At 37.2% G+C, this 72,089-nt stretch overlaps 1 pseudogene; it reads right to left on the bottom strand.

Annotated features, from left to right (window-relative positions):
• Positions 1 to 31,024: 31,024 nt before the first annotated feature.
• LOC111154958 lies at positions 31,025 to 62,804 on the bottom strand (annotated as a pseudogene).
• Between the last annotated feature and the right edge of the window lie 9,285 nt (positions 62,805 to 72,089).

Here is a 72,089-nt window from a genome sequence, read left to right as displayed (position 1 = left end):
GTAAATATGACCCTTTATCTTTCCCTTATTGGGCCAAGCCAGCAAGATAGGATGAAGAACAATAAATTTAGGACATTCTCCCTCGTGAAGGTAGAGTTGTTGGAGGTGGAAATTGGTGGTGGTAGTTCTGGATCAGTTTGTGTATTATATTAGATAATATGCACCGGAGATAGACCCAGCAAATTCTGTTTTTTTAAAAATCACATTGCCATTAATAGGACTGTCAAGAAATGGACTCTGAGATGGAGGTGTGTGTGTATGAGGTTTATCAGGGCTACACTCAAAAACAATACCTGTGAAAAGAATAACAGATGCGGAGGGAGAAATTGAACTATGTAACACCTTAGCAACAGGGGTCACGGCCAATCCCATGGAGTGCTCTGGACCTGGAATGGACTTTCAGAAAGGTCCCAAACTGAAGCAAGAATGAAAGCCTTAGTCCCCATCTCTGCCAGCTGGCTGCCCTGGTCCACAGGGAGGAGTGTGGCTTGGCGAAGCAACTCTCTCCTACAGAGAGGGACATATATCTAAGTGGCCACAGTCAAAACTCCTGACAAGTAGTAAGAGGCTTGATCCTAAAGAGAGCGATCTTGGAGACACACCCCAGCATCCACTGCACGTGTGATTAATTCTTAGCACCATGGTCTACGAAGGGACAAGCTGCAATTATTTTTTTAATCACTTAGAATATGTTTATGACTAGGTGTAAGTGTATACTAATGTCATTGTTTTGATTCTGTGTGTTTATCTTTCATATATGAGAGGAGAGGGCTGTTTATAAGGGTCTGTTCTTAACATAAATCCTCATCCTAAACATCTGAATATATAGTCAATTGAAGAGTGAATGAATCAGGTCTGTTGTCTTCAGAATTACTCAGAAAAAGGAACTTAAAATAAAGACACAGTCTATTTGTACATATAGGGACAAAGATTGAAATTTTTTCACCCCTTCAATGATTTTTACCCTGCCCTTAATAATATATGCCTGTTTATCCCTCATGAATTTGACAGATCTCCCTTCCAATAGGTTCTAGATATGATGGACATAACTGGGTCATTATGGAATTAGTTATACACATATATACATTGTCAGCCCTTAAGTTACGCAGTTATTGTATTCATGAAAGTTCCACCCTACTCAAAATACATGTATGTCAGTAATGTGTATGTGAACCTGATTTAAAATTATGTCTATAAAATCTATACTCTGTAATATATATAAAACATCTATCTAGAATGTTATCAGTAAGCATCACCATTTTCACTTAGTAACATTCCATTTCTGCCTCTGGAACTCCACTAAAATGACAACATGTTCTGAAAGTCAATGAGTAATGTACATGGGGAAGGTACTACATTGCTGGCAGATCAAATAAAAATAACAATAAAATCAATGAGAAGATGCTTGGAAGGTAACTGGGTTTTGAGCACATTGCATTTTCTCCTCACCAAGAGAGAGTATTTGAAGATGCTTTGAATTGAGGCATAGGTTTTTTTCTTTTTCTTTTCCTTTTCCTTTTCCCTTTCCTTTTTCCTTTTCTTTTCTGGTTAGACCCTGACTGGTATTTTTTCCTAAACCAAATTTTTCTTAGGCTTGTCGAAATTTTGTTCTGGCAAGAATTGCCTCCTCCTCCAATAATAGGAGCCAACATTTCTACAGTGCCTTCCACTGACCCTGCATCAGTAAAAATCTTCATAAGAGTATTGTTATAGGGGCGCCTGGGTGGCTCAGTGGGTTAAGCCTCTGCCTTTGGCTGGGTCATGATCTCAGAGTCCTGGGATCAAGCCCCGCATGGGGCTCTCTGCTCAGCAGGGAGCCTGCTTCCCGCCCCCCCCTGCCTGCCTCTCTGCCTACTTGTGATCTCCCTCTCTGTCAAATAAATAAATGAAATCTTTAAAAAAAGAAGTGTTGTTATAAAAGTATATAAAATACACAGAGGTAGGAAATAAACCTTTGACGACATGAGAAGAGTAAGAGAGAGCCACAGACTTTGCATGCTGTGTGAAGTAAAGTGGGTTCGGCCTGCATGCAAACAGGTAAATAATGAGATATTTATTCCTTACATACTCCCATTACTTACCAGTGGGTTACTTACAGAAGTAAGGCCACAAATAGCTAATATACTACATTACTCAGAAAACACTGAAATACCTATGCAGGTGTGAGTGAATATATTAATCTATACAACTCTATGTCCTAAGGCTAAGGAATAACATAGGGCTTCATCCACACTAGAAAAGAAAAATTAGGAAACACATGAATTATAGCTCTATTTCTATGCCTTAGCCATACCAACAAATTTTTATAGACCATTTATGTGCCAGGCAGTGTGCTGAGTGTTGGCGATTTCCATACTGAGCAGAAGAACTGTTGTCAGGACGCTTATAGCAATGGTTAATATCTCACTTTAATATATTATAACCTTATTAGAGCTCCAACAGGCCAAGAAAAAATGGAAGTATTTCATAATTTCAATATCATTTGTAAGGGAGGAAAAGTAATGTGTCCTCCAACCTTCTGAGTTGTTGGCTAAGAACCCCTGTCTTAAGACAGATTATCAAAGAGAAAACAAAACAGTTTAATTACATATGTACTTTACGTATATATTAACAGATACCCAGGAAAAATGAGTCAACTCCTTGAGATGGTCCAACCCACCACCTTAAATACCACCTTCTGCTAAAGAGGAAAGATGTTGGTGTAGGAGGAGGGCTGGGTGTGGGAGGTTGCCAGGAAAAGCACTGTAACAAGGATAAACTTTGTTATGCAAATTTAAGTCAGTGCCTTCTCCATTGATAACTTTCTCTTGAGGGTCATCCTTCTCCTAGGGGTACAGAAAGGGAGACACACAAAGGGAGATTTCCTTTATAAATGTAAATTTTCTTTATGAAAGGATAACTTCAGCTTGGTTTCTAGATTTTCTTTGGTGTCTGTTGTTTCTCAAATAATCAGCTCAAACTACCTTTATGCCAAAGAGACATATTTTGGGGTGATACATTCTGCTGTTCACACTTCTGTCATCTTAAGACTTCACCTGTGACATGGGCTACTGCTCTCATTACTCAGCTGAGCAAACTTTGCACCCCTCTAAGCCTCTGTTTAGAATGGTGAACAATGTCTGTGGGGAGTGTTATTCCGAGGAAAATATATGATAATGTGTTTAAAAACTTAGGGTTATTCCTTGCACAAACATATAGGTGTTCTGTGTATTTTCCTCCCTTTCTGCTATGCCAGTGGTATCTTGTGAGCCATTTTTCTTTTTAAGCTCATCCAAAGGTAGAACAGATATTCAAAGAAACATTTTCCCCAAGGGCTAAAAAGAAAGATTTGAAATGCACGTAAGGTTGCAAAATAAGTTTTTCTTTCACAAATCTAGGTAATAGACTGTGAAAAGGGTGGGGAGGCAGATGGGTTCTAAGAATGGAACTGAGGAAGCAGAGTCCTTGATGAGAGAAAGGTGAGAATGATCTCTATAAAGGAAACTGGAAGGAAATCAGAGCCCCAGAGCCATCTTTAGTGTGGGATCCCCGCCCCTACCATTTCCTGTAGACAATTCTGTCATCTAGCAGTCCCGGACACCTGAAAGCCCCGCTAAACCTTCTCGAGGGTGGCAGACTAGAAATTTTCTTGAAAAATTGGGACATGAAAGGAAAAAACTTACCTCCTACTCAAGGTGCAATTTAGAATGTCTCTTTGAACTGAGGTGGTGAGGGACCCTTCATAAATGTTACAACTAGGAGCTCCTGGGTGGTTCAGTCAGTTAAGCATCTGACTCTTGATTTCTGCTCCAGTCATGATCCCAGGGTCCTGAGATTGAGCCCTGAGTCAGGCTCTACACTCCGGAGGGAGTCTGCTTGAGATCCTCTCCCTCTTCCCTCCTCCCGCTCACATGTGTGCGCTCGCTCTCGATCTCTCTCTCTCTCTCTCATGGGCTTGCTCTCATGCTCAAATCTTTAAAAAAAAAAAAAAAAAAGTCATAACTAAGTATATGTTGAAATTTAACGAATACAGTAATATTGTTTGGAAATAGCATGCTTCTCTGCCCCCTCTCAGCTCAGTCAACACTGTATACTTGTTTACCCCAACCCCTCATGAGGCATATATGACCAGAAGCATAGTTTGCGAATATGTTGCTTGTTCTTCCCTGTTGAGGACATCTGCCAGGTTTGCCTGGCACATGGACGTCTGCCACGGCATCAGTGTTTTCACATGGATGGGCCACAGCACGGGTGAGCCATTTGATGCTTCCCCTCTCAATGATCATGGAGGCTGTGTAGAACATTCAGTTTAGCAGTAGCCATTCCTGCCTCTCATGGAGACTGCCAGTGTGAACAGATGGGCCATTCTACAACCCAGGTGGCCTGTCTACACAGATATAACTTAAAAGGTTTCCTCCTGGAAATGCTTATGCACTGCTTTCCATAAAAGTCAGTTTCAGATGGGGAACTGCTACAATCTAGAAGACAGAACTTCTGAAAGCAATGGTAACTGGTCACACTGATTTCTCTTTCTTTTCTCAGAGGAGTGACCCATCATCTGTTTCATGTAACAAATTTAAGACAAGAAGATAGTACACAAAAAGAAAAAAATATATATGTGTATATATACACATACATGCATTGCTTTAGGTACCCCGAGGTTTTGATCTCCTTGAAGTGCTGTTGTTCTCCAGTCTCTTGGATTTAACCTGTTTTTTAGTGTGCCTTTTGAAATTGGTACTCATTTAAAGTATTTTGTTCTCATGAGGTCTAAGTTTAAATATCTTGTGTTTTTTTTCTTAAAAAAAAAGGGAAGGAGGGAAGGAAGGAAAGTGCATGAGCATAAAGCTATAGAGCTCGGTGGGAAAATATTTTTTAGATGAAAATATTTCAGCACCGAGAATCAGACTTTGGTCTTCTCAGCATGGGCTGGTCTGGATAAAGCACAAAGCTTTTGTTGACATCTATTTGCCAACTCACATAAGGACTTTGTAATGACATTCTTTCAAACCCATCTGGTGATTTAGCCAAGGCTGCTGAAAAGCTTCAGTCAAAATTCTGAAGAGTTATAAACCTGAACCATGTCAGAGGCCTCTGGCAGCTAGTTCATATTTTGTTGGACTCTTTTGGATAGAATTTATTTGATAGGACTTGCTAGAAATTGGATTGCTTTACGAAGTGGCTTGATAATTCCTTAACTAGATAACCATACTTTTGTGGTGGTTGTTGTTTCCAGCTCTTATCATAGCCCTAAAACTGACTTTTAGATTTTTGGTTAGTCCTTTCAGGAGTGAAATTGAAAGGGGAGATGGCTGGATTTAAAGATATGTTAGTGTTTTGGAATTCATATAAGCAATATATGAAGTTTATGGTATGAAGAGAGAATCCAATGCGTAGAATAATTAGAAGAAAAAGTTTAGCCTGAAATATGAAGATTTAGAGCCTAGTCCTTGAACCTTGAACAGCGTGGGTTTGAACTGTATGGGTCTACTTATACATAATTTTGTTTTTATAGTACTATAGATCTCTTTTCTCTTCCTTACATTGTTCTTAATAACCTTTTCCCTAGCTTACTTTGTTGTATGAATACAGTATGTAACATGTATGCTATACCAAATATGTGTTAATCAGCTCTATGTTATCGGTAAGGTTTCTGATCAATAAGTAGGCTATTAATAGTTTGTTGGAATCAAAAGTACTCTGTGGGTTTTTGACTGCATGTGGTGGGGGGGCTGGCACCCCTAATCCCTGTGTTGTTCAAGGGTGAACTGTATTTGATACCAATATGGAGAAGGATGTCTCAGGTTAACGAATTATAACGGGCACTAAATTTTCTCTTTTCACTTTAAATATTCACCTTTTTTCCACAATCAGAACTTTAGTCCTTCTTCAACACTTCTCCTTGTTTACAGATGATTTTTGCTTCTATTTCAGGAGTAAATATTGGATATCTATAATATATTTCTCTTTAACTAGGCTGATAACTCTTTGAGGTCAGAAACCAAGGCACATTTATCTTTACATCCTCAGCAACTAGCACACTGTCTGGTACATAGTAAGAACATCAATATTTATTGAATTCAATCCACAAATGCTTCTGCAATGCAATTTGCTCACAAGTTAAAGTTACTGTGGGGATAAAAGGCAGTGCAAGACCGGACAACTCCCTAAAGTAACTTACAGAATAAGACATCACCGAAATTTTATTAAAAGACTAGGGAACACGTGTTTGAACCCCTTTTGGTTTTAGTATTTTTGTTATGCTCCTGGCTTGTATTATTTAGATCATCTCTTAATATTTGGTAATGGTGTAAGTGCTATCCCGAAGTAGCATTTTGCTTTTTTTGTTTTCCTGTCATTTACTTTAATTTCTACTCTTTTCTTGAGGAATTTACTACTTTATTTTTTTCCACCTTGAATTCTTCCTGTCTCGTCCTTACCTTATTAATTCCCTTTAACTAATTATTTATTATTACTTATAATAATTTATTTAATTCTTTTAATTTTAATTCTTATTTATTTATTTAGAGAGTGTAAGTAGGGAGAGGGCCAAAGGGAGAGGGAAAGAGAGAATCTCAAGCAAACTCTAGGCTGAGTGTGGAGCCTGACATGGACCTCAGTTTCATGACCCAGAGATCAAGAGTCCCATGCATAACCTACTAAGCCACCCTCTTGCCCCAATTCTTTTTTATCTGCTCTTCTCTTTGTATCTCTTTCTTTCCACGCTCCTCCTCACACTAAATACTGTAATTTACAATTCATTTAAAAATATTCCTAAAATTCTCTTCATGAAAATCTGCAGTTGAATCCCAACTACTAGATGTTAAGGAAAATGCGTTAGTCACAGTAACTCCTCTGTTAGAGTGAAGACTTTAGGAGTAACTGTTCTGAGTGATTTAGTAAGGTAATTAAAAGTCTCCGAGTTTAAAATTTTCATATTGCCACTGCATTTTCCATTTCCTGTTACACTTTGCTTATCTCTGCTGGTCTGCTTTTTGCAACCCACTCCAGTGTCATAAATTCTTCATTTTTTTCTATTCACTTCAGGATCATATGCATCTGACTTCTAAAATATGGTTCTTTTTCTTATTTTAGTAATGAAAACATTTTTAAAGCTATGTCCTTGCGATGGACTGCATTTTGTCCCCTTCAAAATTTATTGAAGTGGGTCTTTGGACATAGAGCTTTTGGGAGGGGCAGTTAAATGAGGTCATAATGGTGGGACCCTAATTTCATAGGACTGGGACCCTTAAAAGTGAAGGAAGAGACAACAGAGTTATAGCCAGGAATAGAGAACTCACCAGGAGTCAGCTCTCACCTTGATAATTGGACTTGCCAGCTTCTGGAGCTAACTGTACAGTGTTTTGTCTGAATTCTCTGAATAATGCTCCTTTTAACCTTATAATTTTTATCCTATAGCAATAATGTTGTGGGATAGGAGACTAAGCCTTACATGGAGATTAATTGACCTTGAGTAAGTTCAATGCTCCTTTCTCATGCAGAAGTTGGAGTCTGTATTAATATGCAGAATCCTTAGCCCATTTACAGTGTGTGTCATCACTTGTGCTACTCCATTTAATTTCGTCTGAAATGAAATTGGTGAATATCCTTCCATACTCTTGGGAACTAATTTCATTGGGGATGAATTACGTTGAGAAACACACACATACTAGACTTATTCAGGTAGGGCATAAGAAGGACAAGAGTCTGGTCTTCCCACAGAGACACTAATCATTTTCCAAAGTAGTTTAATATATCTCTTTTCCTAAGCTCTTCTGAGTCTTTTAATGGATAACTGAATGAAAACTAATAATAATAAATTATTGTTCATTGGTGAGTATCATTTGCCAAGCCTGAATTAAATGCTTCATAATTCGTATACAAGGATTAAATAATACCATATGTAAATCGTATTGATACTGTTATTCCTGGTCCCATTTCAAAGATGAGGAAGCTGAGGCATAAAAAGTTAAAGTAATTTGTGCTAATTCACAATTAATATACTAGAGAACTAGAATTTGACTCTCCTGGGTCTAAATGCAAAGCCTGACATTTTAATCACTATATAAAGCAGCAACAGAAGGAATTTGCCTAATCCCAGCTCCAGCAAAATATTTAGACTATGTACAATGTTGTAGACCTTTATCCCTGGAAATCAAATGTCATTCACGGGGGAAAAAAAAGCCATTCAGTGGTGAAATATAACATACCCAGGGGCTGTTTTAGGACTGAAACAAAGAAATACGTTTTTCAATAACATCATTAGGGCTAGAAATAAATGGAAGAAACCCAAGCTCTAAAGTTACGACTAGCTAAGCTGCCACAGGTTTCATTCAAAGGAACAAGCCAATTTGTCCATAGTGCTAGTTCTGTTGGCATGAAGATTGACTGCTAAGATAGTAGCATTTAAAAGAGACAGGAGAGAATGTCTTAGGTTTTTTATTAATGTTGTCATTCTCCAATCAGTGGAGGGCAACCTCTTTTGAAAGATGATGGAAAATGCTATTCACTTTCATGTCTTATACTTCTGTAAGGGAAGAAAAATAATTTTCCTTCTACCCTTCCAGAGTCTTGGCTAAGGCAAACCTCCCGTAATAAAAGTTAGCAGGAAAAAAACAAACAGAAGTTTAATAATATATATATATACCTCCTGTATACATAGGAGAGACCCAAAAAAAACCGAGTAACTCTCCAGAATGGCCCACACCATCACCTTAATAACATCACCAGCCTAAGACAAAAGAATGTGCTGGGGACACGCATTTATAGCAGGTTACCAGGAAAGGCACAGTAAACAAAGGTATAATTGTTATGCAGATTTAAGCCATTGCTTTCTCCTTGATAACTGTTTCTGGAGACTTAGAGTCTCGCTTCTCTTCCAGATACAAAAAGGAAGAAGGTACCCTTACAGTCAAGACTTCCTTTATATATGTAAATGTCTTATATTTATAATGTAAATACACTTGTAGGAGAGTAGCTTCTACTAACCTTTAACAGAGCTTCTCCTATGTTTGCTGTTTTTTTTTTTCTTTTTCTTTTTTAAGATTTTAATTATTTATTTGACAGAAACACACAGCAAGAGAGGGAACACAAGCAGGGGGAGTGGGAGAGGGAGAAACAGGCTTCCCGCTGAGCAGGGAGCCCAGGGTGGGACATCATCCCAGCACTCTGGGATCTTGACCTGAGCCAAAGGTAGACACTTACCAACTGAGTCACCCAGACACCCCATGTTTGCTGTTTCTTAAAATAGTTAGTTTAAAATAATCTTAATGCCAAAATACATATTTTGGGGTGGCAATTCTGCTCCCCTTCACAGCCAACTTTCATGTCTCTGTTGGTTGAGGAAATAAACATGTAGTTTTTGAGGTTTAATCAACTTAATATTTTTTTTCATTGCCAAATGTGTTCTAATAAAAGCAGAAAGAATATAACTTCTGTGCATTTCAAGAGATAAACCTTTTTTTCTGACTTTTCTACAAATATACATGGTTCTTTCCAGTCAGACAAGAATGATACATTTTCAAAACAAATGAGTTTTTCTATGAAATGTAATTGGTGACTATTCATTCTCTGCAATTATGATAAAAAGTAACCATTCACATTAAATACACAAAATATAAAAATATACGTGTTAGCACACGAATAGCATAATTGACCTTAAAAAAGCTAAGCGAGAGCAATTTTTTTGCTCCATATAGGGATATCTTTCAGTTAGAGGGTTAAATAAAGCTGTAAGGACCTATTTAGCAAGAGGCTTTCATTAAAGTTAAACTGTCCCAGCTCCCCTTCCCCCAGGGGATTCACTTAAAAACAAGTCCCAGAAACCAGCCAGGTAACAAAGTCCAGATACAAAAGTGGGTCAGGCCAGGTGGAGACCTCTGATCAGTGTGGGGGGGGGGGGGTTTCATACTGTCTCCCTGGTTACCAAGGAGTATGGGTCCCGCCCTTTGGGAGCCTTTTTGGCGCCAATCCTAATCAAGGTGTAATAGGCTGGTTCAAATGTCTACTAGGGTAAATTGTAATTCATTTGGTCACCTAGCATCACTGTGGCGTTTCCTGTGTGTGTTACAATCTCATTGGTCACCTGTGCGTGGCCAGGCCCAACTGCATGGCCTTTGCCCTTAAAAGCTAGTCTGTGAAACAGGGAAGGGTCGCCCTCTCTTGTAAGAGGCGCGTCCCCGAACGTTCGGTTAGATTCTTGATGCTTGGCACGAAATAAAGCTTGCTTGACCTTTGCTTTATATCATTCTCACTCCTTTAATCACGGACCCATTATTGGGGCATAACAAAGCAAACACCAACTTTTTTGGTTGTGTTTCCACAGCAATTTATTTTCTTTTTCTCCTTTGCCTTTAAAAAATTTTTTCCAGTTTGTCCCACTGCGGTGGCCTCACTGCAGTGTTTTTATAGCCCATTTAGCTTTTACAGGATTTCATCATATTCCAGTTGACATCAACTGTTCCGTGGAGTCCCAGGCGTTCCCTCTATATCTCAATACATAACCTGAGTTTGACAAGCCAGTTTAACATCATCCAGATCAATCCAAGAATTAAAAGGAGGCTGGGAATGTTAAATCAACAATAATTTTCACCCAGTCAGGGAGATGGAGTTGGAATGAAAGCTGAAGGGCTGTGCGCTTTTCAAGGAGATACATTCAGCCCCACAACAGAGCATTTGTGTCACATAGAATCTTAATTGACCAAGTTATTTACCCTTGGGGGAGAGACAAGTTTCCATTAGGAGGATACATTTGCTGTTTGTTAAATTGCCGGAATTCTAACCTTTTCAGTGTAATTCTGAACTCAAGTTTCAGTTGGTTAAATACATGGCACGGTGGAAAATGCTCGAAAAAAGTAAGACTCAGAATTTCTAGAAAAGTTCCTTTTTACTCAACCATCTCAGTCATTCATAACCTGATTTTGACTCACTTTCCTTATCTATAAATTGACCAAACTAAAACTAGCCCTTCCTCCCGTAGCTCTGTGAGAATCAGAAATAGTAATGAATGAGAAATTAGAGTGTATTTCAAGGTTTTTAAGGTATTCATCAATATGGGCCACAGTTCTTTTCTTAAGTAAGTTTTACATTCAGATAAATGTGGAGAATAGAAAAAAAAAAAAAATTCCCATGCCTGAGAAACAAATGTATAGCCAAAACAATATCATAGGCTTATTCAAAGTAGGGTGAGTAGAAGGGTATGCATCAGTATACACATGGACATGATGAAGTTAACCAGTAATGTCAGGATTGGACTAGAAGGTAATAAAGCTAGCTAAAGAGACTGGGTTCCATGCTGTAGATGATGGGTATCATGTGATACTTCCAAGCGCTGGGGAGGAAAAAAATTTCTTTTTTGGTTTTGATTCTTTAGCTGCTTTAATGACAAAATTAACATAAGATAGACCAACAGGAGGAAAACAAATTTAATTATATACATATACCGTATGTACACTGTGCCCTGTAAGAATATGAGACACAGGGAAAAGTTGATCAGTTGAAGCTTATATGCCATCTTGAGCTAAGGAATGGAATGAATAGGGGCCTGGAGACTTGAAGGGGGAGAATGGCAATTCACAGGACAATAAGATGCGCAGATGTCGGGTAATTAAATGGTTGCCCTCTACAGATAGGTCTTGTAGATAAAGAATTATCTCAGGTAATATTTCTGTTTTTCAGCCCGGCTCTCTGTCTAAATTCTTGTAGGTTAAGGGAGAAGTAAAGGTTTTTTTGAGTCTGCTGGATTTTGATTGTCTTGAGCTCAAAATAATCCACATGCAGAAGTGGAATGTTTAGGGTCATTATTTTGCTTCCCCTCACAAGCAAAGAATAAGAAAATAAAAATTTAGTGGAGACTATGGAAGTTTAGAAGGTAAGTGAGAGTCCAGATGGTAAATAATAGTAGTTTCCCACACATAAATAAATGATGGTTGGAATTATGATTATGATAGTAACAATGGACAGAGGTGGTTGGAAAAGATTCCAGAAGAAAATCATCCCATATTTTTGGTCAACTTTAACCTAGGTGTCTTTTTCATCATGGCATCCCCTGTGTCTAGATCAATACCAACACATCTATATTCAATGATTATGTGTTTAATAATAAATAGAAATGAGTTCATGAGGTGAGCAAAAAGAGGTCCTGGGATATTACCTTGAGAGATGCAGAAAATGCTCATACAAATGATAATCTGTGCAAAGTCAGGAATTCTGAGAGACAAGCTTTTAGGGAAGGAAAGTTTAATTTTAAGCATGTTGCATTTTACATATCAATCAGATGTCATGATAGAGCTATCAAGGAAATAGCTGAAAGTTCAAAAGAGAAGCTTGGGAGAGAAATCTGTGGCTTGAGATATGAAGGACATTTGGTAAGATGATGGATGTCGGCTAGTGGTTTTCAAATGCTTGGTAGGCATACACATGCACACATCTAAAAGGTTTACAGAACCCTCAAACAAATAACACTAGACCTTCTTGTTCCTGCCTTAGGCCTACCTCAACCCTATAAACATACCTTCAAAAGAAAAACAATGTCGATTTGAAGTTTTCTGGAGGGGATGGTCCAGTAGGATTACATTTGTCTCCAGATAATAGAACTTCCTCAGAAGCTTCTTTTCATCCATCTTTTCCCAAAGTGGCACACAGTCCAACTGCAGTTCCAGTTTATTTTCTCTCTTTTTTAAAATGCCCTTCATAGGCCAACTCTTCTAGTTCCAGGATCTTTCTTTTTTCTCTCTCTCCACTGCCTCCTCCCCAATTCTATGGTCCCTCTAAACATTTCTTCAATTCTTCAGAATTACAAAGAGTAGCACAAAAATCTTGGTGCCCCAAACAAAGGATCCTTTCTCTTTGTGGAAATGGAAAAGTGAAAGGGTTGTAAATATTCACAGTTTAAAGTGTATTTTCCTGCCACGTTTAAAAATCCTACCAGTGAATTTTTACCCTGTTCTATGCAGTGGCAAGACATGAGAAAGAAGCGAGATCATTCAGAGTTCAAAGTTTTGCCAAGTAAATGTCTTTGTTTTGAGGCCAGAGAGTCATGCCTAATCGGCTTTAGCAAAAGATAAGTGATATGACTGCTTTATCTCCTAGAACTTCTTGACAATTGTAGGGGCCAAGGGCAGGACGCACTAAGATGGGCGACTTTGACATGAACATTATTTTGAGGTAGAAGCAATTAAAACCTAGCAGATTCAGGAAAAGTTTCCCAATTCCCACCACCATCCCCAAATTGCCTGCTTATACCAGAAAGAGAGCTTTTAACAGAGATTCCCCTTTACCTAAGAAACTTACGTGCTTAATAGGGCAACCTTTGTTTTCCAAACATCTCCTTTCACCTTCCTGCTAAAGGCTCTTTTCCCCAATGTAGCTTTAGGCCTGTCCCTCTCTTTAGCCTGTGTAAGTGTCCTGTTGCTTCACTCTCTCTGGAATTTCCATGTCTGTTTGGATTTCTCATGGGTATGCTATTAAATTTGTTTTTCTCCCATTAATTTCTCTCATGTCAATATAATACTTAGTCCAGTTTAGAAAGACCTTGAAAGGCATAAGAAGTTCTTCCACCACAACACAATCTTACCTCTTGTTTCTGAAATTATGTGTTAATGGCTGAAGGGAATACTAGATTAATGTGTTAATGGCTGAAGGGAATACTAGATTTTATTTGCTGCCTCAAATCAAGTCCATAGCTGGCAGCTTTAACCCCTCATGAGTGTTAATAATTATGAGAACAATTCTGGGTGCTTGGTAAATAAATAACAAGTCAGTAGAATACAGTCAGTCAATAGAATACACCAATAATTTATGCTGACTTTTTTGAAAGACTAACATTTCATTGTTTAGTGTTGGCGGTGAGGATTGTTGTTACTTCACAGTGGTTGGTGCTCTGGCCTTTGATTAGGGGATTCTTGTTTTTGTTTTTTGTTGTTGTTTTTTTTTCAGTGCTGTCATTGTCTTTGGGAGTCTGAAGTATCTTTTTAAGAATAATACTTTTTATTGCATACAATAAAATGCATGACACTATAAAAGAGACCAATCATTCAAATATAATTGTAGAAATATTTTAAAGTTTGTCATATTGTAATATTTATGCTTCTTTATTAGCACATTAAGTAATAAGATTTAGTAGTTGATCTAATAAGTAATGTACGTTTGAAATAGTCAAACGTAATATTTGAGGTATCTACAATGATTGTAAAGTGATATGGAATATTTGTGACTTTAATTGATGATAAAGACACAGATGCTGCTTGACACTAATGTTATTTTGTCAACATAATTATAATTAAAAGGTATGCTCTATATCAAATACAGGTTAGTAAAAATTGTTTTTCCCTCAAGTCAATGAATTCTATGCAAGGTTTCAGTGGATAAGATAAGAGCCTTACTAAGTTTTATTTTTTTGGCTATTTTCTAGAAGCTGCAGGCTAGAGCATTGATGACTATAGCATTGGCAAGAATGGTCGGGTTCTTGTTGAGACTTTGACAGGAGATACCACAAATTGGGACATGTGTTTGCTTACCATATACATTATTTCTAAGGCAAAAAAAAATGACAGGTAGTAAGATCAATGCTTTAACTTTGATCAAATTTATAAAAAGGAAGAGTTGACCTGTGTAGTATGGAAGAAAGGTATCAGGGTATTTTAGTCAGAACTGGACCACCTTTTTTTCTTTTTTTAATAGTTCGCTTTGGATTGGTATATGTTTATTCCATCTTACCAGAATTCTTCAGTTTTGAAATAAATCCTGAGACACAAAAACTATTGCATGAGTTTGGAATTACTCATTTATAGGTTTGAACTATGGTTTTCTGTGTCTTTTTAGTATCTGCTCCATAGACTTGAGGAACACCTAAGATGAGATACTTTGTGTAGAGAACCTAGCATAGTGATTGATACTTACAAGACACCAATGTGTTGTCCAAGTTTACACAACTGATTAGTCGACTAACACTTACTGAGTCCTGTGTGCCAGTTGCTATGCCAGGCATCAGATGTCTTCATTGTCTTAATAATCTTACGAAGTAAAATCTATAATTATCACTAAATTGCACATGAGGAATATGAGATTTTTAGAGGTAAATAATTTGCTTAATTTTAAGTTGTACAACTGGAAGTAATAGAGTTAGGATTTGAACCGATATCCTTTGATTACAAACTCCCAATGCTCAAACCATATCCTACCACAAAATTTGTGGCAGGTCTGGTGACAGAACTGAAGAGTCTTCTGACATTTATACCACTGTTGTTTTCTGATGTCTCACGGATAGTTTAACTTTTAAAAAAGTTGTAAAGGACTCCTTTAATAGTACTTATTTCAACCTAAGAATACTTTAGAGATGTGAACTTATTTCATGCTTATGTTAATGATGACTTTTTTTTTTTTTAATTTAGTTTTGAAGCTCATCCTACAAATGAATTCCACTTCCTAAAATGTAAGAACAGGCTGTTCTCTTGGCTATTGACATTCCATTTTGGATTCCACAAAGGGCTTTAAACACAATCACTTTCACAAGGCTTTGATGCAAAGCAAGTGACTGCCTAATGTTATTAAGCAGCTGAAGGGCAGGTAAATTGGCTGTGTTTTCTAAAAATGACTTTCATTTCCATCTACAACATGATTGCACATTGTAATATAGCACAACAGAGAGTTGAACACTGAAAAGATAAGCTTTAAAACAGAATATAAATTATCCTAAACCACAAAAGCCATAGTTAAAAAAAAAAAATGAAAATAAAAAATACATGTCAGAAAGACCTTTCTACCACAGCACTGAAAAGAACTTTGCATATCTTTCAGGGTGCTTTCAACTTTTTAAAGCTAGTTTAATCGCAACATTATTTTTATTTAACAATTTCCATTGAGTTGATTTTTGAGCTTAAAAAATGTGACCGCTCTGGGAAATGAAAAACTATGACAAAGAAAGCTTGGCTAGAGCTAGAGGTCATAAATGTTGTTCAGCAGTATGTTTCATATTTTGCACAACCTATAATTGATGAGTAATAAAAATCAAAAACTGTTCTTACAAGGGTAGAAAGTGCGTATTTTAAAAAGTAGCTGAAACCTATTGCTGTAAAAAAAAACAAAAAACAAAAAACAAAAAACAATACAACCCTAGTTCTTTATATTCTATGAGAAAACTACTATAATTCCACAGCTTCAAATAGAAAGCCTATCCATTAATCACAAAGCCAAATGTTTTAAAGGAATGTAGGGAAAATTCAGTTTTTAACAAAGACTTTTTTTATTATAATTATTTCTTCTTTCTGTTATTCATTGAACCAAATTGGCAATGAAGTTTTATTGGTTTTCAAATTTACTTTGAGGCTAAAATGAAATTATCAATGAATTAAATAATTACATTACTTGTGGCTGACCAAAAAAGATTATTTTACTGATCATTTTATCAGTAAAATGCATATAATCAGTATATTTATTAATGATTTTCTGAACAGAGGTCCGGAAAAAGCTATTATTCTTATCTGTTTGTTTTTCAATAGAAGTATGTGTTTTGCTTCTTGATAGAGTTACCAAAGAAGCCTAGATCACCTCCAGCCTCCTCAGAGTTGGGGAAACTCTGTGAGGTACCCGTTGCTCATCCTACCTTAGTCTGCCATTGCTTTGAATGGTTGTCAAAGATAGGTTGAGACAGCTATGTCTCAGGCTTGGCAGAGCTAGGATGTTTTCTTTCCCCTAGCAGATAAATTCATTCATTTGTGTACTCATTTATTCCAAAAAAGTAATTATGGAATAAATTCTCTGTGAAAGTACCAAGCATTTGCCTTCTTGGAATTTACAATCTAGTGGGGTAGGGGAGACAGACATTAACGAAGGAGCAAAGCAAAAATGTAAATATTTCAATAAGAGCTATGAAGGAAAGATGGTGCTATTGAGGCTGTGAAGGGTTGATTTGAAGGAAGATCTTGATTCTCTACCTCTATGCTATAGCCATATACTTTGCAATGTGTCTCGAAAGTTCTTCCCATTAAGAGGTGAAAACTGTTTCCCTACTCTTTGATCCTGTGCTGGGTTTGTGACTTCCTCTGGCCAATAGACAATGACAGATTTGACATTGTGATAGTTACTCATCCAGGTTTTAAGAGGCTTTGTGAGATTTCCCTTCTTGTTCCTCTACCTTCATCGCGAGAACAATGCTTGACCTCATCTGCTGGATGAACTACATGGAATGAAGTGGAGTCAGCCCAGTTGTCCCAGCCAAGGCCCTGGACACATGAGAGAGCCCAGAGAGGATCAGCAAAGCTGCCTTGTTAACTCATAGCTGACCACAGACACATGAATGTGCCTAGCCAAGCTTCTCTGTGATCAGCAGAATTGACCTGCTCACCCAGAGGCTCCGTGAACAAAGACATAAATGTTCATGCTTGTGTGCCACCGTAGTTTCAAGGTTGCTTGTTAGGCTGCATTACTATGCAAATAGGTAATTGAGGCTCTGCCATATTTGGTGAGTTCAGGCCAGCCTTTTCTAGGGAAATTATTCTTCATTCTTCTATAAAGCATACAAACAAGGAATACAGATTAAAAATGCAAAAGAAAGAAAAGAAAGAAACAATGCAAAAGAAAGAAAAGAACATAGAAAGTAGATAAAACAGGGGCTAAAGCCTATAAGCAACCGTTGTAAGAGGCCCAGGGGGACTAGAGAACAAAGTTAAAGAGAGTGTGATTGAATCATTGGAGGGAAAGGACCACACCCATAGGGCCTTGAAGACTGTTTTAAGCTGTTTTGTGTTTAAGCTGAGAATAATGCAAAGAATTTGAAGAGTTTTAAGAAAAGAGAGAATATGAGCAAGAAGTGTTTGGTTACACTGTGTAGAACATTGGGAAGAGTATCATTTCCGAAGAGTATTTAAGAGAAAAGTGGTGATTTTTTTTAATTAGGGAAAGGCATTAAGTCATCAATACCAATCCTGGATCATCACTGTGACTTTCTGATGGGTGTTAACATCTTTCTAAATTACCATTACTCCACCTCGAGAGGCAGCATGGCCTAGTCTAAAAAGCATATTTTCTGCTTCTGCCACCTCCACCTGTAAGTTTCATTTCTTTAAGCTATCATATGAAAAATCCCTCTGCTTGTTCCAGTCCCCTAACCCAACATATGTCTACATCGATCCTCCAATCTGCTCACTTATTTATTTGAAATGACTTGTCTTTCCCCACATATGCTAATTTTGCCTTCTAGATAATGTAATATTTTATTCCTTTGTAAACTGTAAGGCACTGCAGAAGCATTAGTTATGAGTACCCTAGCTGAAGCAACACCACCTTTGTAAAGCCATTCTTGGTAATTCCAAATGGCTTTTCTCTAGCATTCTGTAGTTTGTCCCTACTAAATAATTAGTACCTTAATGGGATACATCTGAGAAAATGCATGTGGCTGCAAATACCAGATAACTTTTTTTCTGAAGTGACTTAAACAATACAGTGTTTAGTCATATCATTTAAGTAGAATATGGAAGTAGCAAGATTCATACAGGATCAATGCCATCAAGGCTCTGGGTCAATACCTCTGTCATTCTCTTGGCCTTCTCTGGGTTATAAAATGCCAGCGACTCTCTCTTATGACTGTTGGCTAAAATTGGGTCATATGCAAAGCCAAAGATCAATATCTGGCAGCAAGGAATGGAATTTCCCAGACTGGATTAGTCCCACCAGTACTTATTCTCTCTGTTAGACATACTGTCAGAGGTAAATGTCTGCTGAGTATGTAGCCAGCAGTGACTGTCACTTATAGCTTAATGATTTTTTCTCTTCTGATCCTCATCTAGCTGTGTATTTCTCTAGATTTTTTAACTTCCAGCCATGGCAATTTCCTATAGCTCTCTGATCATACGCTGTTTTATTTCTCTGTACCTTAGCACACGCTCTTTACTTTATTTGGAATGCCAATCCCTTGCCCATTTCTAATTACATAGAGAAAGATTCGACTTTTAAAGCTCTGTAGGATCATCACATTCTCTATAAACCTTGCACTGCTCTCCATAGTTAATCCCTCTCTTCTTTATATTATTTTGGTTTCTTATGTATGCCTGCATTACTATATTGTGCTGCATTGTGATTTAATTGAATATGATCCATGCCTCCCTTCATCCCTGCCCACCACCATGACTCATTGTCCTTGCTTGGAACATAGGATGGTTTCAATTAAAATACACTGGGGGTGCCTGGGTGGCTCAGTCGGTCAAGCCTTTGACTCTTGGTTTCAACTCGGATCATGATCTCAGGATTCTGGGATTCAGCTCTGAGTCAGGCTCCGTCCTTAGTAGGGAGTCCACTTCTCTGGCCCTCTCCCTGTACCCCTCCCCCCACTTGCAAGTGTGTGTGTGCACTCTCTCTCAAATAAATAAGTCTTTAAAAAAAAATAAAATATGCCGAGTGGTATTGAATCTAAGGTACCACAAAGTTTAACTTCATGATGTGCCAGAGATAATTCATCTAGGTTTCCTTTCTACTTCATGTCAAAGACCAAATGTTATGCTATACAATTCAGAGCACTTCCTATAGTGCTAGACACCGCATATCTTGCCAGTACATACTTTTCCATTGATGGATGTTTAAATACTGAACAGTGAAAGAAAGACAACTATAGAGAAAACAGAATGGCTGGTGTTATTCCTATCCCAAGGAGTAAGGTGGTTAGACTCATGATAAGTCATGATGATCTATAATAGACACTTTTGTTTGGGAAATGCGGGGCCTTCTGGGCATAACTGGATGGTTGAGAAAGAACTTTATTATTCCATAAAATAGGAATTTGGGGGTTTGAATAGCATCAGGAATGTTGAGGAAAATGACCTTCAGGGAATAAAAAAGTCCTTAGAGAGTGTTGGTAAGATGGAGTCCAAGTAGAGGAAAAAGCATGAGCATTCCCTTTGGGAGGAATGACCAGTGATACTATAGGTCATGATGTTTAATGTAGGTGGTTTTCTGCATCATGTAACTATAAAATTCTTCAGCCTTAGCCTAAACTTCAATAAAAATAAAAAACTGCCTCACACAACAGCTAGTGTCAGGGGTCCCAGGGTGCGGTGGGGGGGGGGTGATCAAGAAGATCATAATGTAGGGTATCTAATGTATGATGAAGTGGGAAGGAAAGAATCCAGAAATGATAGGAGCTATGATATATATATATATATATAGTTCATAGATGGCCCTCCTCACGAAGAAGTAGTATCTTTCATGTAACTATTAAATTTATCTACTAGCCTAATTAATGAAATATATGAAAATTATTATGTTTCTCCTCTTTTGTTCTGAATTGTGATAGAGGGAAATGGTTGGACAAGGGAAAGGGAGAGAAGCTTGCAGAGAGTAATACAACAGTAATGACACTTAGCACTTCTAGAACTCAACCATTACTGTGGGCCAACTGTGTACTGGACACTGGGCTAGCTGCTGGCATTATACATATGAATAAGACATAGTTGGGGTTTTTCTGTTTTGTTTTCTTCAGTTTTTTTTTTTTAAATTGAATCATTACTATTTTGTCTTTTGGCTTGCTTTCCCTTACCGTTATCCTTCCTCTTTAACGTGGCTCCTGCCATTTGTCTTCCATTCATTCAGTTGAACTAGCCAAAGGGGCACTAGGGGACTTAAGTTTGTTTATGTTTCATGGCTTTTTAGTGATTTTAGAATAGAAAAAATAATTAGGTGGGGACTGAAGAGTGAATTGGCTTCATTTTGCCCAAGGAAAATGGTGACACATGTCTGCTAAAGCACTGTTTTCTCTAGCTGTCTGTGGTACAGAACTAGTTTCCTTCTTTCTTTTTCTGTCTTTTCCTTCCTTCCTTCCTTCCCTTTTGATATCATTTTTGCAGTCTGAAGCTTATATAAAATAATAAAAATGATTTCCTAAATAGAGAAAATAATGAGTCCTAAAACTATAAACCTTTTTTTTATTATTACATTCAACAGACAATAACAAATTTCTATAAAAGTTTCTAAATGTTTACTGTCAGATTCTGCATGTGACCTATTGCACACCGCTAATGAAGAGTTCCCACACTGCCACTGCTCCACAGACCAGTTTGAGTGTCTCTGCACTATCATGTCCCTGCACATTTGTGCCTTCAGGGCAGTAAAAGTCTTGGCAGTGTGTTCTCCTTTCCAGAGCCCCTTCACCAGGTGGTATAATCTACATTTTAAAAATTGCTAATTGAAAAAAAAAATGCTAATTGTCCTATTCACAGTGAGACTCAGAGTCTACTCTTATCTTCTGCTTTTCTTTCCAAATAAGCTTGATTCCAAGGATTGTAAAATGTCCACTAACCCTGACATTGCTTTTTTTCCTATACTGCACAATTCTCAGCTACAGGAAGATTTCAGAGGTTTGAAAGTTGCTAATGTGGCCACCCATTTGTGTATTATACATATCACATCCCTCTGGATTCCACATGCATTTCTTTCTAAATAGATCATGACTCATGGTGCTCTAAATTATTGGTAACAGAAGATGAGTTCTTTAGTGACTGATACAAGGATACTTTATAATTTGGTATTTCATAATTGGTACATGTATGTTTGTGTAAACCTGTAAAGTGTTAAGAATTTTTCAGGAAAAGACGAAAGCATCTTGAGCATAAGAAGGGAAATGAAGTTTTGTTGTTGGTAGTGGTAGTAGTGGTTTAGCATAATACTGAAGATTAACAGGAATTGAGTCTGAAAATCTAAATTCCATTTTTGCCTTTCCATCTGTATAATCCAAGCCAAGCCACATATGAAATTTAAATTTTCTAATAGCTGTGTTACAAAGGAAAAGAAACAAATGAAATTAATTTTAATATATTTTATTTAAACTGATATATCAAAAATATGATTTCCAGAAAAAATAATAAGACATTTTATGCTATTCTATTTGTACTAAATATTTAAATTGTGGTGTGTGTTTTATGCTCATTATACTAATGATACATTAGCTTGGTATCAAGTGTATAATAGCCGTTGGTGGCTGGGAGTTACCGTATTGCACAGATTTTAGGACAAGAGCCAGAGCAGATTCAGTTCCTTAAATGGGGCGAAGAAACAAAGTAGAGATGGAGGTTCATAAGCAAAAGATAGATTTCACCATGAGTAATGGAGAACTTCAGACGAAAATCATGTTTTCTGTGTGACTATACACCTGCTCCCCAAAACACACATTTTAATGAATTTTTAGTGAAATAGTCATGTTTCAGTAAATTCCTGGTGAAATAAAATTTCTTTTTGGCAATGCAGAGAAATGCAAAGTCCTATTCCAAGGTCTTTTGACCAAAACATATGCGCAGAATGTATACATATGAAAACCTATTACATATATTGCTCACAAATCGATTTGGTTTTGGTTTTTCTTTTTACAATTTCTTAGGCTTATTTTTATGAAACTGTTTCTGTAAGCTATCCATTTATTTAGGGAAATTCTTTGTGGTGAGCATGTAGCATATTTTTGATTTTTATTATTACAATAACATTAAATACCCTATGAGTAGGCCCGGGAGCTCATCTTTGGTTATTTCCTTAGGCTAGATGATGGGAAGCGGACCTACGGAACCAAAGGTTACATGAATATCTAAGTCTCTTGTCGTCTCCTTCAAATTTATTCTTGTGTGTGTGCTATATGGTAGGGCTCTGTTTACAGCCTATATTCTCTAAGTAATTATGTTTTTGATGGGGAAAATGGTATATTGTCATTGTTCTTGTTTTAAGTTCTGAATATTTATAAGGGTGTGTATTTCTCCTTGGTCTATTTGGTCCAGTTTTTTCTCTGAATTGCTTGTTTATATCTTGTGCCTACAGGCCATCCCATTACTTTTTCATCAGACTCCCGCAAGTCGCTGTTCAGCCTGGCTGAGTGGGTGTGCAGAGAGGTAAAGTGGTGTGGAGAGAGGTAAAGTGGTGTGGAGGCCCTGCTGCTGGGCTTCAGAGACCTCACTATTAGACTGTGGTTACAATACAATGTACTGCACTTGCAATCAGTTAAATCTTGGTCAGCAACTAAGCTAACCTTTAGAATAAATCCATATGCCCCTGAGGTCCATCTGCTATAATAGCACTACTAAAAAGCAGACAAATACTCTGAGTTTTATAATTTAAGCCTTGCCGTTCCCTCAGAAGAGGATTGCTTTTCTAAAAATATATCTGCCTGCAAAGAGCCTTAGGGCCTGTGTGCTTCTTTTGCATTTAACCAGCTATTAAAAAATCCCTCCGAAGCTGTGACCTGCACAGGTTCAATCTGCTTTGGCTAGTAAATCAGTTAAGACTGGAAGTTCCCTATGATTTTCTAAAGACATGTGAGAGATCCTAAAAATAATTCTTCTCTCTTAGTAGAGGAGAGAAAAATAATTCAGGAGTGGTTCAAACATAGCCAGAGCCTGTCCATTATGACTCCGATCACTTTGCCCTGACAGAACACACTTCTATGGTGAACATTTGTGTGCCTGTCCTGTTCCAGGTGTTGTACTAAGAAAGGGAGTCAACCACAAATGAGACCCTTTTTGTCCTTGAAGATTTCAGCTTTGGTGAAATGAAAATACGTATAAATGCATTATGAAGTGATGAGTGCCTCATTCCAGGCATGTTCAGGGAGCTGTAAGAGCATTAAGGAGTTTAGCAGAAGTTGATACCTGAGCTGAGTCTCAGTGGAGTAGAAATTCACAGAGCAGAGAAAGAAGAGCTGAGAGAAAAGAAACAAGCACTTCCCTGTAGTTAAGAAAACATCAGAGAATTTTAAGTAGGAGAATAATGGTGATCAGAACACAACAGATTCTTATGTCTCTTCTGGGTTGCTATCACACCCTGGCATGTTAGGCTTCAAACAGACTCACGGAACACTTGTATGTCAGCTTAAACAGAAAGCACATTGTCCAATTTAAATACTAATGCAAATTAAGAAGAAGAGATAAAAGAAGTCCCTGAGCTCCCAAAGACATCAAGGATTGCTGCTATATCATAGCACATACTCCTCCCACGAGGAATGTAAATGAGAAGGGCAAATTTGTGTAATTGGCATGCTGGACATTTCTCTGGACTCAAATGTTTTCTATTATATTTGAAATTTTCAAGCCAAACCACAATGGCAACCAGACCAGAAAAAGAATGCAATTGAGAGAGAATACCCTGCAGTGTTTACAGTCCACCCTTTCTCTGTATGTGCATTTTCAAATTTGGGTATTTTGAACTGGACTTTGATAGGATTTGGCTAATAATCTCCATGAAAATGATGCCAGTATGTTCTTTAGCTTTTGATAAAGTCCCGAGTAGGCAGGCAGTATAATCTTGAGCAAGAAAAGAGGACGGTTTTCTACACCAGGAGAAATAAAGCATAATGTAGCACTTTGACAACCCTGAAGGTGACTTTTCCAAGCCATTGATTAGCAGGTCCATGCCCTGAAATTCAAGTCAGGGAGATTCATTACAGTTCTTTCAGTCGCTAGAGTATTAAAAACCAAAATGCATCATTAACTCAGAAGTGGGCTATGCCATTTGGCAATAAGGGATCGACTTGACTTTTGTGACGAAGCCATCTCTGCAGATTCTTTGGACTTCAACACAAAAGGGAGCAATTGCGTTTTGCATTATAAACACAATCATTTTTCTACTGTTACTCACTTTTGTCCATTTAGTCAAAAAGTGTGGATTGCTGGGAAGAACCTTGACATAGATGAGCTCCAGTGAAGACGAGCAGCATTGGGCGTTGTTCCCGAAAGAGTTTCAGGAAATTTCCATGGTAATAGTCCACCAGGAAGACATTGAAAGGAATTTAGGGAGTTGAGGAAGTAGGAGAGTGGAATGCCCAGCAGGAGGTACAGAGAACAACTGCTATTTTCTTTTTTCTCCATTGTTTTTCCTGAAAACAAAACAAAACAAAAAAAAAAAGCACAAAAGTCTTAGTTAAATGCCCTTTTCTTTCTGGTTTTGTGGAACATTGAAAATGACATAGCATTAAATGGATAACATTAATTTTCATAAAGCTGGTTTTCAAAAAGACATAGAGATGGACAACATGCAATTCTTCTTTTAAAAGTAATTAAAAACAAGGCTTTAGTCAATATGATCCTTTAGTTCTAAAGGATTTTTTCATGTGGTGTGGCAGGAAGATCAGTGGGACACTAAGGCAACATTTTGAGCTGCATTCCTGTATTCACTGCTCAGTAGTTAAGCTATGTTGTCTCAGGGAAGCCTAACCCCTGCTCCAACTTTTCTGAGCCTGTTTTTTCATGTGTAAAAATGAGACATAATAGCACTACTTTTCCTATCTATCCAGTAAATGGTTTCAAGGATCAATTAGATAATGAAAACATGTGTGTGCTATACCTTTCTTTCTTCATAAATTCAGCATATTCATGTCCACCCTGAATATGACTGATAGGCATTTAAAAAAAAAAAGATTTATTTCATTTATTTTAGAGAGAGAGTGAGAGCAGGTAGGGGAAGGGACAGAGGGAGAGAGGTCTCAAGCAGACTTTGCACAGTATGTGGAGCCTGATGTGGGGCTCAGTTTCATGACCTGGGATCATGATCTGAGCTGAAATTAAGAGTCAGACACTTAACCAACTGTGTCACCCAGGCACCCCCTGATAGGCATTTTTATGTCCATTACCTTATTTAATCTTCATAATAATACTGTGAGGTTAGTAGCAAAGCTCAAGGAAGTTGTAACATGATAAAGAGTTGTTTTATACTTCATTTTAGATATTTATGGTATAGATGTGATTTCAACACAACCTCTGATGTCAAGAAATAAACAGTCTAGTGTGACGATATGGGTGTAAATAAATTGCACTGTAGTGCCATAAAGAATATAGTGGGTAGGGGCACCTGGGTGGCTCAGTGGGTTGAGCCTCTGCCTTCGGCTCTGGTCATGATCTCAGAGTCCTGGGATGGAGCCCCACATCAGGTTCCCTGTAGGGATCCTGCTCCCTCCGCCCCCGCCTGCCTCTCTGCCTAATTGTGGTCTCTCTGTCAAATAAATAAATAAAATCTTAAAAAAAAATACTGTTTAAAAAGAAAAGAATATAGTGGGTAAAAAGAACATAAATAAACCTGAGTTTGCACATAGGAGGAATGCTGACTCTCCTTGCTGCCGAGGTAGAGGCTTATGGAAGAGAGAGGAGAGTGTGAGCACACAGGAATGTATGTATATGTGTGGAGAATAGTTAGTATATCAGAGAATGTTTCCTGTTGGAGAAATTTAAAATATATCATAGTATGTTCCAAGAAACAAAGTTCACCTGGCAGACTGGAGGTGGAGAGCAGTTCAGGTTGGAAAAAATGAGGATGCCTATTAGGAAGATTAATGAGTATTATACAAATGCTAATTCATATTACCTTTTATTAACATAAGTGCTTAACAATAAAAGAATGAAGTGAATTATGTAGACAAGCAGAAAAACAGAATCTATACTCCATTTACTACCAGTGATAAGTATTGCTTGAAGACAAAATAGCTGCAATGTTCAAACATAGGCAGAGTCTTTTATTTACTTCTTCCTGCTTGAGTAGCATTTATTTCAGCATTATTTAGCATATTTGGGAGATCAACACAACACATACCTTTTTTTTTTTTTTTTTTAAGTGGCCTATCTGATCTCTGGTAAGAATTCAGCCGTTCTTTTTCTCCCTCCAGTTCCATGTAAAAGGTCAGGCAACTTGGACAGTGCAAAACCAGTATAGCCAAACTGGTGTCATAAAGCCTGAGATGGGCAAAGCATCTTGGAATGGGGTACAGTTATGTCCGATGGGCATCAAAATATGGAACCATGAAAAATGGACATCATGACAGTGGGAGATTGGATCATTGTTCCCAGTTATTCACACCTTTGGCATTTATCTTTGCATTGCCTCCCACTCTGTGCTGGGTATATTCCTCGCTCTATCAATGCTGACCTTGGCCAGGTGACTTGGTTTGGTCAAGACATTTGAGCAGAGGATTTAAAAGTGCTTGCATGGATTTAGTTTGCCCTGTGTGCTCCTTGATCCATTAGGGGAATACATCCCAGAGAGTGGTTTCCCCCACAGCCTGACCCCCAAGAATGAGACATGGTGGAACTGAGACAATTGTGATCTGAATCCTGAAGACAAGTCCAGCTAAATATGTGGAAATCAGCCATACCCCTGCCAACATTTCTATATTTCAATAAAATCAATATTTATTTATATGCAAGTCACTGAGATTTGATGTTGGTGTTTTTGTAGCAAAAATTAATAACCATTTTGGGGGGGCCCGGGTGGCTCAGTGGGTTAAGCCTATGCCTTCCACCCAGGTCATGATCTCAGGATCCTGGGATTGAGCCCCGCATCAGGCTCTCTGCTCAGTGGAGAGCCTGCTTCTCCCTCTCTCTCTCTCCCTGTCAAATAAATAAACAAAATCTTAAAAAAAATTAATAACCATTTGGAAAATAGTTTAGCAGTTGCTTATAAAGTTAAATAGGTCGAGGTAAATAGGACTTTTGGGGAAGCTAATAAGACAGGTCTATCCTAAGTTCATCTTGTCCCACAGGTACAACTAGGTAACTCCCACATCAGTGTAAATAACCCAGAAAACAACTTGAAGACTGGCAGAACAGACTCCAGAGCTACAAGTATAGAAGAGGCCATGTTGATGAGGATAGGAAGGGCAGAGAGGTCGTTGGGAGCTAAAGGAACCCACAGGAATGTTCATGGGAAAGAGGGACACCATAGGTGCAGAGAGGAAAAAACAGACCCTCACACCAGGCATCCTAGTGACCTGGAACCCACACATGGGTTAGATGAATCTCCATAACATTTGGCTTTGCAAACCTGAGGAGACTAATTAAAGAGTCTTACAATCAGTGGGCTTAACACCTGGAACTTTATTTTTTTAAAGATTTTATTTATTTATTTGACAGAGATCATAAGCAGGCAGAGAGGCAGGCAGAGGGGGGTGGGGGAAGCAGACTCCCCGCCACGCAGAGAGCCCGATCCAGGGCTCTATCCCAGGACCCCAGGGTCATGACCCGAGCCAAAGGCAGAGGCTTTAACCCACTGAGCCACCCAGGTGCCCCCACCTGGAAATTTAAAATACAGCCAGCTCTCTGGGAGAGCCAGAGGGTGATAGGACACTGAGTCTGTGCCCTTAAAGAGACACAACAAACACTCCTGCAGGGCTACAGCATAGAAGCAGCAGTTTGAAAAACAGCTAGGATCTACAGGCAGATTTGTTTACTAATCTCAGAGCAAATGTTAATTGGGCAGAAAACTTGAGGAGACTTTTACAGTAACAGAGGAACTGGTGGGTGCCATTGGTTTCCTAGCCTAGACACACAGACACCTGCTGAAATCAGCTCAGTGCTAACACTCTCCACCTGACTTGCTAACAGCCTATCCCAACCCTGCATTCTCCTGTAAACATACCCTCCAGCCAGACCTCTTCTCCAGGTCTCCTCCCACAGCAGATCATGCAAACCTTGCTAGCAGTGTGTGTCCTACTCCTGCACTCTTCTGCAGATCTGCTCCCTCCAGCCAAGTGGGCCTTGGCAGGAGTTTGGGGTAGCTACAGGTCCCCTCCCACAGTGGACCAGAGTAGACCTTGCTGGAATTCTGTGTCCTGCAATAGCACTCTTCTGGGGACTTGCCCCCTTGAATACAGTAGGAAGAAAGAAATAAAGATTATAGCAGAAATGAATGAAATAAAAACTAAAAAAAAGTGATAGAACAGATCAATGAAACCAAGAAATGGTTCTTTGCAAAGACCAATAAAATCGATAATCTTTTAGCCAGCCTGATCAAAAAATAAAAGAGAGCCCTTCAATAAACAAAATCAGAAATGAAAGAGGAGAAATAATAACTGACATCACAGAAATACAAAGATTATAGGAGATTATTATGAAAACTTATATGTCAATAAACTAGACAACCTAGAAGGAATGGATGAATTCCTAGAAACATATAACCTCCCAGAAATGAATCAAAAAGAAATAGAAAATTTGAACAGACTGATTACTAGCAATGAAATTGAATCACTAATGAAAAGCTCCCAACAACCTGAAGTCCAGGACCAGACAGCTTCACATGTGAAATCTACCACACATATAAAGAAGAATTAATATGTATTCATCTGAAACTATTCCAAAAAATAGAAGAGGAAGGAAAGCTGCTAAATTCATTCTGGGAGGCCATCATTACCATGATAACAAAATGAGACAAAGGCACTACAAAATAAAAGACTACAGACTAAGATCTCTGATAAACATAGGTAACAAATCCTCAGCAAAACATTGGCATACCAAATCTAGCAGTATGTATATAAAAAAATAGTTCACCACAATCCAGGTGGGATTTATTTCTGGGAAGCATAAGTGTTTTAGTACTCACAAATCAATAAGGGTGTGTAATACATCACATTAAGAAGAGCAAAGTATAAAAGCAGTATGATCATTTCAATAGAAGGAGAAAAAGCATTTGACAAGGACAACATACGTTCATGATAAAAAACCATCAACAATTTAAGTTTGGGGGAACATACCTCTACATAATAAAGATTTTATATAAAAAACCCATAGTTGACATCATACTCAGTGGTGAAATCCCAAGAGCTTTTCCTTTAAGAACAAGACAAGGATGTCTACTCTCACCACTTTTATTCAGCATTGTACTGGAAGTCCTAGCCAGAGTAATTAGAGATGAAAAATAAAAGGCATCCGAATTGTTAAGGGTGTCACTATTTGCAGATGGCATGATACCATATGTAGAAACCCTAAAGCCTATACCAAAAACTACTATAACTGATAATTCAGTAAGGTCACAGGATACAAAATCAATATATGTAAATCCTTTGTATTTCCATACACTAATCATGAAGTAGCAGAAAGAGAAATTAAGGAAATAATCCGATTTATAACTGCACCAAAACCAATAAAATAACTAGTGATAATCTTAACCAAAGATGTGAAACACCTGTCCTCTGAAAACGATAAAACACAGTTGAAGTAAATTGAAGATGATGCCAAAACATGGAAAGATAGTTCATGCTTATGGATTGAAAGAACAAATATTCTTAAAATGTCCATACGTACCAAAGCGATCCACAGATTTAATGTAATTCCTATCAAAATACCAACAGCATTTTTCACAGAAGTATAAGAAATAATCCTAATATTGGTATGGGGCCACAAAAGACCTTGAATAGCCAAAACATTCTTAAAAATGAAGCACAAAGCTGGAGGTGTCACAATCCCAGATTTCAAGATATACTTTAAAGCTGTAGTCATCAAAACAATATGGTATTGGCACAAAAATAGGCACATAGATCAATAGAACAGAATAGAGGTCTCAAACTCATGATTATATGGTCAAGTCATCTTTGACAAAGGAAACTAGAATTTGCAATGGGAGGAAGTCTTTTCAACAAATGGTGTTTGGGAAACTGGACAACTACATGCAAAAGCATGAAACTAGACTATAAACTCAAAGTAGGTTAAGGATCTAACTGTGAGACCTGAAACCACAGACATCCTAAAAGAGAGCACAGGCAGGAATGTTTCTGACATTGGCCATAGCAACATTTTTCTCTATGTGTCTTCTGAAGCAAGGGAAACAAAAGCAAGAATATTGTCACTCCATCAACGTAGAAAGCTTCTGCACAGCAAAGGGAATGACTGACAAAACGAAAAGACAGTCTGCTGAATAGGAGAAGATATTTGCCAATGACATATCCAGTTAAGGCTTCGTATATGAAATACATAAAGAACTTCTATAATTCAACCCCAAAAAATGCAATTAAAAAATGTGCAGAAGACAGGAACAGACATTTCTCCAAAGAAGACATACAGGTGCCCGAGACATATGTGAAAGACGTTCAACATCAATAATCATCAGGGAAATGAAAATCAAAATCACAATGAGATATTGCCTTATACCTTTCAGACTAGCTAAAATAATAAAAAAAAAAAAAAAAAAAAAGAAAAAAAAAGGTTTTTTTTTTTTTTTTTTTTTTTTTTTTTTCACTTGCAACACTGACTGTATTGGTAGGGGGTTAGGGAAACAGTGGAACGAGAAATACAAAACTAGGTAGAGAGACGGGGCATTGCAGGGGCCAGGACCCCCTAGAACTCCTCACTTTCATCTTCGCCGTCTATAGACTCTGTTCCCACTTCTTCATAATCCTTCTCCAGGGCGGCCAGGTCCTCCCGAGCCTCTGAGAACTCTCCTTCCTCCATGCCCTCGCCCACGTACCAGTGCACAAAGGCCCGTTTGGCGTACATCAGGTCAAACTTGTGGTCGAGGCGGGCCCAGGCCTCGGCAATGGCTGTGGTGTTGCTCAGCATGCACACGGCCCGCTGCACCTTGGCCAGGTCGCCCCCAGGCACCACTGTGGGGGTCTGGTAGTTAATGCCAACCTTGAAACCTGTGGGACACCAGTCCACAAACTGGATGGTGCGCTTGGTCTTGATAGCAGCGATGGCAGCGTTCACGTCCTTGGGCACCACTTCCCCGCGGTACAGCATGCAGCAGGCCATGTATTTGCCATGGCGAGGGTCACACTTGACCATCTGGTTGGAGGGCTCGAAGCAGGCGTTGGTGATCTCTGCCACTGACTGCTCATGGTAGGCCTTCTCGGCCGAGACGATGGAGGCATAGGTCACCAGGGGGAAGTGGATGCGGAGGTAGGGCACCAGGTTGGTCTGGAACTCCGTGAGGTCCACATTGAGGGCCCCGTCGAAGCGCAGGGAGGCTGTGATGGAGGACACAATCTGGCCGATGAGCCGGTTGAGGTTGGTGTAGGTGGGGTGCTCGATGTCCAGGTTGCGCCGGCATATGTCGTAGATGGCCTTGTTGTCCACCATGAAGGCACAGTCCAAGTGCTCCAGGGTGGTGTGGGTGGTCAGGATGGAGTTGTAGGGCTCCACCACGGCCGTGGACACCTGGGGCGCGGGGTAGATGGCAAATTCCAACTTGGACTTCTTGCCGTAGTCTACAGAAAGCCGCTCCATCAACAGAATGAGAATGTGAAGAAAAGGGAAACTTTGTACATTGTTGGTGGAAATGCAAACTAGTACAACCACTTGGAAGAAAGTATGGAGGTTCCTCAAAAAATTTAAAAATAGAACTATCATATGATCATGTAATTCCACCACTGGGTATCTACCCAAAGAATACAAAAACACTAGTTGAAAAGATAAGTATACACCTATTTCACTGCAACATTATTTGCAATAGCCAATATATGGAAGCAAACCAAGTGTCCATCAACTGATGAATGGACAAAGAAGATATGGCATATGTACACACACACACACAGAGGACTATTACTGAGCCTATAAAAAGGATGAAATTTTGTCCTTTGCAACAACATGGTTGGATTAGAGAGTATAATGTTAAGTGAAATACGTGACTTGAGAAAGACAAATATCATATGATTTTGCTTATATATAGAATTTAAGAAATGAAGCAAGTGAAAAAAGAGAAAAGGACAAACTGAAAAACAGACTCCTAACTATGGAGAACAAACTGATGGTAACCAGAGGGGAAATGGGTGAGTGGTGTGTGAAATAGGTGAAGGGGTTTAAGAATACACTTAATATGATGTGAACTGAGTAATATATGGAATTATTAAATGACTGTATTATAAGCCATAAACTAATAAACTAATATAACATTGTAAATTATCTATACTGGAGTTACTTTAAAAAAAATAAAATGGAACTAAAAAAATAAATTGGTAACATTTCACTCAATCTCACTTCTAGAGATTTATAGACGAGAAATAAGGAATATATTCACACAAATATGTTCATCATAGCCAGAAACTGGGCACAATCCAATTGTCCACCAACAGGTGATTGAATAAAGAAATGGTGGTATATCTATATAATGGAGTATAGCAATAAAAACACTGATACACAGAACGACCTAAGTTAATCTCAAAAGCACTATGCTAAAATGTTAGAAACCAGAATTGAGAGACTATATATAATGTGATTCTATTTGTATGAAATTTTAGAAAAATCAAAACTTGACTGACAGAAAGCCTATTAGTAGTTGCTTGCCAAAGCCGAGGGAAGGTGTTAACTGAAAAGAGACATAAAATAATTTATGGGATGATGAAAATATTACCTATCATTATTGTGATGATAGTTTGACAATTATACACATTCACCAAAACTCATCAAATTGGACATTTGTAATTGGTAAGTTTTTTGTAAAGGTGATTTTTAAAAATTAAAGAGACAAGGGACGCCTGGGTGGCTCAGTTGGTTAAGCGGCTGTCTTAGGCTCAGGTCATGATCCCAGCATCCTGGGATCAAGTCCCACATCGGGCTCCTTGCTCAGCGGGGAGCCTGCTTCTCCCTCTGCCTCTGCTTGTGCTCACTCTCTCTGACAGATAAATAAATAAAATCTTTAAAAAAAATAAAAGTAAGGGACGCCTGGGTGGCTCAGTTGGTTAGACGACTGCCTTCGGCTCAGGTCATGATCCCGGAGTCCCGGGATCGAGTCCCGCATCGGGCTCCCAGCTCCATGGGGAGTCTGCTTCTCCCTCTGACCTTCTCCTCGCTCATGCTCTCTCTCACTGTCTCTCTCTCAAATAAATAAATAAAATCTTTAAAAAAAAAAAATAAATAAAAGTAAAATAAAAATTAAAGAGACAATAAATGTGCAAATTTCACAAATTATGGAAATTATTATAAGACAACAAATTGACAAATTATTAAATGCAGTTAATACAGAAGTTCCTTTTTGGTGCATGGTTTACTGATTCCATAGTTTTTCTTTTTCTCATGACACTCATTGGTCTGAAGAAATACCATACTTACTTCCACTTACCAAGTAGGTTAAAACAACTTTAATAAGTATAACCTGACATTTAGCAGCATGTAAAAATAATCCTTAAAACTATTTTTATTTCATTCTTAAAAATCCACCATTACTAATACACCTGTTATGTTACCAGTCAGTTTCTTGAACTTTGGAATCAGACTGGTCACTGTCACCCTCATTTTCTCTTCCACATTGAGTTTCATTTAGCACTGGCTTTTCATCACAACAGCTGTGGAAAACTCAGTTTCACAAAGTTATGACCTCATCAGAAGTAATGTAGCATGGTCTAATGTTGAAACTGTGAACTACTTCAAGCTAATAATTCACAGTGTCTGGCATATGTCATTGTGATTCCTAAAAAGTTTAAAATATTCTTCAATGGCATTATAACTTTGGTGTACTGCCATGCAGAGCTTGGTTTAAAAAACATGTCACTAATACAAGAAGCCATTCTACCACATGTTTTAGAAAAGGGGATCTTTGAGATCTCTATAAATGTGTATTAAATATACTTTTTGTTGGCTGTCTATATGTCTTCTTTGCAAAGAATGTCTATTTAGGTCGTCTGCCCAATTTTTATCAGATTTTTTTTTTGATGTTGAATAGTATAAGTTCTTTGGATATTTTGTCTACTAACCCCTTATCAGATATATCATTTGCAAGTATCTTCTTCCATTTGCTGGGTTGTTTTTTTGTTTTTTGGGTTTTTGTTGTTGGTGGTGGTGGTGGTTTCCTTTATTGTGAAAAAGCTTTTCATTTTGGTATGGTCCCAGTAGTTTGTTTTGTTTCCTTTGCTGAGTGAGTCATAACCATAAATATGTTGCTAAGACTGTGTCCAGGAGATCATTGTCTATGTTTTCTTCTAGGATTTTTTGTGGTGTTAGGTCTCACATTTAGATCTTTAATCCAGTTTGAGTATATTTTTATATATGGTGTCAGAAAGTGGTGCAGATTCATGTTTTTGCATGTGGCTGTCCAGTTTTCCCAGCACCATTTATTGAAAAGACTGTCTTTTCCCCATTAATATATAGCCTCCTTTTTTTGTAGGTTAATTGACTGTATAGATGTGGGTTTATTTCTGAGCTCTCTATTCTGTTCTCTTATCTATGTGTCTTTGTGTTTGTACCATACGGTTTTGATTACTGTAGCTTTATGGCATATCTAAAAATCTGGGATTGTGGGTCTTCCAGCTTTGTTAGTCTTTCTCAAGATTGTTTTGGCTATTTTGGCTCAAATTTTAGAATTATTTGTTCTAGCTTTGTGAAGAATGCCATTGAAATTTTAGTAGGGGTTTCACTGAATCTGTAGATTGCTTTGGGTTATGTGGACATTTTAACAATATTAATTTCCAAAGAATACATGCACATAGCTACTAGACACGTGAAAGGATGTTCAGCCTCACTCATCATCAGGGAAATGCAAATTAAAAGCACAATGAAAAAAAAGCAATGCAATGAAAAATGAAATGAAATGAAATAAATGAAATGAAAAAGCACAATAAAAAAACACAACCTACACTTGTCAGAAAAGCTATTTTCAGAAGACAAGAAATAAGTGTTGCTGAGAATGTGGAGAAAAGGAACTCTTGTGGACTTCTGGTGGAAATATAAATTGGTGAAGCCACTGTAGAAAACAGTATGGCAGTTCCTTCAAAAAAGTAAAAATGGAAATACAATATAAACCAGTAATTCCACTATTGGGTATTTACCCAAAGAAACTAGAAACACTGATTTGAAAAGATGTAAGTACCCCTATGTCTATTGTACCATTATTTATAATAGTCAAGATATAGGAGTAACCTTAGTGTCCATCAACAAATGAATGAATAAAGAAGTTATATATGCACACAATGAAGTATTACTCAGCCATAAAAAAGAACAAGATCTTTTTCATGTGTCTATTAGCCATTTGTATGTCTTCTTTGGAGACATCTCTGTTTCATGTCTTCTGCCCATTCCTTAACTGCATTTGTTGTTTTTAGGGTGTTGAGTTTGATAAGTTCTTCATTGATTTTGGATACTACCCTTTATCAGATATGTCATTTGCAAATATCTTCTCCCATTCTGTAGGTTGCCTTTTTGGTTGATTGTTTCCTTTGCTATACAGAAGCTTTTAATATTTTTAAAAAATTTTTTGTAAAGATTTGTTTGAGAGAGATCACAAGTAGGCAGAGAGGCAGGGAGGGGAGTGGAGGAAGCAGGCTGCCCGCTGAGCAGAGAGCAAGAGGCTGGGCTCTATCCTAGGGTCCTGGGATCAGAACCTGAGCCAAAGGCAGAGGCTTAACCCACTGAGTCACCAAGGAGCCCCTAGAAGCTTTTAATCTTGATGAAATAACAATAGTTCATTTTTGCTTTTGCTTCCCTTGCCTCTGAAAATGTGTCTAGTAAGGTATTGCTGTGGCTGAGGTAACATAAGGAAAGGGAAGGAAAAGTAAAATAAGATCAAAACAGGGAGACAAACTGTAAGAGATTCTTAACTATAGGCAACAAACTGAGGGTTGCTGGAGAGGCAGGAGGTGGGGGAGTAGGGTAAATGGGTGATGGGCATTAAGGAAGGCACTTGCTATAATTAGCACTGAGTGTTAAAGGCAAGTGATGAATCACTAAATTCTATCTCTGAAACTACTAATACAATATAAGTTAACTAACTTGAATTTAAATAAAATCTTAAAAAAAAAAAAAAGAATCAGCTTTTACCATTTGTAAAAACATGGATGAACCTAGAACATATTACGCCAAGTGAAATAAGTCTGATGGAGAAAGACAAATACCTTACGATTTCTCTTACATGTGGGTCTAGAAAACAAAAGAACAGACCTTTAAATACAAAGAATATACTGGTGGTTACCAGAGGGTAAGTGAGTGGGGCAGAGGCAAAATGAAGTGATTAACTGGTGCAAAGTTTCAGTTACAAAATAAGTGAGTCACAGATATGAAAAGTACAGCAAAAGCAATACAGTCAATAACATTGTAATAATGTTTTATGTTGACTACATTTACTGTGGTGATCATTGAGTAAAGTATAGAGTTGTCAAATCAATGTTATACACCTGAAATTAACATAACATTGTGTTATTTCAATAATAATATACTGGGGCACCTGGGTGGCTCAGTGGGTTAAGCCTCTGCCTTCGGCTCAGGTCATGATCTCAGGGTCCTGGGATCGAGTCCCGCATCGGGCTCTCTGCTCAGCGGAGAACCTGCTTCCTCCTCTATCTCTCTCTCTGCCTGCCTCTCTGCCTACTTGTGATCTCTCTCTGTGAAATAAATAAATAAAATCTTTAAAAAAAAGATAGTAAGCTTATTTGACTTGTCTTCAAAATTTCTAATTTAAAAAAATAATAATAATAAAATACTTATTTGAAACAAACTTGAAGCACCAAATTGATTTTTTTTTTTTTTTGCATAATTTTAAAAGGGTAGTGCAATCTCTCAAATGACTCCTATCCCAGGACCTTAATAAAGGATTTTTCCTTAATCAAGGAGATTTTTAATCAAGGATTTTTCTCAGGGAGGGTACCAAGAGTGGACCTACAGGGAGGAGTAATCTTCACAGCCCAGAGACAGTGTATGGGCTTGATTTAGTTTGTGCAAGTGTAATTTTAAATGATTGGGATAAGAGATAAATGGATAAGAGAAATAGGTGATAATATGGTGTGAAAATGATGTCAAATCTAGATGCATAGTTAGCAAGACCTAGCATAGAGCTTCAAATAGAGCATGAATTCATTCCTTTTCTTATGGGTCTATCATAATTTGAAAGAGAGAATGAAAGGCATTTAAGTAAGAATAGACATTGTATTCTTACTTATGTTTATAACTTAAAAAACAAAAGCCACAGAGAGAGAATGCCTATATTCAGATATCATATAAGGAATGTCCCACAGGGGTAATGTAATCAAGACCAGATGAGTGACCGGAAATGGATTCACTTAGTTTATTTGTTGATATAAAATTCCAGAAATCTCATACCAGTTCTTTTTTGGTATCTTCTAGTGGGCTGCTTAACTTTTTGAACATCAGTTCCCCATCTGGAAATACAATGATGGCTTTAATTATGAGTAGTTTCATGGCTCCTTCCAGCTCTAACTTTCCATAATTTTCCAAAGTGCTATGTATGAGACCCCCTATAACTCCCACAAATATTCATGAGAACAATTCCAAAATCCCAAATTTATGTAAGAAAAAAATGATTCTTTTACATGAATATGTGATATTTTTTCATACTGGACTATACAGCACTTCTAATACAGACACAAAGTCTTCAAAAGTACAAAATGTAGGCTTAAAAAATTTTCTTGGAATAAATGTGTATCTGCCTAGTGATGATGTTTTGGTTTGGGAAGTAGAGGATTTAATTGTTCATCTAGCCATTCTGTAAAGTTGGAAGCATCTTCGCATTATGAAAAATTGATGTGTAAAAGTTGCTTTTATTATTATTTTTCTCTGAGGGGAAGAAATTATTTTTTCCATGAAACATAGCAAAAGCAGAGAGAGAACAAATTCCCAGATTCAGCTCTTTTTGTAGACCATGGCAGTCTTTCTATATTAAAACTGAATAAAACACTCTGCCAGCCTCAACAAAATGGAGGCAAAAGATCATTTGCTGATTTTGAGACTAAGGTACTTGTTTCCACCTCAGCCTTTTCCCACAGTTAATCTGTAGTGCTCGTCCATTTTCTTCTGTGATAAAGCATCTTTATTAAGTTTAAGAAATAAAATACAGGCAAAACATGATTTTATAATGTATAGGGAGGTCTTTTCTGAGAACGGTTGACTTCTATGTAACTTTCTGCGATTTTTGAATTTGTCTATCTGCAAAACAATGTCTGTGTGTGTACCTGTGTATGAATATGTGTGTTTGTAATTGTCCTAGACTCTTCTAAACATTTTTTTTTCATTAAGATGTTGGCAGAATCCTACACAAATTGTTCCGTTAATTATTTCATTTCATTATGGGATTTGTTTAGATATTTATTGAGCTCTTATTATCTAGGACCACTGAAATTACCAAGATATAAAACACAACAGTCTGCTTGGTGAGAGTGACATGTGAAATGTTACTGAGATGACTCTTCTAGGCATGTTATGAGTAGATGAGTAGATGAATGTCTATGTGTATGTGATAGGTTGCAGCAATGGGAATTGACAACCTCTCTACTCAGTGTAGTCAAAGAACCAGCCTCCTGGAGCACCTGGGTGGCTCAGTGGGTTAAGCTTCTGACTTCGATTCAGGTCATCTCAGGGTCCTGGGATCGAGCCCTGCATTGGGCTCTCTGCTCAACAGGGAGCCTGCTTCCCCCTCTCTCTCTGCCTACTTGTGATCTCTCTCTCTCTCTGTCAAATAAATAAATAAAATCTTAAAAACAAAAACGACAACAAAAAAACCAGCTTCCTGGGCATCAGCTGGGAACTCATTAGAAATGCAGAATCTCAGACTCTACCCTTGAATTGCTGAATCTGAATTGTCATTTTAACAAGATCCCAACTAATGATTATGCATTAATTATTATTCTACATAAAGGTTGTTATTTTATCTGTTATGTAAGAGATCTGTAGAGAGAATGAGAATGTTTATTAGGCTATAGGGATAAATGTAGAGAGGTAACTCCCATGTCTAGTGGGAACCTGAAGAGAATCTAAAGAGAATCTAGAGAATCTAATAGATACTTTCGGAACTGGGGGGTATGGCCAACTGGTGATTTAAAACTGGGTATTACCAGGAACCATGCCATTAGATACCCTATTCACACCATTTCTACACTTTATTTCTAGCTAGCTACAGAGTAGAGAAATCTGGTCTGGGGATGATCCTGGACTAGGAACTCACACATATTAAAATTACCGTTTCCGCTGATTGATTAATTACTTGAAAGTCAACAAGCACCCATGTCAGTACATCTAGAGAAGATGAATTGGGGCACATGAAATGGATGGACAGCTACTCTTTGGAATAACCATCTCTTTTACCCCATGTGCAATCTAGAGCCTATTGTTGAAATTACTTAGTTTTCATTGCAATAGAACTATATTCTAAGGGGAGGTTCAGAATCATTATATAATGTGAAAACTGTGCATGGTCACAATAATACTAAGAGGTCCTTTGAATGTTTATTGAGTCAGCAAAAACAGCTGTGACTATTTCTTTTGGTCCAATAAATCCAATTCCTTTTCCAGTATTAAAACAGCTTATTTTCTTTTCTGACGAGTAACAGGTAAACTGGTTGCCTATTCAGGGACACTGTTGTATGAAAAAAGTAAAAATAGAAGTCTTAAAACTTTTGAATCAAACTCAATCCTGAGCATTTAACCAATTCTCCAAGTCTTTATGGTAAAATTTTTATAAGCAAATACCTATAGAATTTGACACTGTCAGCCTCATTAATTCACCTGAATTTTCTCCCCTCTATCTTCAGTGGTTCCCATGAAAGAACCCAAAGAAACAGTGTCTCTTTTTTAAGAATGTTGAAAGAAAGTAATGTATGTTTTAATCAAGATTAATTTACTGAGATGCAGTTATCATACTACGAGATGCACAGAACAAATGCACAGACGTATCATTCTTTGAGATTACATAATTCAACATATTCATGTTACCACCACCTACCCCAAATAAAAATTCAGCATTGCTGTCTCATTAAATGAAACGGGCCTCTGACCAGTCATCCTCTTTAACCTCTTTGATGTCTGTCCCCATAGATTAGTTCTGTTGATTCTTGATTTCATACAGTGAAACCAATAGCGTGTAATTTGTGTGTTGTTTCTTTTGAAGCCACTTTTTATTCATGTAGGGTACTAGTCCCTTGTATGAATATATCAGAATTTCTTTATTCTGATTGATGTCAGGATTGTTTTTCGTTTGGCGCTATTACCCACAAAAGCCTTCTGTGAATATTGTTCTGTGTGAAGATATGTATTTTTTTTCTTGAATTAATATTTTACATGACACTTGCGAGTAGATGATCAAAGACGCAACCCCAGCAAGGTATGAGAATATCATTGGCTCACCAACATGAGGTATTGTCGGTTTTTTGAACTGTAGCCACTCCAGTATGTATGTAATGATTATTCAATTGTGGTTTTAATTTTTATTTCCCTAATGATTGATTACCATTTCATTTATTTATTGTATATCCTTTTTCATGAAGTATCAAGCCTTTTACCTATTATGTTGAGTTGTTTTCTTATTACTGACTTGAAGGAATTTGTTGTATATCCTGACACCATTCTTTTTCTTTTTTTATTCCCGTATGCTTTTTTTTTTTTTTTAAAGATCTTATTTATTTGAGTGAAAGAGAGAGAAAGGGAGCACAAGCACAGGAGGAGGGAAGGGGGTAGAGAGAGGAAGGGGTAGAGGGAGAGAGAGAAGCAGACTCCACACTGAGCAGGGAGCTCAGTGTGGGGCTTGATCCCAGGACCCTAAAATCATGACTTGAGCTGAAAGCAGCCCCTTATCTGACTGAGCTACCCAGGCACCTCATTCCCATGTGCTTTTATTTATTTATTTTTTTGATTTTTATTTAAATTCCAGTTAGCTAACACATAATGTAATATTAGTTTCAGATGTACAATATAGTGATTCAACAACTGGTGCTTATTACAAGTGCACTCCTTATTCCCATCACCTATTTAACCTATCCTCCTTCCCTCTGGTAACCATCAGTTTTTTCTCTGTTGTTCAGTCTGTTTCTTGGTTTTTGTTGATATGTTTTGCTAATTTTTGTGCTTCAATTTGTGGCTTACTTATTTATTATAATAACAGTGTTTTCTGATACTATAGCTACTTCACTTTGACAAAGGCCAGCTGATTCATTTTTGTCTTTTATAGTTAGTTCATTTTATACCCTGTCAGAAAATGTTTTCCTACCCCAAGTTTGCAGGAATAGTTTCCTGTGTTTTGTTCCTTATAATCTTGGTTTTTATACTTAGATCTATAACACACCTCAAATTAATTTTTGTACATGAAATGAAATACAGATCAAGGTTATTTTTTATATATTAAATATTCAGCCGATATAACAAAATTTGAAAAAAAGGGCGGGGAAGACTTATCTTTCTCTATTAATTTCACACCTTGGTTGAAAGCCATATGACTATATATGTATATGTCTGTTTCTGAACTCCTACTTTCGTTCTTTGATATATTAGTTTATCTTTATACCAATAACCCTCTGTTTTCATTACTGTAGTCTTAAAATCAGGTAGTGTATGTCCTCCAGCATACTCTTTTTCGAGATTGTTGAAGCTATTCTAGGGCCTTTGCATTGCTATATAAAATTATTAGAGTCAGCTTTTTTAAAAAGCTGATGGAGTTTTAATGGAGTTTGTGTTGAATCTATTAAATAATTTAGAGATAATATTAAGTAAATAGTGTTTAGGTCTCCTCTGTATAAATGTAAGTTTAATTATATAATTAAAATCAGGAAATAGAAAAAATGAAATAGTTAAAATATATTTTAATTTTTTAAAAAAGAAAAATATGTATATTATTGTCCCTTTTTGTCCTTCGAGTGAGATTTTGCGGGAGGGAGTACCAATAATGTCTTACCTACAGGAATAGAAAATAGAAATTTGCCTCTTTTGTCAAAGACATTATAATTCCTGGTATGAATGGTCTTTGCTGGGAGAGTCTGAGCCATATTGTTTATTTTTTCAAATCCATAGCTTACAAAAACAATTTTTAATAGTTCACTTGAAATCTTTAATAATAATTTTATTGATATTGGGAATTACTAATGTTCATATTTTTCTTCATCGTACGTTGTATGAGCAAGGAAGATAATAAAGAATTTTGTGACTTTGTTGTTTATTCTTTGTCAGTGTAGGTTCAGACCAAAAGAATTGCACACTTTTGTTTTTCATTAGACTGATACTTAGTTTTTCCCAGCCTGAACTCTCACACTCTTTTCAAGGCCATGTTCTTTCCTGTCCCTGGGCCATTGCACTCTTTTATCCTTTAAAGTCCTGCATCTTCCCATTGCAAACCCCTCACTGTTCAAGGCGCAGCTCAAATCTGACCTCTTCCGGGAGTCTCCCTGACAAGCATGTCTAAAATACCTCCATAGTCGTCCATACCAACACGCTTTGATTTTTATTACTTAGTTTTTCACTCTGTGAAATCAGTTACTTATTCATTACATGTTTATTCTCTCTTTGCCTCCCCTAGAATGTAAGCTCTCAGAAGCAGAAGCCCTGTTATCCTCAGCGTGCCTAGACATCGTAGCACGGCAATAAATACCTGCTAGATGAATTAATGGATTGTGGAATTGAAAATACTCTTTTAATTTACCACTGACATTATTTGAATCCATTCATTCTACCTTTTTCAAAGTTGAACTTTGAACAAAGGTAATGTTTATAGGTTCTTTCTATTTTTATTTCTGGTATTATTGACAATGCAGAATGTATTTACACATTGTATTAATAGCTGTATTTACTCTTGTGTGATAAAGTGGGAGGGGATCTAACCTTAGAGTCATAACAATGATTTCAAGTTTTGACTTTATCATTTATTAATTGGTCAGCTTGCACAGCCACTTAATATTCCTGAGCCTCAGTTTCCTCACATGTAGCTTTTAGATAATAATACTTGCTCTGTTCATTCCATAAAATTTTTGTGAAGGTGAAATTAGATAATGTATTTATGAAAGGACTTTGTAACTGGAATAACTGGAATATGTAAGATCTTACTATTAAATTTAATGTGCCAGTGCATTGCCTAATGGACCGAAAGAGTTAATTGTTCTGCAAAAATCATCTAATTTATTTTCAGGGTTGGGGAGAATTTTATGCAAGGTGGTACTAATAGATAATAATAACTCATTTGTTCCTCTATCACACCTTTCTTTAGAGGACTCAGAGAGCTTTATTCTATCTCATTAATCCTTAACAATGCCTCTGAATCATTAGCCAGCCTGACAATAAGCACTGTTCATCTGATTTTTACAGCTGGAGCAAATGAGGCACTGAGAGGTTATGTGACTTTTTCAAAGTCACACAGAAATGAAGGAAAGGGGCTTGAGACTCCTAACAGCATCCTGCCTGTAACTGACCGAAGCAGAAAATGCCCAGCATGCATTGTTGCTAAGGTCTAGCAGAAGAACCGAAGAGCATGACAGGTGTACTGTCCTCAGTGAGCTTCATTCTTAGAATAGAGAGGGAGAATAGGAACGTAAGTCAGCTGAGTCAGAATCGAAATGTTATGAATTCGTTTTTTTTAAAGTGCTGTGAAGTTTCCACGTGGGTTGATTTCATTAGTTAAAAACAGAATAGGGGCACCTGGGTGGCTCAGTGGGTTAAAGCCTCTGCCTTCAGCTCAGGTCATGATCCCGGGGTCCTGGGATGGAGCCCCGCATCGGGCTCTCTGCTGGGAAGCCTGCTTCCTCCTCTCTCTCTGCCTGCCTCTCTGCCTACTTGTGATCTCTGCCCAATCAATAAATAAAATCTTTGAAAAAAAACAAAACAAAACAGAATAGACTTCAGAGAAAAGGTGATATTTGCAATAAATCATAAAATGTTGATTAGTTTTGAAAGTAATAAAAATGGAAAGAAAACATACTGAGTAAATAATAAACAAAACATGAGAAATATGGGACATATCTGAGGAAAAAGAACTTACACTTTGAGTAATGTGATACATACAAATTACATAATGGTGCTAGCTAGAAACATGCTAAAATCACCTTAAAATGATAATATACATTATTATAAGGAGTTACCATAATTACTAATTCAGAGTCATCACTGTGGTTAAAACAATGTTTATTACCAGTAGTCATCAAGCATTAAAGTGAGTAGTAAATATATAAAGCTTCTGTGATACATTGAAGTAAAGTTTAAATACCTCTCCTTCTGCCTTGTGTCTGAGCATATTTCTCAGCCCAGATCTTGGACTTGGGATTCAGCCATGGGATTTTCTTTGCCAAATGGAACATGATCAGATGTGACTCAAGCGGAGGGTTTAGATGTGCTTACACAGTTTGGCTTTCCTTATGCAATAGAACTGACATAAGAGATAAAGCCCCAAGGATAGTTTTTTGTTCTAGAAAGTACAAGCGACACATAGAGTGGATCTGGATCCAATGCTCAGCCTCAATCTAAAGCCAACCACACCCCAAAGCTATCCCACCTGACTCACAGATAAATAAATAAATCTTGATTCTAAGTCACTGCACTTGAGAATGACTTATTATGCAATCATAGTTGATTAACCTAGCTGGTAGTGTCTGGTGGGGGGTAAACTTCATAAAATCGTGAATTCCAGTATGTGCTATTTTTCAATTTAGTGAACATAAACGGGTCTTTATAGCAAGAGTCCTTATAAGTAGTTCGCTGGCAGATATACCTAAGGATGGGCTCCAGATTTCAGAAATGGAATAAAATGTTGATTTAAATGTAGATATACATATTTTTCTGCACTGCTCCCTAAATGATAAGGACCGTTACACTGAAGTGTTACGAGGAAGAGTAGCCCAGCCACAGTTTGACTTTAGTAAGAACTATTTGGCTGAGTATGTAGAATACAAATACAGTGTTGGGACTCTTGGCAGGAGAATATTACCAATGCCTAAATAATGGGCATTGGTTAACTTGGGTGGAAGTAAGAAAAAAAAATGACAGGAAGAAAATGCATGCAAGAAGCTTTGCTGCAGGTGGCTTCATTGGATGTGACAGTTGATGAATTGAGGATAGGCAAAATCAAAGTGACTTGAGTCTTTGAAGCAGTTGTTGGTTGTCAGACTACTGATGTCATTCCAAGGAATGAAGAAGTCAGAGGGGGATGAGTAGGTGGTTTGAATTGTGGGGAGCGGATGAGTTTCATATTTAGCATGTTGAGCTTGAAGTACAGACAGATTTGAGGAAGTGGCAAAACTCCACTTACCTGATTGTCAAATGCCTATAAATGGAGAGCGTTCTTATGCCTAGATGGAAAGGATTGCTCACATATTAAATTCCAAACCCAGAGAAGCTTTAAGAAGCAAGGTCAATGGATTTCTGCTTGAAGCCAAGAACATTAGGTAGAGTATTTGGTATTAATTGAAATGCTATTGCCAGGAATACCAGCAGTCTCTTTAAGAAAGAAAGCGTGGTTTGGCTATGGTTGCTGCCTTTGGAGGCCATTCTAAGGGGCTGATAGGAAAGGCACAACAGGCATATACTGCATTGAAGAAAACCTTAAAATTATCTTTATATTGAAATATAGAAATGCTGTGTTCTATACTGGTCAGCAGTCAGTTAATGATAAAGAATTTTATAGAGGTTTACTGGCCAGTAACTTGAGACATTTTAACAAGTGATAATCCATGACCTATAGACTTGCTATAAGAGCATAGCATTTGAGAGCATCGGCTTTGGAAACAGCCCAATCTGGTTTGGATTATGTTCTGCCAGTTTCAGCCTGCTGATTCATTCACTTAACAAATATTTGTTGAATCTCTGCCATTTTGTAGGTCTGAAAACAAAAACATACAAAGATCACTGCTCTTGGGAATTTACATCTTAGTGGAGGAAGGTATTCAACAAATAATGAACATAAATAAATTATAAAGAATATTAAAACGTAATGAATGGTATGGAGAAAGAAGGAGAGGCATGTAAGGAGGTTTGGGAGTTCCGTGGGAGCAGGGGACAAATTGCATTACTAAATAGTCAAGAGAGATCTCATTGAGATGGCAATATTTGAGTAAAAACTCGAGGAAGTTGGAAGACATAGGAAGATATAAACAGATAAAATATAGAGAGCACAGGTCCTAAGGTGAGAATGAGCCTGATGTGTTTGATGAACAGCAGAGAGGCTGGAGTTCGAAGAACAATTCAAAGAGCAGGAGGAAATGAAGTTAGTGAGAAAATGGGGGTGGGGCCCAATCAGATAGGGATTTTATCTTTTACCAGAAGTAAAAAGGAGATTCATTAGAGGAATTATTTTTCTTTCTTTTTGACTATAGAAATTTTCAAGCACATATAAAAATATATAGTACAATTGAGCCCCATTATCCAGTTAAAATAATTATTGATATAAGACCATTCTTGTTTCATCTGAATCTCTACTCAATCCTTCAATTCCTTATTATTTTAAAGTAGATCCAAGACATCATATCATTTGACTTATAACTATTTAGTAATATCTTTAAAAGAAAAGACCTCATTGTCTTAAACATAATCATAAAGCCATTATTATACCTAAAAATAAAGATTTTGGGTTACCAAATATCGAATAAGCATTCATATATCCCCCAATTATTTTAGAAACTCATATTTTAAGCTATTATTTGTGTGGGAGTGTCTGGTTGGCTCAGTGGGTTAAGCCTCTGCCTTCAGCTCAGGTCATGATCTCTGGGTCCTGGGATGGATCCCCACATCGGGCTCTCTGCTCAACAGGGAGCCTGCTTCCCCCCTCTCTGCCTGCCTCTCTGCCTACTTGTGATCCCCCTCTCTCTCTCTCTGTCAAGTAAATAAATAAAATCTTTAAAAAAGACTATTATTTGTGTGAATTAGTGATCATAAAGTGTTTTGGGCAAAGGCAACAAACACTCTGGCTGATGTAGTAAGAATAGCATGTGGGATGTCAAGGAAAGAAGCAGGCAGAATCATAGGAAGCTGTTGTAGTCATGTGGAAGTGATGTAATGGTGGCTCAACTTAGAATGGTAGCTGCAGAGGTGGTCATAAATTTTTGATTGCTGGATATATTTTAAAATTAGAGCTAGTAGGTTTTCCAAAGGTGTTGGATATATAGAGAGGGAGAAATCAAGGGCCGGTACAAGGTTTTTGGGGTAAGTGAGTTAACATTGTTAACAGGTTTGTGGGAGACACAGAGTGAAGTTTTGGCACATTGGTTTGGATAGCCGTTGGGCAGATCAAGACTGTACCTAAAAATCAGAATCACCAGCTATGAGACTGGATGAAATCACCAATACATTTAGTGTATAAATTGAAGAGAGAAGATAGTCAAGGACACAGCCCTGGGGCGTTCCAAGATTTTGAGTAAAAGACAAAACCAGCAAAGGATACTGAGGAGCAACCCATGAAGCAAGTGTTCTGGGAATTAAATGGAGGGATTGCCTTACTGAGCAGGCAGCCATCAGCAGTGTCAAAAGCTGTTGTTATGACAACCAAAATGAGAACTGTGATAAAGGTTAAGATGAATTACTCTTTCAGGTAACTTTGTGTATTTAAAAAATACTTATTGCCTACCTACCATGTTCAGGCCCCTGGTTAGACACTGCCAATAAAAATGAGAACAGGATGTAATTTCTACCTTTAATAATCTTGTATGTTATAAAACACTATTATAGCTTATCCGCTTTATGCTCCAACATATGAAAAAAATTATTCCCCTCTAGAATTATTTGGTTAATTACTCTTCTTATTTAGAAATATCAATACATTTTTGGTAAAGAATAAAACCCAGAGATCAGGTTTAATTGACAAAATATTATCTTTAAGTCATAAGCTTAAGGAAAGGAGTAAACTGTATCTCTAAGAAAGGACTTTGGAAGGAGGGTGAAGAGGCCTAAAATGAAAATAGGTGGGTAGAGGATGAGCTCATGGGCTGGAGAAAGGCCAGAAGGAGATAGGCTGGGTGGTCTCTGGTTGAAGCAAGACTTAGGACAAACACAAACAGCTAAGAGAGAATTGTAAATGGATCCCTTTAAAACTGTGGAACTGGACTGACGGAAGATGAAAACTGGGATCATTTGCAAAGGCACAGGACGAATTTCTTTAAAATTCGTAAAAATGAATAAGGTGTAGAATTGTCCAATTGGCTCAGTTCAATCGAACAAAGACCTTAAGAGCCAGAAAGGGCTGAACTGACATCTGGGCTAAATCTGTAGAGAGCTTGGCATGGAGGAAGTGTTTAGTAAATGGCAGGGATTACTGAAGCAGGATATACACCCCCTCGAAAAAGTCTGTCTACCAAGGTGTTGGTAGCAGCTGTCTCGATCATTAGGAATACACTTGCTTGCTTTTTATATTCTTTGTGATTGTATTTTTTTTTATTTTTCTGAAATGAGTCCATATTCATTTGTAATAAGAAGAACAACATTGAAGACTTTTTTGTAAGAGAAATAAAATTAACCGTACAGTTTTTATCTAGTCCTTATGGAGCCTATCTGAAAGTGGGAATAAATTTTCTCCTGAAATTTGACTGATGAAATCACCTTGTATGAAATTTTCTAACGTGAATGAGACCCTAAAAGCCTCCGGGAATGAGTAGAGCCCTGCCACTGATGGTATCATTGAATCAGGTATCCTGATATTTCACTTAATCCTAAGAAAATTTGTGCATTTGTAAATATAATCACGACTTCCTCCATCAGTGTATTACAACAACCTTAATTTTGATTTTTTTTTTAATAACCATCTACGTGCAGAGTAGGGTGGTTAGAGTAAGGGTATATGAAAGAATAACATTTGAAAACTGCTCTCAAGAAACTGTTAAAATGTATTATGTATAAAGGCAATACTGAAGAGATTATTCAATTCAATTTAAAAAATTGCATTGAGCTATGTTGAGTGCTGGGAATCTAAAAGTGAATAAGACACAGGGCTAGCTCCTACCCAGAGAAAAAGACATGTAAACAAATAAGTGACAATGTGACAAATGAGGCAATAGAAACACAGACAAGATACCTGGAAGTGTGAGGGTAAGAGTGATTAATTTTGTCCAGAAGTTCGGGAAAACATTTCTGAACTGGGGAATCTAGTTGCTGAGGACCAGAAAGAAAATAGTCTGACATCCAAAATGGATACACTCATTCTGAATGAGTAATTGTATCTGACGCTTGTTGAGAAGTGTGAGAGTGAGCAGGGTGTCAGTACGTGAGACCAGTAAGTCAGAGGGTGAACTCAAAGACCTTTGTGTATTATAAGAAGGGCCCTGATGTACACTGGGCAGTATGGAGGGAAATGGTTATGGAGGCTGTCTGGGGCCAGCGTGCTGTATGAGCTGAAGAACATAAGTTTTGTATAACAAAAGACGATTATCACCCTTCAGAAACCTCTAAACAAAGCAAGATGATATGGCTGTATACAAGACAGTGGAGATGAAGAATGAGTGCAGAATTTGAGTAGCTTCCAAGAGATGACAGTGTTGCACGTAAAGAAGAGTAAAGATATAGGGAGATAAGAGTTATGTGTCTAGAACAATCTGGGAAGCACTGGGGGATTCTGGAGAGAAGATGTTCCAGAGAGCAAATAGTGGAAGATTGAGACAATCTTTCAAGTTAGAACATAGAAAAGAAACATGAAAGTTTCTTCAGACTTTCAGCTCTGCAAATGAATTTTGGGTGCCTATTATATATGTCAGACACTATATAAGACCAAGACAAGTGGTCTTGGGGATATAAATGTGTGCAAGGTATTGTACTTATGAAACTTACATTCTATTTTGGTTATCAGATCTATAATCAGTTATACAGATAATATATTCTTAATGATAAAATATATATAAAAGAAGAACAAAATACATCCAGAACCCTGTGAAATTGATTAATCCAATTAATACAATACACCAATCAGGTTGTGGCCATAGATTTCATCATTTTTGTGTAAATTAGTTTAACTGTGATCCATGATGAGAATATACTCCTATCATCCAAACTAATATTCCTTTTTTTTCTTTCCATTTAAGGCAGGGAATACTTTACTCAGACCCATCAGAGAAATGGACAGCTTGGGCCTGTATTTTATTATATTATTTATTTATTTATTTATTTTTAAAGATTTTATTTATTTATTTGACAGAGAGGGAGACATCGAAAGTAGGCAAAGAGGTAGGCAGAGGGGGAGGGGAGGATGTAGGCTCCCTGCTGAACAGAGAGCCCAATGCAGGGCTTGATCCCAGGACCCTGAGATCATGACCTGAGCCAAAGGCAGAGGCTTAAGCCACTTAGCCACCCAGGTACCCTAGGAATATATTTTCATAACCAAGACACTATCTTGCCTCTCAAAAGTCTTTTTTTTTTTTTAAGTCTTGAGAGACAATATATTATAAAAGATTATTTAGGATGAAGAAATATACGTGAAGAATAAAAAAATAACAATTTTTTATGTGACTTTTTGAATGGGCTGATTATTGTCTTATGGGGTAGTGTATCTCGTGATTGTTTCAGATTGCTAATGTGGTTCTTTGGGTAGAAGAGAGTATTTGTGGAGTAAATATTCATGAACCATTTTGTTGTGTGTTCCTAGCATGAGGCAGATTCTTCTTCCAACTTTAAGATTATTCTGGGGACATCTCCATGAGGAACAAACAGAAGGGGACACTAGGAAGCCACATTCACTTCAATATGGCCATTGTCTAGGTCACGGTTCTCAAACCTTTCTCAAACTTACACCATCTGAAGCAGCTGAAGGGCCTATTAAAAATACATTTTTTCTGGGCCCCACCCCGAATTTTCTGACTGAGCAGGTCTGAATCAGAGTTTCCATCTGCATTTCCTACCAGTTTCTGGTTGATGCTGGTGATGCTGGTTCAGGGACCACACTTTATTTATTTATTTATTTATTTATTTATTGTTTTTAAGATTTTATTTATTCATTTAGAGAGTGAGAGAGAGAGAGTGAGAGAAAGCACAAGCAGGGAGAAGGAGGAGAAGCAGGTTCCCTGTTCGCTGAAGGCAGATGCTTAATGGATTGAGCCACCCAGGCACCCCAGGGACTACACTTTAAAAACCAAAGGTCTCAGCTGTTCTCAGGCCTTTTTTATGCTTACAGAAAGGTGTGAGTTGCCATATCAGTCTCCCCTCACAGGCTTCCTCGCTGCACTTTGATCCACTGAACTTAGCAACACAATGAACCATCTCTCAGCTCTCGCTTCATAACTACGGCACCAACCCACAGACTGGTCATCCAGCAAGGGCAGTGTCCCCGAGACCTGCATTTACTTGCCTTCCATCCAGTGAATAAGGCCCCAAAGATTCTGCTCTCCCATAACCCACAAAAGGAGCCCTGTAATAGCAGGCAGCCAAGGGAGGTGCTGTTTGTCCCTAGAGATGACACCAGCAGGAACTGATCAGGAGTTCCAACAGATGAATAAAGCAGACGAAAAGCATCTCCAGGGCTCTGAAAATTAAACTGTCAGTGAAACTAAACCCCACAAAAGTAAACCGGAATTCACCTACTCAACGTAACCTAAAAACAAATATCAACTAAAAAATATTTAAGTAAGATTGAGTCTCCTAATAATCAAAATATCCAACGTAAAATAGAAAATCATGTATTATACCAAAGACCAGGAAAACCACACATACAGAGAAAAACTACTAAGAAGAACGTGAATGAGAAGAGCAATTAATAGATGCTAATATTGAATTGAATGTTGGCCTTATCTAGTAAGACCTAAAGCAGCTGTCATAAAAACACAGGATGCAAGAGCAACACATAACGTCAATACATGTATGCATATATACTGAAACGAACATGTGAAAACCAAAGTTTAAAAATGCCACTAAGAATTTCTCCGCAACGTGGGGCGCTTGGGTGGCTCAGTAAGTTAAAGCCTCTGCCTTTGGCTCAGGTCATGATCCCAGGGTCCTGGGATGGAGCCCCACATCAGGCTCCTTGCTCAGTGGGGAGCCTGCTTCTCCCTCTCTATCTGCCTGCCTCTCTGCCTACTTGTGATCTCTGTCAAATAAATAAATAAAATCTTAAAGAAAAATTTCTCCACAAAGAATGAAATACTTAGGTATAAATCTAACAAACCATACACAGGATTTATATAATGAAAGCTATAAAATGCTGAAGAAAACAATCAAAAAGAATCTTAAATCTTTGAGAGACATACCATATTTTTTAAATTTAAATTTTAGTTAACATATAGTGTAATATTAGTTTCAGGACTAGAATTCAGTGATTTATCACTTATATACAATACCCAGTGTTCATCACGACAAGCGCCCTCTTGAATATCCATCACCCTTCAACACCCCCCACCCCCACCATCAACCCCTAGTTTGTTCTGTATCATTAAGAATCACTTATGGTTTGTTTCCCTCTTCCGTTTTTTCCCTCCCTTCCTATATGTTAATCTGTTTTCTTTCTTAAATTCCACATAAGAGTGAGATTGTATGATATTTGTTTCTCTAACCGACTTACTTCACTTAGCGTAATACACTCTAGCTCCATCCATGTCTTTGTGAATGGCAAGATTTCATTCTTTTTGATGGCTGAGTAATGTTCTATTATATATATACACCATATCCTCTTTATCCATTCATCAGTCCGTGGACATTTGTGCTCCCTCCATAGTTTGGCTATTGTTGATAATGCTGCTATGAACATCAGGGTACATGTATGTACCCTTTTGAATCTGTACTTTTATATCCTTTGGGTAAATGCCTGGTAGTATAAATCCTGGATTAGAGGGTAGCTCTATTTTTAATTTTTTAAGGATCCTTCAAACTGTTCTCCAGTTTGCATTCCCACCAACAGTACAAGAGGGTTCCCCTTTGTCTGCGTTTTTGCCAACACCTGTTGTTTTTCATGTTAACTTTAGCCATTCTGACAGGTGTGAGGTAGTATCCCATCATGGTTTTGATTTGTATTTCCCTGGTGATGAGTAATGGTGAGCATCTTTTCACGTGTCTGTTAGCCATCTGGATTTCTTCTTTGGACATTCTTTGAGGACCTTTAAATGTCTTCTGCCTGATTTCTTAACTGGATCATTTGTTAATTGAGTGTTGAGTTTGATAAGTTCCTTATAGTTCTTTGCATACTAATATTTTATCAGCTATGTTGCTTGCAAATATCTTCTCCCATTCTGTAGGTTGTTTTATAGTTTGGTTGATTATTTCCTTCACTGTGCAGAAGGTTTTGTCTTGATGAAGTCCTAATAGTTCGTTTTTGCTTTTGTTTCCTTTGCCTCCTGTGACACATGTAGTAAGAAGTTGCTGCAGCCAGCCAAGGTCAAAGAAGTTGCTGCCTGTGTTCTTCTCTAGGATTTTGATGGCTCCCTCTCTCACATATAGGTCTTTCATCCATTTTGAATTTATTTTTGTATATGGTGTAAGGAAATGGTCTAGTTTCATTCTTTTGCGTGTTGCTGTTCAGTTTCCCCAACACAATTTATTGAAGAGACTGTCTTTTTCCATTGGATATTCCTTCCTGCTTTGTTGAAGATTAGTTGACCATGTATTTGTGGGTCTGTTTGGTTCTCTATTCTTTTCCATTGATCTCTGTGTCTGTTTTTGTACCTGTCTTGATGACTACAGCATTGTAATATAGCTTGAAATTTGGAATTGTGCTGCCTCAAGGTTTGTTTTTCTTTTTCAGCATTTCTTTGGCCATTACAGGTCTTTTGTGGTTCCATACAAATTTAAGACTTTTTATTCTAACTCTGTGAGAAATGGTGGTGGTATTTTGTAGGGTTTGCATTAAATGTATAGATTGCTTTGAGGAGTATAGACATTTTAACAGTGTTTATTCTTCCAATCCATGAAAGGCTTTTCTATTTCCTTGTGTTCTTTTCAATTTCTTTCATTAGTTTTGAGAGTGCAGACCTTTACCAATTTAGTTAGGTTTATTCCTAGGTATCGTACCATTTTTGGTGCAATTGCAAATGGGATCAATTCCTTGATTTCTTTTTCTGCTACTTTGTTTTTGGTGTATAGAGATGCAACAGATTTGTGTGCATTGATTTTATATCCTGCAACTTTGCTGAATCTATAAATGAGTTCTAGCAATTTTTTGATGGAGTCTTGTGGGTTTTCTACATAGAGTATCATGTAGTCTGCAAATAGTGCAATCTGACTTTTTCCTTACTGATTTGGATGCCTTTTATTTCTTTTCGTTGTCTGATTGCTGAGGCTAAGACTTCCAGTACTAAATAATAATGGTGAGAGTGGACATCTTTGTCTTGTTCCTAACTGTATGGCAAAGTCTCTTAGTTTTTCCCCCTTGAAGATATCAATGTGGGTCTTTTGTGTATGGCCTTCATGATGTTGAGGTATGTTGTATCTATCCCTGTTTTGTTGAGGGTTTTATCAAGAATGGATTCTGTATTTTGTCAAATGCTTTTTCTGCATTTATTGAGAGGATCATCTGGTTCTTATCCTTTCTTTTACTAATGTGATGTATCATGTTGATTTATTGGTGACTATTGAACCAACCCCCCTGGAGGCCAGGATTAAGTCTCACTTGATGGTGGTGAATAATTCTTTTAATGTACTGTTCAATTTGATTTGCTAGGATTTTATTGACAATTTTTGCAACCATATTCATCAGGGATATTGACCTGTAATTCTCCTTTTTTGTGGGGGGTCTTTGGTTTTAGAATCAAGATAATGCTGGCTTCACAGAATGAGTTTGGAATTTGTCCTTCCATTTCTGTTTTTTGTAACAGTTTGAGAAGAATAGGTATTAATTCTTCTTTAAATGTTTGATAGAAATTTCCTGGGAAGTCATCTGGGCCTGGACATTTGTTTGTTGGGAGATTTTTGATTACTGGTTCAATTTCTTTGCTCGTTACAGGTCTTTTCAAATTTTCTATTTCTTCCTGTTTCAGTTTTGGTAGTTTATGTGTTTTTAGGATTTTTTCCCTTTCTTCCATATTGCCTAGTTTGTTGACATATAATTTTCCTAGTATTCTCTTTTTTTTAATAATTTTTTTAATAAACATATAATGTATTATTAGCCCCAGAGGTACAGGTCTGTGAATCACCAGGTTTACACACTTCACAGCACTCACCATAGTATTCTCTTTTAATTGTTTGTATTTCTGTGGTTTTGGTTGTGATCGCTCTATTATTCATGATTTTATCAATTTGGGTCCTTTCTCTCTCTGTCTCTCTGGGTTTTTTGTTTTGTTTTGTTTTTTGCTTTTTTGTTGTTGTTTTGGTAAGTCTGGCTAGGGGTTTATCCATTTTATTAATTCTTTTGAAGAACCAGCTGTTTGTTTTGTTGATCTGTTGTTTGTTTGTTTCTATATTGTTTATTTCTGCTCTAGTCTGTATTATTCCTCTTCTTCTGCTGGTGTTAGGCTTTATTTGCTCTTCCTTTTCTAGCTCCTATAGGCATAAGGGTAGATTGTGTGTTTGAGACTTCTTTCTTCTTGAGGTAGGCCTGTATTGCAATATGCTTCCCTCTTAGGATTGCCTTTGCTGCATCCTAAAGGTTTCGGACTATTGAGTTTTCATTTTCATTTGCTTGCATGTACTTTTAATTTCTTCTTTAATTTTCTGGTTAACCCATCCATTCTTCAGTAGGATGTTCTTTAGCCTCCTGTATTTGTGGTCTTTTCTAATTTTTTCATGTAGTTGACTTCCAGGTTCATAGCACTGTGTTCTGAAAATATGCATAATATGATATCAATCTGTTTGTACTAGTTGAGGGCTGATTTGTGATCTTTTCTGCAGAATGTTCCATGTGCACTCAAAAAGAATGTATATTCTACTGCTTTGGTGTTCTGAATGTATTTTTTAAGTTCATAAGGTCCAATGTGTCATTCATATTCATTGTTTCCTTCTGATTTTCTGCCTAGATGGTCTGTCCCTTGCTGTAAGTGGGATGTTAAAGTCCCCTACCATTATTGTAGCATTATCTATGAGTTTCTTTATGTTCATTATTAATTGATTTATATTTTTGGGTGCTCCCAAGTTGGAGACATAAATATTTACAATTGTTAGATCTTCTTATTGGATAGACCCCTTAATTATGATATAATGCCTTTCTTCATCTCTTGTTATAGTCTTTGTTTTATAAATCTAGTTCGTCTGATATAAGTATGGCTACTTTGGCTTTCTTTTGACATCCATTAGCATAGTAGATGGTTTTCTATCCCCTTACTTTCCACCTGCAGGTGTCTTTAAGTCTAAAATAAGTCTCTTGTAGGCAGCAAATAGGTGGATCTTGTTTTTTTATCCACTTTGATATGCTATGTCTTTTGAATGACACTTAGTCCATTTACATTCAGAATAATTATTGAAAGATATGAATTTAGTGTCATTGTGTTACCTGTAGGGTTGGTGTTTCTGGTGGTATTCTATTGTCCTTTCTAGTATTTGTTGTTTTTGGTCTTTTTCTCCCCCTACTCAAGATTTCTTGCAGGACTGGTTTAGTGGTCATGATCTCCTTTAGCTTTTATTTCTCTGGGAAACTCTTTATCGCTCCTTCAGTTTTGAATGACAGCCTTGCTGAATTCAGTACTCTTGGCTGCATATTTTTCCCATTTAGTACATTGAATATATCCTCCCTTGCTCTTCTGGCCTGCCAAGTTTCTGTGGACAGATCTATTGCAAACCTGATCTGTCTTCCCTTGTAGGATAAGTACTATTTTTTTTCTCCCTCCTACTTTCAGGATTCTTTCCTTGTCTGTGTATGATGTGAATTTGTGCTATGCCATGGTGATAGTCAACTTTTGTTGAATTTAATGGTGGTTCTCTGTACTTTTGGACTTTAATGTCTGTGTCCTTCCCAAGAATGGGCAATTTTCAGCTATAATTATCCTCAAATAAACCCTCTGCTTCTTTTCCTCTCTCTTCATCTTCTGGGACTCCTATGATACAAATGTTATTCTGTTTTAAAAAGTTGCTGAGTTCCCTAAGTCTCCCTTCATGAACCATTACCTTTGTTTCTCTCTTCTTTTCAGCTTCATTCTTTCTCATAATTTTATCTTCTGATAATGTTTAATTTTTTTTCATTTTTGCTTCATTTTTATGGTATTCATTTCGGTTTGTATCTCAGTTATAGCATTTTTAATTTTGGCCTGGTTAGATTTTAGTTCTTTTACCTCTGCAGTAAGGGATTTTTTTTTTTTTTTTTAGTGTCTTCTATGTTTTTTTTCAAGCCCAGCTAGTATTGTTACAAGTACTATTTTAAGTTCTAGTTCAGATATCTTACTTATATCTGTGTCAATTAAATTTCTGACTGTCATTTTTTCCTGTTCTTTTTTTTTGAACAGGTGAATTACTCTGTCTTGTCATTTTGGAGGTTAAAAATGGGAGCAAGATAAAATAAAAATTTATAAAAATTTTTTTAAAAATAAAATGATCCTAGATGTATTTTGGTCTGCTTGTTATGAGAAACTTGATAGAAAACAGGTAGAAAGAAAGAAAAGAAAAAGAAAAATTTGAAATTAAAAAAAAAATCTATAAAATTAAAAAATAAAAAAGCATGTTCTTCCTGTATCCAAAAAAGAAACAAAAACAAAAAAAGCTGTGCAGCACTCTATGATCAGTGGACTTGGTGTGGGCAAGAGGTTTGTGTTGGTCTTCTGGGGGAGGGGCCTGTTAACTCTGATTCATAGGTGAATTTGTCCTAGTAGAAATGCACCTGCAGGGCATGGGGTCAGAACTTAGTATAGCAGCTCCATTCTCCATTTGGTGGCTCACTGAAGTTAATTAACCTGGTGGATGCAGGGGGAAAATAGCTTCTTCTTCTCTTATCTCCAGAACAGAAAACATGTGCTACAGATGTGCAAACAATGACCCCTCATATGTCTCTGGTTTCCATTGAATACCACCTTTCACCCTGTGTCTAAGCTATGCACATGCCAAATGGCACAGCACTCCTATGTTTTATCTCGGAGGGGTGTGTTTCAAAACCTCACACTTCAGGGACCCCCAAAGTAAGTTCGTGCACTGATCTTCTGGGGGGAGGGTCTTAGTGCCCTGTGGCCAGTGCAGACTTGTCCCTGAAAACAGTTGTGCAACTCTGCAGCAGTTTGAAGTTTATGATAAATCACAACACACAGCCAGCCCCAGAGATTGCTACCCTTGGCCAGAATTTCTGTTCCTATTCCCATGAGTGGTGAGTGGGGCTGCTCAATTGTGCCCACAGGGTCCTTTGCTGATGGAGAGGCCCTCTGTATCACCTCTACCAAATGCACTCCAAGCAGGTGAACCGCTTCTCCCTGTTCAATCCTGGGGATCCTGCTTTCCCCATTGGAGTACTGCTTAGCTATCTACAACACTGGTGATGTTGTAGACCTCTGAAGCTTTAGAATCTGTGCTCCACTGTTTAGAAAAAACTGGTGGTATTGTACCTGTCTACTTTTTCCCCATCAATGGTTTTAGGACCAGTTTTCTTGTGTAGCCCCCTCTGCATGTTTTTACTCTTTCTGCACCCCCCCCGCCCCCACCATTCTCTCCCCTCCCTCTCATTCACTACTCTATCCATGGTCAGGGCTCCTTCTCCTGGGCAATGCCCATGGCTATTTTCTCCTATTAATCAACTCTCTACAGCTCCTACCTTCCACCTTTTGTTTTTCTGGTTTGTAGACATGAAGCTTTGTTCTCTAAGACTTCTGATTGATTTCTTTGGTTTTCAAAATGATTTGATATTTATCTAACTGTGTTTGAGGGAGGAGGCAAGCTTAGGGTCACCCCTACTCCTCTGTCATCTTATGTCTTCCAAGACATACCACGTTTTGAATTGCAAGACTCAATACAGTAAAGATATAATTTCTCCCTAAATTTATCTATAGGTTTGATAAAATTTCTGTCAAAGTTTCAGAAACCTTTTTTTTTTTTTTTGGTAGACATAGATAAATTTTTCTAGAGCTTATATGGAAAGGTAAAATCCATTAAATAACCAAAACAACTTTGAAAAAGTAGAAGGAATAATCCCCTCTCCTAATATTAAAGCTTATAATATAGCTATACTAATAACAGTGTTATACTGGAGGAGAGATAGATATATAGATCAGTAAAACAGAAAATATAGAAATAGATCTAAACAAATATGGCCACTTAATTTTTGATAAAGGTGTATAAGTCAATAAATAGTATTGAGCAACTGGACATTTATCAGTAAGAAAAATGAATGTCAACCTAGACCTTATCTCTTCTATAAAAATTAACTCAAAATGGATTATGAAATTAAATATAAAATTTAAGTACATGAAGAACATATGAGAAAATTTGGGGGACCCATGGCTAGGCAAAGTTCTTTGATTTGACACCCAAAACACTACCTAGAAAAGGAAAAAGTGCTAAATTGGAACTCATCTAAAAAAAATTTACTCTTTGAAAAACTCTATTGAAAGGATTTTAAAAACCCACAGACTGAGAGAAAATATTTGCAAATCATGTATCTGACACAGATCTTGTACCTAAAATATGTAAAGAACTTTCTAAACTCAACATTAGGAAAAATAATTCCTCCAATTAGAAAATGGGCAAAAAAAAAAAAATCAAGCACAGCCATTTCATTAATATACAGAAGGCAAATGAATACATGAAAAGATGTTCAACATCATTAGCTAATGGAAAAATGAAAATTAAAACTACAGAGAGTTATCATTGCATATCTATCAGAAGAGCTAAAATAAAAAATAGTGACAAATACAGGCCAGAATGTGGAGAAACTGGATCACTCAGACGTTGCTGGTTTGAGTGGAAAATGGACAGTTCCTTTTGAAACTAAAAATAAATTTACCATATGACTCAGCAGTGACATACTCAGGCATTTTTCCTAGAGAAATGAAGATATTTCATATAAGAATTTTTATGAATCTTCTTAGCAGCTTTATTTATAACTCTAAACTGGAAACTACCCAGATGTCCTTCATAGGGTGAATGGTTAAACACACTGCGGTACATTCATACCATGGAATACTACTTAGCAATAATTAAAAAAAAAAAAATGAACCATTTATACACTCAAAAGTTTGGATGGATCTCAAGGAAATTATGCTGAATGAAAAGAACATCAAAATGGTACCTAACTGCATAATTACATGGAAATAATATTTGTAAAGCAACAATCATAAATATGAAGAACAACTTGGTGGAGAAGGGGACTGTGTGTCTGTAAAGAATAATCTTGTGTTGGCATAGCTGGGTGTCTTGACTGTGGTGGTGATTATACAAAACTGCACGTGTTATAAAATTGTGTATGATTATATACACAAAAATACAAATGGGTACATGTATAATTGGTGACATCTGGACCTGCTGTTTGAGTTGTGTCAATGTCAGTTTTGACATTGTACTGTGGTTCTGTGAAATGTTGGCCTTGGGGGAGAAGCTAAGGGAAGGGTTTCCCTATATATTTCTCTGCAAATTCCTTTGCCTCTATAAGTACTTCAAAGTTCGTATTTTGTTAATGGTTGTGAGTAGAACTAATGTATGGTCATGAGTTTAATTCTGTCATCTTTGAACACAACTGTTGTTTTCACAGCTCTGGGTCCTTAAGCCCTTGTATACCAAAAAAATTTTTTTTTTTTTTTTTTTTTTTTTTTTTTTTTTTTTTTTTTTTGTATACCAAAAATTTAAGTTTTAGCTCAGGCTGAGGAAATGGTCAGAGACTTAAAGAAATTCTTTGCTGAATACCAATGTAATTAGTAAGTCTTACTCCCTTCCATTTATCATCAAGTCTAATTAACTGGAAAGGGGAAGGGAATGGGGATTGGTGAAAGAAAGGAGAAAAAGAAAATTCAGAAGTCAAGTAAAAATTAATACTAGGATGAATTTTTTTGAAATAAAGTACAAAAATCTTTCAATTTGGGACACTACTTTTTATCTTTGTGAGACCAAAATTTATGTTTGTGTGGCAGTTTTATTTTTAAATAAATTACATTTATTTGTTGCTTATACCAAAAATCTTTGGATTCTGTATAAATATGTAATAAAAGCCAGGGCCTTTAGCACAATAAATGAAAAATCTAAGAAAAACGAAAGAATCCGGGTAAAATAGATTTTAAAGACACAGGAGGTAGTAATAGCCCTATACTAAGCTCCTATAAGCTTTTCCATATTTTTTATTCCAGCATCTACCTCTTGAATCTTAATATACATTATTTTCTTCCTTCCCAATTGGGAAGGATTTAGACCAGAGGTCAAAAGGTCAAAAGGTTGGAGCACACAGCTCCAGCTCTGTCATATGTTAGGTATGTGACATTGATTCATTAGCCTGTTTCTTTATCAGTTTCATTTTGAGAGAAAGATGGCACAAGAAGCATTTGCAATGCTGTAAAAAAAAAAAAAAATCAGGGCACTATTAGTAATAGCTTCTCAGCTTCTAAGAAAGTGGCCACTTTGAAAGTACAAAAAAGAGAGAAGAACCAAAATGTTCAGATTAAGCCAAAGAACACTGTAGATAGAGATCTCTGGGAGCTCAAAGATAAATCTGTCTGTGGAACAAAATTCTATTTGTTCTCATGTAAGGAATAAGTGGCAAAAAAAAGAAAAAAATCTCATAGCCTGTGATATTACCTTTTCATGAAAGTTTTGTGAGTACTGGTAAGATAAAATATATGTAGAGAACTTACCACTGAAAATATATAAATATAATACAACTGAAAATATAGTCTTAAAAACAGGTTAAGAGGGGCGCCTGGGTGGCTCAGCGGGTTAAGCCTCTGCCTTCGGCTCAGGTCATGATCTCAGGGTCGTGGGATTGAGACCCGCATCAGGCTTTCTGCTCCACAAGCAAGGAGCCTGCTTCTCCGTCTCTCTCTGCCTGCCTCTCTGCCTACTTGTGATCTCTCTCTGTCAAATAAATAAAATCTTTAAAAAACAAAAAACATGTTAAGAACAGGAAGATCATTAAGAAAAGGAGAATATGAAATAATTGTTATATTGTTACGTTTTGTTGCATTTTTTTATGCATTATATGGTTTGAAACTATGTATCAGTTAATCCTTATGTATAGATTTTCTGTAAGTTCGACATCGGTGACCTTTAGTATTATAGCTCATTGCTTTTCTTGATTTTGAACTTTGTGCCTTGATAATTCTCTTTTGAGTAGTTTCTAACTGCTGTGGGTAAGAAGCTATAATGTTTATAAGCACTTTGAGCTTACTGTTCTTAACAAAAGATGACAATTACATGAATTGTTCTTTCATACCCTGAAGTGGCAAATACTAAACTAGACCTTAATAAAAGATAAACAGTGAACTCTAAAAAATATTCTACAGCAATGAGCATTTTCAGGGCAAGGACAGGAGATGATTTTGTGAGTCCAAGATTCCAGACGTAGCTACCCTGTGCTGCTGCTCTGGCGAGAAACAAAAGAATCACCAGTTTCACAGACTGGCCTGTGCTAGGATGTAGGTGGCTTATGGCCTGACAGGGCCAAGACCCAGGACTGGGCCAATGGTGCAGGATGGCTGACGCCGTCATCATCTCAGAGAACCCCGAGAGTAATTTACTGAAATAGGCCATTTAGAGAAATGGAGCCAGGATAGGCCATTTCCCAGAAATGGATATCACGGCCTTTCTCTGTGTGGCTTTGCACATGAATAGCCTGAAAAGTTAGAGGATGATGAAGGGAGAGCCTGAAAAAGCCAAAAGGTCGTAGAAATTGAAAGACATGATGGGGAAAAGATTTGAGAATCTTAGGTTTAACAGTGGGAGCGGGGAGCATCAGAGTAATTCTAAGGCTTGCAGCATGTAACGTGTGGAATCTTCTGTCTTTATTGGCAAAGGATTCTGAAAAATTTTAATAACATGCAATTAGGTTATTGGATATCATTTTGCTCTACAGGAAATTATTTAGATTTGAGATGGTCACATTATTCTAGTACCAGGATCCTGGGTTTAACTATAACCCCACCTTTGGGTCCCGAGATCTGGTATGTGTTTGCTGACTTCTTCCCTTATGCCAGGCCCTTCTTCATAACCGTTTTATAAGCCCGAGGAAAAGAGAAGATGAAAGATGTTTCATTTGCATAAAACTTTTACTTTCCCAGCTGATATGAGAGACTGTCATTGGAAAGCCTATCCAGAGATCCAGAGATCTCATGGAGATTTCTCTGGAGAAGGAAGGATTTACTGTGACCTTATCATACCTTCACAGGGCTAGTCCTAATCTTGTTGGATCTGCTCTCTCTGCCTGGAGTAACATTGCCTTCATCTTTTTGTTCAAATTCTCCTTATCTTTAGGTGTCTACCTTAATCATCTCTTTTTCCCTATAAAGCTAACTTCAATTTTTCCTCCTTTCTCCACTCAGGCAATTAGTTGTATTTTCTGGTATCCTTTTAATTATTAGTGCCTTTATATTGTATTTTATGATACATGATTGTTTCCCACTAGGCTGAAAAATCATTTCTGGCATCGAAATTAGAGTTAAATCCTGATTTGGACACTTACCTGGATAATATAAGACAAGTCACTTACAAACCTTTCTGTGCCTCTGTATCTTCAAGTATAATGTGGGAATAATAAAAATAGTAATAATAATAAGAATAAATACCGCATATGATTATTGACAGAAAAATGTGCACTTAATACAATTAAACTCCCCAAATGCCTGATATGTAGTAAATATTCAGTGAATGTCAGATATGGCTATTTTTACTATTTTCTTTGAGGACTTCCAGATTTTCACATGATAGGTTCTAATAATGTTTGCTTATCACTGAGCAACATTGATTTTCTCATGGTAAGCAAAGGCAGTAGATTGATGCATATTCGGCGAGACATAAGAACAGTGTGGTCCTCTTATTGGTCATGTGTGGCTGCCATGAATCTGACGATGGATCGAGGGTCAGAGTTAGAGAACAATGTCAAATATGAGGCTTTCATCAGAGTTTAAAACGAGCAACAGCACTGGCACATGAATCCAAATGGGACGTAGACCAAATATGGGGCAGAGGATGACATCCAGAAGGTAAAAAGAAAGTGTGAATTGAAGCCTCATTAGATTATCTCGGCTGAAGAGGTCAGATTGTGCACTGAGATAAAGAACGGGATGAAATTTGGGCTGAAAATCTAGGAATAGGACCACAGCTGGCTGAAATGCAGAACGTGGTTTGAATCTTCAAGCTTGGCAGTGCTCACTGGCCTTCTACCCTGGTTTTAAGCAGCCTCCCTGGTGTGAGCAGATAAGGAATGGCAGGTGTAAGCTGCTTCCTGGGGTGAGAGAGGTTTTTTTCAGTTGCCAGTGCCTGCAGGGAAGATTCTTCTCACCAGGGAACTAACAACTGATATTAAGTGCCCAAAGCTAATGAAAGATTCCTAAGAGCAGAAACACACTGTGCTAAAATGCTTAGTCAAGGATTAAGCTCAATCATTCTGGCTAAACCCATCTTTAAAGAAAGGGTGCTTATCGGAATTTGTTCAGTCATGCCTCCGTTTTCATGATTTTTTTTTTTTCTCAAGGCAGTTTCTTTCAAAGGCCAATCTATAGTCAATTTATTTACTCAAGTTCTTATTCTTTATGCCCCTCATATTTTCTACACTTTTATGCAGTCGGGGTTACCTTACTATAAAACTATACTGGTCATTGCCTAGTGTAAATAGGTGACATTTTCTCCCCTTATCTCCTCAACTCATATTATACAAACTTTCCACACTCTCCTCTCAATTTCTTCTTCCACAGTCTATGCTGCTTGAGTGGGCCATATGAACCACCTACCTGTCCAAAGTCACTCAATCCGATAAATCAGATTCTCTCTCCTAGGGTTTTGTAATTGGAATTCAGAGACTCTAATTGCTTCCTGTGGATCCCTTGGATTGGGATGCTAGTTAGGCCGCTGTAAATCTTTTCTGCCATGTGTAGAGAGAAGTAAATAAAACTGCTATATTAGGACTTTTGGTTGCAAAATAGAAATCCAAAACAGTTTAAGCTAAAGAGGACACATAATGTTTCACTGAGCAATCTAGAATTATCTAGTGACATGGATGACTATATCAGGGTGTTTATACATAGTTATGAAGAACTTTTCATCTTTCAGTTTTGTTTTGTTTTTTTCCCCTATGTTTGTCTTATTCTCTGTCAGGAAAGATGGCCCCAATAGCTATTGTGTCCATGATTTGATCTCAGAAAGAGTGAGAACCCCCATATCTAATAACCCAAATTTAAAAAAAAAAGATCTGAACATGTCACCAAAGAAGATACATAGATTACAAATGAACATATACAAAGATGCTCAATATAATTAGTTATCTATCATTCATCAGTATGGCTAAAATTGAAAGGACAGACCATGCCAAATATTGGAGAATATGTGGAATAACAGAAAAATGTGACACTTTGAAAAGTTTAACAAACTTTTAAAATTTTTTTTATTTATTTTTAATTTTTTTTTAAAGATTTTATTTATTTATTTGAAACAGAGAGAGAGAGAGATCACAAGTATGCAGAGAGGCAGGCATAGAGAGAGAGAAGAAAGCAGGCTCCCCGCTGAGCAGAGAGCCCGATGCGGGCCTCCATCCCAGGACCCTGAGATCATGACTTGAGCCCAAGGCAGAGGCCCAACCCACTGAGCCACCCAGGCACCCAAGTTTAACAAACTTTTCAAAGTCTGTTAAAACTTTGAACAACCTGTTAATAAGACTCAGCAGAAAGGAAGAAAAAAGAAACTATATTGCAAATGTATGAAGGACTATGTATTACCATAGACCCTACAAACACTGAAGGGATAAAATGAGAACTATTATATATACCTTTTTGCAAATAAATCCAACAACATGAATGAAATAGACAGGTTCCAGAAAACAGAGCTCACCAAAATTGAAGATATAGAAAATCTGAATAGATGGAATTTAAAAAAATAAATTCGTAATCTATATTCTCACAAAATATCAGACCAGGTGGTTACAAACTACAGTTGAGCCTTGAACAACACAACTATATTTTCAACTGCATGGTGGGTTGGAGGGTCAGTGCCGCTAATCCCAAAGTTATTCAAGCATCAACTGTATTCAAAGCTATAAGGAAGAAATAATACACATTTTATAAAGGTCCTTTCAAGGGGGCACCTTGATGGCTCAGTTGGTTAAGTGTCTGACTGCAGCTCATATCATGATCTCAGGGTCCCTACTGAGTGGGGAGTCTGCTTCTCTCCTTCCCAAGCCCCTCTCCTGCTTGTATTCTCTCTGCTTTTCTCGTAAATAAACAAATGAAATCTTTAAAAGAAAATAGTAACAGTCCTCTCAGAAAATAGAGGACACGCCCCAACTTCTTTTTAAAATCCAGAATAACTCTGATATGAAAACGTGACAAAAATATTACAACAAAGAAATTATAGTACAAAATCCCCTTTTTAAAAAGATATTTATTTATTTATTTATTTGTCAGAGAGGAGAGATTGAGAGAGCACAAGCAGAGGGAGAAGCAGGCTCCCAGCTGAGCAAGGAGCTTAATGTAGGACTTGATCCCAGGACTCCTGGATCATGACCTGAGCTGAAGGCAGATGCTTAACCAGCTGAGCCACCCAAGTGTCCCTCTCTTTTGAATATAGACACAAAGATCTTTACAAATATATTGGCATATGAAATGTAGAAATATAAAGAAATGAACAAGGAAGATTTATTGATGGAAGTCATTTGGTTTAACAATAAAAAGATTGATAGAATTTATTTTTATACAAGGAAATCACATACAGAAGAATTTGAAGTGAAGAGAAAGCAGTTAACTTTATTCATCACTCATTAATGATGAATAAAAATTCTCAGCAAACTATGAATAAAAAGGAATTTTCTCAGTTTTGAAAAAAGTATCTACTAAAAACTACTGTGAAAATATTCCTTAATGGGGAAATCCTGAACATATTCCTTCTCAGTTGGGAAACAAGTCAAGAAAGTTTGAGTCTCACCACTTTTATTCAACATTGTACTAGAAGTCTTAACTAGAAATAAGACAAGAAAGAGAAGTGCAAGCCATAAGAATTGGGCAAAAGAAAGTAAAACTTTTTTATTTATAGGAGATAACTTTTCATTTATCATTCTCAGGGATCTTCAACACAAATACTAGAACGAGTAAGTGAAATTTGCATGGTTGCATGATACAAGATCAATTATATAATAATTAACTATTTTTTAGGAGCAGCAAACATTGGGAAATAAAATTCAAAAAGCAATTCTATTTATAATTATATTAAAAAGCATAAAGTAATAAGCTTAATAAAAGATATATAAATATACAAACTGAAAACTAAACACATTGCTGAATGAAATTAAAAATCCTCTGTAAATAGAAATGAATGGTACATGGATTGGAAATTTCAGAATTGTTAAAATGTCAGCTCTTTCCAGATTGGTGAGTATATTCCCTATGAACCCAATCAGAATTCTAAAACTTTGCTATAGAAGTTGCCAAACTGATTCTAAAATTTATTTGGAAGAACGAAGTATGTAGAAAAATAAAAACATTGTTGCAGAAGATAAACAAAAACGGAAGAAATGACATTACCTGACATTGTATAGGACTACAGTAATCAACAGTATAATATTAGCTTAAAGGCTGAGAAATGTATTAATGCAACAGCATAAGGAGCCCCCAAATAGACCAACATGTATATGATAAATAGTTACTTGACAAAAGCACAAGCCAGCTTCATGGAGAAAGAAAAGTGTTTTCAAAGGCACTTACATCTAATAACCCAAATTTAAAAAAAAAAAAAAAAAGCCAACTGTATAATCATTTGGGAAAAAATAAAACTTCACTCTTATCTTGTAATACCCATAGCACTTAATTATATATGTTGCTTATATAAAATGCTGGTTGGAAAGTAAAATGGTGCAGGCACTTTGGAAAATATTTGGCGTTTTCTCATAAACTTAAATGAAAACTAAAGCTATAAAGCCTCAAAGAAAATATTAGAAAATACATTTGCAGTCTTAAGGTAGGCAACCCAGAAAACACTAAAAAAAGAAGTAAATTCAATAAAGCCAAATTTTAAAACAGCCACTTACTTTAAGTCTATATCACACAAACAAAAAGACAAGCATCCTAGGACAAACCTAGGAAAAAATTTTCATAATAGTCTAGCAAAGGTCTTATAACCAGAATATTTAAAACACTTCTACCTACAAATTAAAAAAAACAAACCACAAACAAACAAAACAAGACCCAAACAGCTCCACATGAAAAATGGGCAAAAGATTTTATGAGTGACTCAGTCAGTTAAGCATCTGCCTTTGGCTCAGCTCATGATCTCCGGGTCCCAGGATTAAGCCCAGCACTGGGCTCCCTGCTCAGTGGGGATTTTGCTTCTTCCTCTCCCTCTGCGCTTCTTCTCCCACCCGCTGCTTGTGCTGTCTCTCTCTCTCTCAAATAAATAAATAAAAGCTTAAAAAAAAAGGCCTTTAGAGACACTTAACAAAAGAAGATATATGAGTGGCTGGTGAGCATGTGATATCACTGGTCACTAGTGAAATGCAAAAATAAACCCAAAATGAGATACCATGGCACACATACTGGAATGGCTAGAATTAAAATGATCAACCATCAATATTAGAAAGGCTGTGGTGAGACTGAAACTTGCATTCATTGCTCATGTGAGTCTAAAATTGTATGCCTGTTTTGGAAAATTCTTAGCAACTTACCATATAATTAAAGATTCATCAATTTGATAATACAACAATTTCCCTTCTAGATATTTACAAAACTACTGAAGACAGACATCCATGAAAAGACTTGTACAAGAATATTTGTAGCAGCTTTCTTCACAAAAATAACAAAACTGGAAAGAATTCAGTGTCCATTAATAACTGAATGGATAAATTGTGGAGTGTCATAAAAATGGATACTACTTTGCAATAAAAAAATTGCTGATCTATGTAACAATATGGATGAATTTCAAAAATATTAAGCAGGAGAATCCAGATTAAAAAAAGCACAGACCACTATTCTATTTATAGAAGTTCAAGAGTAGGCAAAATTAACTTCTAATCACAGAAATTAGAAAGTGGTTGCCCGGAGGTTGGGACAGACTTAAAAGAGGCACAGGAAATCTCCTGGGGTGATAAAAACATTCCATGGTTTTTTAAATGTGGTTATATAGATATGTGCAATTGTACAACACATATGTGTTTCATTTTTTGTAAAGTATCCTTAAAAGCAAACATAAAGAAAATGAGATATGTTTTAAAAGTAGAATTAGGAAGAGAAAACAATCAACAGAGCCTCCACTAAAGAAAATTATCTTTCATCCAATCAAGAAATGGGCAGAGGACATGAACAGACATTTCTGCAAAGAAGACATCCAGATGGCCAACAGACACATGAAAAAGTGCTCCACATCACTCGGCATCAGGGAAATACAAATCAAAACCACAATGAGATACCACCTCATACCAGTCAGAATGGCTAAAATTAACAAGTCAGGAAATGACAGATGCTGGCGAGGATGCGGAAAAAGGGGAACCCTCCTACACTGTTGGTGGGAATGCAAGCTGGTGCAACCACTCTGGAAAACAGCATGGAGGTTCCTCAAAATGTTGAAAATAGAACTACCCTATGACCCAGCAATTGCACTGCTGGGTATTTACCCTAAAGATACAAACGTAGTGATCCGAAGGGGCACGTGCACCCGAATGTTTATAGCAGCAATGTCTACAATAGCCAAACTATGGAAAGAACCTAGATGTCCATCAACAGACGAATGGATAAAGAAGATGTGGTATATATACACAATGGAATACTATGCAGCCATCAAAAGAAATGAAATCTTGACATTTGCGATGACGTGGATGGAACTAGAGGGTATCATGCTTAGCGAAATAAGTCAATCGGAGAAAGACAACTATCATATGATCTCCCTGATATGAGGGAGAAGGATGCAACATGGGGGGTTAAAGGGGTAGGAGAAGAGTAAATGAAACAAGATGGGATTGGGAGGGAGATAAACCATAAGTGACTCTTAATCTCACAAAACAAACTGAGGGTTAATGGGGGGAGGGGAGTTGGGGGGGTGGGATTATGGACGTTGGGGAGGGTATGTGCTATGGTGAGTGCTGTGAAGTGTGTAAACCTGGCGATTCACAGACCTGTACCCCTGGGGATAAAAATATATGTTTATAAAAAATAAAATTAGAAAAAAAAATTATCTTTCAATTTGTTTGCAGGTCAAACACTCTGATAGCCTGCAATAGTAAGCCTGAGTTGCAAGTTAATATGCCTGAATTTCATTTTCTCTTCCTCTGCTTTTTGGCTGGGTGACCTTGGGCCAATATGTTAACCTTTCTTGGTTTTAGCCAGTAAAATGAATACACTGGATTTAATGCTAAGTTTCCTTCAAATGCAGGGAAAGGCATATGTTGAATGTTCAGTCTCTTCCAGCAATATGGTATTCAGCCAAGTTTCCAGATATTTTATTACTGGCGCATCACTTAACCGTCCAGACACTTGCTGTGCTAGCCCAGCTCTGTATCTATCCCAGTCAAGAAACAGAAATAACAATGTGTCTCGGGTGCGGAGATGAGCACTTCTACCTATACCTAGAGATTCTTTCCTAGGTGGTGGATGGGGGTGGGATTTAGTCGTAGGAGAAAGAATATGACTATGTAGCTTGTTTAGATTTTTCAACAGAAATTGGAGCTGTTTAGAGTTCCAGTCCGAGTTCTGCGACTCTGAACAAGTCACTTAAAAATAATCCATTGATCTTTATTTTCATTATCTTCAAAATAAAGAGGTGTTCCTAAAGGATATCCAAAATTCATTACAGCAGTAACAAGTCCCTGCTCAACTGGAATCTGTGCACTTTAGTCTCTTTACTCTCTAGGATTACTTTTTCTAAATGTCAGACTAATTTTTACTACTCCACAGGTTAAATCTTTGACTGACTTCTCATCATACCAACGTACTGTGCAGAGCTTTGCACCTGCACATATTACGTGTGTTATCTCCAATTACATATCCACCTGCAGTCTTTTGAACCAGCGAGCATTAGGTGTTCCTCAAATGCAAATGTCTTCCTAATTTTGCTCATCTGTTCCTTCTGCCTGAGAAACCCATTGACAGCTTATTGAATTAGTTAATTTCTATGTCCATCCTTCAGCTAAAATTTTCCTGTCTTTGAAGAATGATTTGACCACTTGCTTCCCTTCTGCCTAACTAACCTCTCTCTAACTTCTCTGTGGAGTTGGGAGTCACTTTTTAGTGCTCTGATTTCCAGAGTATTCTCCTAACTTTGCATATCCTTGTTGAGAAGCACCTCTCCTCCCGCAGCCCCCAACCCTTACCTGAAACAAAGGAAAGGAATTTACTGCTTGAAAACCAAGATGTCAACATAGATATGGAGGATTAGAAGTGCGCCTTAGGAACTGGCCCACTTTTGGGAAAAAATAGTTTAGGATACTTCCCTCTGCGTGGCTTTTGAAAAGAGGATGCCACTGATGGGCAGGTTTAACACTGGTCTATGGTTACTTATTTACAGTTTGGGACTAGGGCCAAAAAATAGATACTTTTAATTCCCACCATAATCATAATACTTAACATTTTGTGTATTAACCACTGATTTTTTTTTTAAGTCTCTCTTCTGACTAGACTTTAAGTCCTTGATGGTAGGAGGGTTGTCAAGTTCATCTTTGTTTCTGAAGGATGCTCAAAAGTCAGTGAATATTTGAAAATATTTTATAACAAAAATAAAAATGGGGCTCCTGGGTAGCTCAGTGGGTTAAGCCTCTGCCTTTAGCTCAGGTCATGATCTCAGGGTCCTGGGATAGAGCCCCATATGGGT

Source organism: Enhydra lutris, unplaced genomic scaffold (genome assembly GCF_002288905.1).
Source record: "Enhydra lutris kenyoni isolate GAN:26980312 unplaced genomic scaffold, ASM228890v2 scaffoldscaffold39, whole genome shotgun sequence".
Taxonomy (NCBI): domain Eukaryota; kingdom Metazoa; phylum Chordata; class Mammalia; order Carnivora; family Mustelidae; genus Enhydra; species Enhydra lutris.
The sequence above is the reverse complement of the archived record's forward strand: the minus strand, read 5'-3'. Positions and strand labels throughout refer to the sequence as shown.